This window comes from Sciurus vulgaris (assembly GCF_902686455.1).
Source record: "Sciurus vulgaris genome assembly, chromosome: 11".
NCBI classification, from domain to species: Eukaryota; Metazoa; Chordata; class Mammalia; order Rodentia; family Sciuridae; genus Sciurus; species Sciurus vulgaris.
In genome coordinates, this window is record NC_136472.1 from 68,556,437 (window position 1) to 68,628,525 (window position 72,089).

Below are 72,089 nucleotides of genomic sequence, written 5' to 3' on the forward strand. Positions count from 1 at the left end.
AAGATAATTTCTTAGAGAGTTTTGTAAGGCAAGGAAAACCTGTACTGCAATAACAGTATCACAGAAAGCAAACACTAAAGACTAGGATTCCTCTATAAAATTTATTACAGAATCTTAAAATATTTCAAATCTAACTTATTTATTACAGACACATACACATTGGTTTTCTTGAATTTTATTTGGGGATCAAAATCATTTTACATGAAAAAAACAAACAATTCACTACATTAACATAAAATGAGGAAGTCATTTCATAATATAGGTTTATGAGGAAACAATGTTGATTAAATATAAGACTGATAATGCAAAAATATATTGAACTTGAAATAGTAGATATTTTGCTAGTTTTGATTAAAAAACTACAATGAAACATAAATTTGAGTTGTTACATATTAAGAAATTTTCCCAGAGATGAGGGAGGAAAAAAAGTACAATACTCACTTTCAAATTTTGCTAAACTCCTCATCAATAAAACAGGGTAAGTAAAGAAACATGACACAATGATTAGAAAGAAAATTTTTTTCCACTGACAATATTGTTTAACATTTAATAAATGCAAAACACTCTAAAGACAAGTCATCAGATCCAACAAGTTAACTAATCAGGGTAAGCATGTACCTTTTTTATTTCCAAAAATCATATGCTAGTAAAAGTAAGAGAAACTAAGAATTGAAGTATACTGACAGCAAAATTGTACTGACAGCAAAATTACAGAGGATAAAAATACTAATGAAGGTGTGCAAGACTCCTATATTTAAAATTTCAAAGAAAACTGAAGGAAATTTAACATTATCCAGTTTAATCAAGAGATTCATTGTGTTTATAGATTATATCTTTTTCTAAATTTTTTTTAGTTGTACATGGGCACAATACCTTTATTTTATTTATTTATTTTTATGTGGTGCTGAGGATCAAACCCAGTGTCTCATGTGTGCTAGGCAAGTGCTCTACCACTGACCTACAACCCTACACCAGATTATAAGTCTTAATGTTATAAAATGACTGCTCATTTCAAAATAGGGTATAAATCAAGCTCAAAATTTTGTAGAAATTGAATATCTCAAGTGAAACTTACTGTAGAAGCACAAATATCAAAAATATTTAGTCTTTGAAGTAGAAATAGTTCTCAAACTATTGGGCTGCCACTAACCTACAGCAAAACTTAATGTAAAATCATAGTAATTAAGGACAGTATCTGATTAACACAGGAGAGGAAAACATTATCCAATGAACAGAACAAAAATGACCATAAGTGGACCCACACAGATGCATTTGCCTTGTATGACAAGGGCATTCAACTTAGTAATTTACTCAAATAATTATTATGATTGAACTATATGTTCATATCAAAAATGTTCATTATTCATGAAAATAAATTCAACATAGGTTGCACATCCAAATATAAAAAGTGAAGCCATAAAACTTTCAAAATTTTCCCAGAATAATATTATGATAACATTAGTAAATGTGCCAGTTGTCTATTTATTGCCCCAGTCTCAAACATGGTCTGCATTGTTCACTCTGCAATAATGCAACTAGACCCAAGGGACATTTCTTCCTTTGCCCATGACACAGTGTTAAGCTTGGCCAGTAGAGGATGCTGCAGGGACACTGGTAGGAGAAATTCTTGTACTTGTTTGATCTTACTTCTACCAGGTAGATATGAGTGGCACATAGGGATACGAGATGTGTGTGTGTGTGTGTGTGTGTGTGTGTTACCAGGGATATCGCCCATGTGTGCTGTACCACTGAGCTCACTCCCCAGCCTTCCACTGTTTTTTTTCTTTAAGACAAGATCTTGCTAAGTTGCCCAGGTTGTTCTCAAAACTTGCAATCTTCCTGCCTCACTCTCCTGAGTAGCTGGGATTACAGGTATGCACTGCTACCTCTGGCTTCATCCCATCAAATTCCAGCAGTACCCCTGACCAACCTCTAACTGAATCTTACAGTTATTCTACTAGTGGGCTTCCCTGCCATAACCTGTCTGCACCCTGGAGGGAGTTTTTCGACTTTGCCTGTCTAAGCTGTGATTTCCTGCCCATATGTACCTCACAAAGGTATCAGTTCCTTGCCAGTACCAACTATGTCTCCCCACCTTCCAGCAACAGCCCAGGCGCATCCTGGAGGGATAACTCTTTCCTCTATGCCTAGCTGTGAATCTTTGTTAACAGCCTCATCCTACATGTTCCCTATAGAGGTGTTCTTTCTTGCTCAAGGCAACTGAGTGAACTGCCCTGGCATCCAGAGGGCAGAAACTACAGGTTCTTCAATAAAGCCTCTGCTTCCAACTGACAGAGGACCACCCCTCTTCCAAGTGTGACCTTTACCTGAATAGTTTCTCTCAGCTCTAGGTTACTATTTAGAGTTATTTCTATCCCACTTTAAAACTTATTCCTTGACAAAGTAAATTACTTGCACAGGGATTAACTAATCCTATTTAAATTCTTGTGCAGTTTTGTATTCTGATCAGACTGAATGGCACAGTAGGCAGATATTTCTTTAAAAACACTAAAATTATGCAAATTTATAAAGTAGACTTTATTTAAAATTAAGAGTATCTGAAACATAGTATTAAGAGCATACACAGAGAACAGACGGTATTGTAACATATACATCTTAAAATTCAGCTGAAGTCACAGCTCTCACCCTTACATACTAGTTTGACCTTATGTTTGAAACTTTGAAAATTAAAAAAAAAAACATGGTTATCTATTCACGAATTCTCATCCTGTTCCATCTCCCAGGAAAAACGTCTAATTTCATCTTTTCTCTATACCCTAAATTTTTTGGGAACCACTTACCTCAAGGTTCCCTAGGAAACAGACTTTGAGTTAACCTGTAGTGTGAACTCAGTTTAATGTAGAGGATCCTTGGGATAAGCACCTTAGAAAGAGAAGGAATGAAATAAGGTAGAATTGGGCAGAAGGGGAACGGGAACTGTAAATCATGCCTGATGATACCCTTATCCAACACCAGAGGGAAAGTCAGGAGCTCAAACTGTCTGACCATTTCTTCTGCATTGATCCAAAATGACCATGCCTCTATCTCTTCCTTTATACCTCAGCTCTGGGTGGGTCATGACCTTGGGTAAGGCATATTTCTTCACCTGAGGCAATCCTTGAAGGGGTTAATGGTTGAAGGTTCTCTGCTAGTAACAGTACTAGCAGCTCAGGCTGCAAGTCCTTCATTCAAATGAGATCAGAGAGCACTTATCTAGTCCATCACAACTCACATCAGCGCACTTTTGGTTTGGGGTAAATGCAAGATGCATTGGGCAACTTTTCAGTCTCTCTTGGAGACTGGAGAGTGTAGCTTATACATGTTCTTTCTAAATTCTTTGTTTTTCTTCATGCTACCTCCTTTCCCTGGAATACCATTCTGAGTGATATATTAGTAAATTCTTAATAATCAGCTCTATAGGAATTATTTTTAAAATCCCAGTATATTATGTTTGCCAACTTATGGAATTTAAGTACCCTATTATGACCAATTTCAAACTACCAATGTGACATCATGGAATGCAGTCAGAATAAAATATTCCCAATTGGGTTTCATGAGCAGTTTCAGCATACCACTTTTTTTCCCCCAACTTTGTCCAAGTAATAAGAATGAATTTGAAACCCAAGACAAAGTTAAAGTAACAACTACTCTAATTCTTCATTCCTAATTCCTTGAGTAAAATTGATCATTCTTTATTAATATTGTACAGGGTACTTATTTTGATAATACCACCCATTATACCTAGTTTACTAATCTTTTTATATACATATCTCCATCCACTATTAAGAATTTATTCTTGCCAAGAGCAATGGTGCATAATTGTAATCAGGAGGCTCAGGCAGAAGGATCTCAAGTTCAAGACCAACCTTCAAAACTTAGCAAGACTGTGTCTCAAAATAAAAAATTTACAAAGACCAGGGATATGGCTCAGTGGTAAAGTATCTATGGGTTAAATCCCCAATTTAAAAAAAAAGTATTACTTAACATTAAGACCATGCAATTTCCTGTTTATACATCTATCGTATTAAAAGTAATAACTACTGTAATACATAATTCATTTGTCTCAATATATTATCTTGAATGAATTAATGAGTAGTGAAATTTATGCTTCCAACTATTTTATGAGTACTTATAGTAATGGAGGAAACCAGCTGCAGGGTGCTGTGTTAATGGAGAAGTTATAGCCCTGCTAAAAAATTTTTGCCATATACTTTAGAAGAAAGCGAATGTAAATGAAATACTAAAAATATCATCCACAAAACCATGCATGTAGGTCTTCCTAGTGAAGAAGAAAAAAATTAAAGGATTATCCATAATAAAGACATTGAATGAAAATGTGATACTAAATATGCACATATACTTGTAGAATGGGAAGAAAATGATTATTAAAAGATAAAGATGGAAACTCATAAAATAAATGGGTCAGCAGGTGAGATGTTGGATATGCTAATTTACTTCACAACACTTACCTTTTTACTATAATATATATCCCACGACATCAAGTTGTACACTTTAAATACACCATAAAATTTATTTTAAATAGTTTAAAAAGATGAAGATGGAGATGGTGTGAAACTCCCAAGCAACCCCTCACTGATGAAGATATGATCTCCTCTACACAGTTGCCTGGATGTTGAGAAAGCTACTGTCAGGCTTTTCAAGCAACTCTCATGAATCTAATGGTAAACTGGGGGAAAAGATAGGTCTAGAACAGCAAAGAGAGAAAGGACACAGTGCTGCCCAGGGAGGAGATTAGGATTTAGTCCATTGCCAACAGTCATTGTAACTGTTCAAATTCATGACAGAACCTCAAGTACTTAACTTGTCACAAGAACTCTTTACATTAAACATCATGAAATTATAACTCAAGAAACAAAATACAGGCACATGTATTAGAAAAAAATGAAGAAGTAGAGATCTATTTCTGAGTTGTACATTATCATTAACATAAGAAACTATATGAGCATAGTTACAGTTCTTAAGAAAAGTTATTGCTATTATGAATAATAATAAATTTAGAATATTAAAAATGTATACAGTTTTTTAAACCTTCATTTCTATTTTGCACATTATCTCTGATTAAGCTTCTTACTGATCTTGGCGAGGTCATGGTTATTATCATAATTTGTCATAGCAAATGTGAATGATATAAATATTAATGACTAACTGAGATCACATATTTAGGAAATGAAAGAACAGGAATTTAACAAGATGAACAAGACTAAGATCTAAATTATTTATTTACAATATAACCAAATAAATTGTCCAAGATTTTCAGTGGGAGAACTGGAAGATGAAGGCTACTTACAGCCTCCTCCCTAGTCTAAACTTGCGGAGAATGCCTAGACGGATCTGTTTGGTCCTGACACTGTAAACGACAGGATTAAGCACTGGGGGAAGAAGCAGGTAGATGTCAGCCATGAGGATGTGGACGATGGGAGACAGATGCTTCCCAAAGCGGTGGACCATTGACACCCCAATAACTGGTACAAAGAAGATGAGCACCACGCAGATATGGGATACACAAGTGTTCAGTGCCTTCAGCCGCTCTTCATGAGAGGCGATACCCAGAACAGCATTCAGAATCAGAATATAGGAAAGAAGTATAAAGACTGAATCCATACCTAGTGTGACAATGACCACACACAGTCCATAAACACTATTGATCCTGGCGTTTGAACAGGATAATTTCAGAACATCTTGGTGCAAACAGAAGGCATGGGAGAGGGCATTGACATGGCAGTAGTCATAGCGTCTCAGTAGCAAAGGTGTGGGTAGTACAACTCCCATGCTGCGTAGCAAGCAGGCCAAACCAATCTTCCCAATTACACTGTTGGTGAGGATGGTGGAATAGTGCAGTGGACGGCAAATAGCAACAAAACGGTCAAAGGCCATAGCCAGCAGCACTGAGGATTCCAGAAATGTGAATGTGTGGATGAAGAACAGCTGGGCATAGCAAGCACTTGCCTGGATTTCCTGAGCATTGAACCAGAGCACAGCAAGCATCGTGGGAAGTGTGGACATGGACATACCTAGGTCAGTTATTGCCAAGATGGAAAGGAAGTAATACATGGGCTGATGGAGTGAAGACTCTATCCAAACAACAGAGAGGATGGTAACATTTCCAACAAATGCTACCAAATATGCAAGACAGAATGGAATTGAGAGCCAGGAATGAACATACTCCAGTCCAGGAAAGCCCTTCAAGATAAACATAGGCTCCACAGCATTACTGTAGTTCCAGACTACCATGGCGACCTCTTCCTGACTTGGCAAATAGGGAAGAACGTGCTGTGTTATTCCTCACAGTTATGTGTTCTGAGTGAAATAATGCCACGGGGATGAAAAATATGTCCTTCCTCTAACCTCACATCAGAAGCAAGGAGTAGTCTCTTGTGGGTCTTACATAAGAAACATTTCCCCGAATTAAAGGGCACCAAATTCTGGAACAAAAGTGTGCACCACGTAAATATGGTCATCTCTGATGAGAAATTTGTTGGATTTGCATTAAGGATGCTGAAAACAAAAACTTGAACAGAACAAGAATAGAGGAAAAAAGTTTTACCATATATTATGAAGATGAAAATTTTAAAAGTAGTGTAAATTCCTATAGATTTGCATAAACGCCCAATTATAAATGTTCTGGAATAAATCAAGTATTGCTTTAAGGTTATTTTCATGAATAACTATTGAATTGATTCCAAGACCTTAGCATAGTTTCCCTTTAATTTTATTTTTATTAGATAATTCATAATATTTAAACAATTAAACGTTTAATACTTTAGTGATAAAAGGTAAATATTAAATGAAAAGAAAACAGATAAGAGAAAACAAATTCCAGAATAGCTGCACACTTGCATATTTTTTAGCAGTTTAGCATACCAATATTTCCCTAATCTAAACCATTCTCCTGGTTAAGAGGGAGGAGGAGGAGGAGGAATGTCTCTGTATGTTCTCTATGTTCTCTCTCTCTCTCTGTGTCTCTCTCTGTCTCTCTCTCTCTCTCTCACACACACACACACACACACACACACACACACACACACACACACACAGCTTTATGTCTACATGGAATCAAGGCTTAAATACTTCAAAACTAAGTCTTTAGAGCATAAGATCAATTTGCAAACATGAAAGTCCTTCCAAAGGCAGTTTTGCAACTGCTCTACAAAATAATATTAAAATAATACACTTAACACAGTTATTTATTATATTTAAATAAGTAAAATGGATTATATTCCACTTAATTGGTATTCAGCATTTCTTTAAGGATTTTTTTTTCTTTGTTGTAGTTATGGGGCTCTGCATTTGCTAGTTAAGCACCCTTGTACTGGACTATACTTCTGGCCCCTATCATTTCTTGACTGACTAATTTTTCTCTTAAAATTCTGCTTATAATAGAATTTAAAAAAAAAAAAAAAAAACAACAAAAAAAAAACATTAACCCAAATCTTCAGGTTTAAAAAAAAAAAATTAGGACTCATTCACACCTACTTCTATGAACCCATAGGAACCTCAGAAACACAGCCCTAAGTAGTCACCAGCAGTGCCTTTTACAGCAACCAAGTTCTTTCCTCCTGTTTCTGAACTTGACCCCCATGCCTGCCTTTCCTTTCCCCAGTTATCTGGCTGCGGCAGCCTCTCCTGCAGAGCCAGAGGCCCTTGTGGCCCTGGCTGTTTCCTGGGTCAATGGCGCTGAACTCAGCAGCAGAGTGCCACGGGGTTCTCTGCCCTTCCGTCCTGTGCTTCCCTATTCCACCCCTGTCTAGCCCTCGCATTCCCTGTCCTGCAGAGTAGGCCTCGTAGACCTCGTTGTCCCTGCGGCAGTGGCTCAGCATCGCCCTGGCTGCTCTGGTAAATTCCAGGCTCTGACTGCAGAGTCCCTGGGCTCTGGCTACCTACCAGGGATCTTCTATTGTATTGATTGTGTTTCATAAAAAAACTTTTTTTTTTTAAAATTTTCTCCTTTCTACTGATTCTTATCTCCATTTTATAGTGTGAAGACTTCCAGTTCTTAGGCTGCAAAACCTATAATTCTGAAGAAAACTTTATAATCTGTATCTGGGAACAGAAGAAAAACCAGTCCAACTCTCCATATGGTAAGAATGATTTCTCTCATTTTCCACCAGTCCAGGTGTCCCTCATCCTCTGGGTCACACTCCACCCTGGTCCTCTTCTCCAGCCCCAAGCAGCCTAAACTGAACTTTCTTTGGGGCTTTTGTCCTGGATAAAGCAGTCAGCTACTCAGTAATTCTACACCTACCAGCCAGAATACTTTTCCATGCTAGCAAATCCGTCTCTGCTTTCTTCCTTAATTCGTCCAACCCTAATATAAATTAGATTTTCTTCAATTCTCATTTAAGTTTCAGGAAATTAAACAAGTCACCATTCTTTAGGATTATCATTCTCTCAGCTCTAAGTCTCCTTTGTGCTAATTGCAACGTTTAGAAAATTGCAGTTTCAGGTCAGTCCATTAACTCCACAGACTGAAGTTATAACAGACAAGAATATCTCTGTGTGTGCTTTTCATTTCTTTTTGTTGCATATGTTTAAGGTGTACAGCATAATGTTTTGACATACATATGTACAGTGAAATGATTATTACAGTCAAGCAAACTATCCTGTTACCTTCCGTAGATACTAAGGAGATGGAGGGTAAAAGCACATAAAATGTACTCTTTTTACCAACTTTTCAGTATACAAGACTCTATCATTAGGTATAGCATTCATGCTGTATGTTAGATTTTTATTCCCATTCACCCTACTTAACTGCAGTTTGCATCCTTTGACCATTTTCTCACTATATCCTCCCTTTGCCCACCTCTGCTCTCCTGTTTCTACATGTGCATCTTCTTCCTTATACTTCTCTTATTACATTTGCCATGTCTTTCATTTTTCCTCAGTCCCTTTATTGTTGTCTTTCCTCAGATTTTTCTTCTATTTACAGATCATTCACATTGAGCAATTTGGGGGTTTTTGTTTGTTTATTTTAATGCAGTTTAACTACTCTGAGGTTGACAGCAAAGACCATTGTTTCAAAAGGTGGAGGCATGAAAAGACTCACATCACACACTGCAAGTAATTAGGGAAAACAACTAAAGGTAAGATTATTTTCTTGTAGCCTCTCCATCATCTTCACCACAGTTCTTGAAAAGTGTTTTCCACTGACCATTTTATCTTAAAATTGCCAAACAAATATTGGAGAAGGACTTTAACATATATCATGCATTCCAAAATTGTTCACAGATAGTGACAGCCATTTTTCCCTCCTACATAAGTTATACATTGCCCTTCTAAGAATTTTACTCTTTGGAACACATAGCACAAAATATGCTAAAATATATCTACTATTATTTATAATTTAAATTTTAACACTTACCTGAAATTTGTGCACATGTCAGTTGTATCACTGTAAAGGCTTAGCATACAACCAAGAGCTGTTTCCCAAATAATTTAAGTTGCATTTTGTTCTGTTCTGATTAAACTTTTCTCTACTGTAGACCTGTAGACAAAAGAACATCCTTCTTCTGCTTCTACTTCTGTGACTTTCTCATTTTCTTTCTTTTCATTTACTTTCTAAAGATCTTTAATTTACCATTCTCTTCTGTTTCCTATAGGCTGTTCTTTCTATTTTGTCTTTGTGTAAATGTGTGTCTCTTCAGCACATAATCCGATTTTTGCAGTCCTTTTCTTGCCTTATCTTACTTATCATTTTTCCTTCTTTTCTGTACTTTTAGTTCTTGCTCTTTTTGGATTTTTCCTTACCTGAGAAGGGTCAAACCTGTACTGATTACAGAATCTACAATTTGATTCTCCTTGGACCTCAGATCTTGAAAACCTTTGATTCTGTGGGTAGTGAGGATTGGATACTTCCACTATGTCTATAAATACTCCTTGTTTCTCCTGGGACAGCATATTAGGGATTGATAGTAGATTCTTCTGGATCTCCAGGGATGAAACAACTGTAAACAGCCCTAACTACAGCTCCAGCAATAGCATGTGATCATAGTCCTGGAAATAATGGAAAAGCTTCCCTGCTTCCATCTGTAATTCCCAGTCCTTTATTTCAAATGTGATTCTTTCAAATAAGCATAAAAAAGTGAATTTGTGATAACTTCACTGACCCAGAGAAATCCTGGAGTCAATCTATATTAAGGCATGATACAGAACCATGGCAACAAAGAACAATTATAGACTTTCTGTTTTCCATTTCTTGATGATGAATTGTTTATTAGTCATATCTTTAAAAACAATCTGTTGAGCAACAGCAAGGTTCAAGGTTCCAAACTAAACATGGCAAAGGTAAAATTTCACCACCGTTTCCAAAGTGTTTAGTAGGTAGCACGTCCTTTCAGTGCATTCTTTTCTTTTCTTTTTTTCTTTTTTATTTTTTTTTGCCGTTAGTAGTTTTTTTTTTTTTTTTTGGTGGTACTGGAGATTGAATTCAGGGGTGCTGTACCACTACATCCCAGCCCTTTATTTATTTATTTTAAATATTTGTTTAGTTGTAAATGGATGTAATAACTTTATGAATCTTTAAAACTTTTTTTTAATTATTTAGTTGTAGATGGACACAATACCTTTATTTTATTTATTTTTATGTGGTGCTGAGGATCAAACCCAGTGCCTCATGCATGCTAGGCAAGTGCTGTACCACTGAGCCAAAACCGCAGACCCATTATTTATTTATCTTTATGTGGTGCTGAGGATTGAACCCAGGGCCTCGCACGTGCTAGGCAAGCACTCTACCACTGAGCTACAACCCCAGCCCTTTATTTATTTTTAAAAATTCATTTATTCTTTTTTTTTTTTTTTTTTTTTTTGCGGTACCAGAGGTTAAACCCAGGGCTGCTTTACTAATGAACTACATCCCCAGCCCTTTTTTTTTAAAAAAACAGGGTCTTGCTAAGATGTCAAGGCTGTCCTGGAACTTTTGATTTCCCTTGTCTCAGGCTCCTGAATCTCTGGGACTACAGCTGTGTGCCACTACACCTGGCTCAGCAGAACAATTCTGAAACATGCTCTACAAGATTATTTACGAGGTCCCTAATGAGACTGAGTTCCAGTGGCCCACAATGGCAGCCCATTTCTTACTATACCCATTATTGGTTTTCTCCCTTTCCTGCCTTAGTTCCCCCATTCCTTCACTTGTGGTAAATGGAATCACCTTCCACATAAATTATCTGCTCACAAGTCTTCGCTTCCAGGCTCACTTTGAGGAACCCAAACTAAGACACTCTGCTAGTCTCACTTTATTATATTTACATTACTTGCATGGCTCTCATGCACATGGGTCCTCAGGCTGAGAAGGTTATATCCCTCACCAAACGGCCTCCCCAACATCCCTGGGATGGGGGCAAAACAGACTCACCTCCCCCAAGTAACTGTACTTGCCCCTGAGGATCTGCCGGTACAGCCGGGCGTGGTTGTCATCTTCAAAGGGCATGGTACCACTGAGCAGGATGTAGGCAATGACACCCAGTGCCCACGTGTCCACAGAGTTGGTGTATGGCTTGCAGACAAGGACCTCAGGAGCAATGTACTCAGGCGTGCCGCAGATGGTCTTCATCAGGCAGTCATCACCCTTCTTGCGGGCACTGGCTAGGCCAAAGTCAGTGATGATGATCTTGGAGTCAGTGCCTGTATGGTAGTAGAGCAAATTCTCAGGCTTGAGGTCTCGGTGTGTGATGCCCAGGGCATGCAGATATCGAACACCATCCAGCACCATCTGCAGCACCCTTGTAGCATACCGCTCAGTGAAGGAACCCTTGGCAATGAAGCGGTCGAACAGTTCACCACCAGTGGCCAGCTCCATTACCATGTACACACGCTCCTGTGTCTCAAACACCTCCACCAGCTGGATGATGTTGGCATGGCGCACCCGGCGCAGCACACGCAGTTCAGATTCACACACCTCCCGCCCCTCTCGATACTTGGTCTCTATCATCTTGATGGCATATGGTTGCTGGGTTGCCCGGTGCTCCACACGTACCACTTGGCTAAAGCTGCCTCGGCCAATCAGGGCTTTGATGTCGTACTTAGTGGTCACAGTGGGTCAAACTTGGCCCTGTACTTTGCCACTCTGGCCCTACGTGGTGGCTCTGTGTGGCCAGTAGTGGGGGCACCAGAACAGGTGTTTGCATACTGACTAGCAGCTGGGAACCCTGCTTTGAAAGGGCCAACACTGTCCACCTCTGTGATGAAATGTTTGTATACATCATTCTTTGTGCCACTGAAGGGCTCCACCTTCTTGACCAGATCCAGCTGGACATCCTTGGGTGGCTCAGGAAGAACCTTGCTTGTCCCACAGCCCATCACAGACACGGAGGCATCCTCTCCAGCGAGGCTGGCAGGACCTGCTCTGCAGGCAGTGCCCGGTCTACATCGCGTGGGCGGCGAGCTCTTCCGCGGCTCCGGGGCTCTGCGGACCGTCTCCCGGCCGCCGCCGCCGCCTCCATCGCATTCTTTTCTTATAGCTTAGTTATCCTAACACTTTGTAATTATTTCTAAATTCTAGCAGGGTAGGGTGGTGCATGCCTGTAATTCTAGCAATTTGAGAGGCTGAGGCAGAAGGATTGCAAGTTTGAGGCCAGCCTCTATAATTTAGCAAGACTGTCTCAAAAAAATTGAAAGGGTTAGGGAAGTGTAGGATTGAGGATTGGTGGTAGAGTACTCTGGGTTCAATTCCTAGAATCAAATAATTATAAAAACATATATTTTAGAAATATTTTATCAATTTCTAACACTATATATATTGGAAATTTATAGAGAATGCACTGTAGGAGAACTGAAAAATATAAAGCATACCAGATATTCATGTCTAAGAACATGAGCTTCAGATAATTAAGGTGCTTAATTTCTCTCAATATTGCTTTATATTTTTCTGTTTACAGAGTACATATATTACATTAGATATGTGTAATATAAATATAAAATTTATTCTTATATATAAATAAAAATTTATATAAATGTAATTTATAAATTACATATTTCTAAATTTTCCATATTGAAGTATAAAAATAAAGTCAATATATATTATTTTATTCCCAATTAGCAATTGGTAGACTCTTTATGCCTTATTTTGTATCCATTCACACCTGCACAGTTAAGCCCAGCTTCTTTCTGCCTTATTTCAAATCTTATATATATTTCTTGCTTTGCTTCACTGGCTACAATCTCCAGTGTAATGCTGAATGGAATTGATGAAAACTCCTTTTCTCTGTAGATATCAGAGTTGACATTTCAACATTTCACCATAAGTATGTCTGCTAGAATTTTTTTCTTTTTATAATCAGAGATTTTGGTTGCCGTCCATTGGTCATATGATAAGGTTTTCTATAAAGAGTAAATGTAAAATTTCATGAAATTATTTTATGTCCATTGAAGAGTTATGATACTTATTATTTTCTCTTATCATCCTATTATTGTGATTAATTATATTGATTTATTTTCAGTATCAACCTCACATTTCTGAATAAATCCACATTTGGCATATCACTTTATTTTGCCTTATTTATTACAGGATTTGATTTGTTAATATTGGGTTAGAAAATTTACATCAATGTTTATCAGTAAAAGTGACCTGAAATAGTCCTTACTTAACCATGTCTCTGCCATGCTTTGGAATTATAAGATCATGCAGAACTAGGTTTGGTATGCAAATGATTTATGAGGCATTGAAACCTGTGAAGGGAAGAGGGAGAAAGCAGCACTGGGCAGGAGGAAGGATGAACTACAACTCGGACCTGGCAATACCTTGGCCAACACACTGGGGCTCTCCAGCCCACACTGGGGCACCAAGACTCCTGATCCACACAGTCATCTAACATGGGATGCCTGGAAGTGTCTCAGCTCAGGGCCATGTTTCTTGGAGGTTGAGACAAACCCTGGAGAAGCAGATAAAATATCTCTACTTATGTCATACCCCATAATTATATGGGTTTTCAATACATTTATTTACTTCTATTTCATTAAATCTCCCCCAGTTGTTTTTGGAAATTCAAAATTATTAAAAATTTGAGATTTTTTCAGAAATTACTCTCAAATGTCTTTGTATTTTCCTAAAGCTATATACACTAAACTGATTATATTACCTCTTTCCATTACTAAGAGCATGCTGTATGAGTCATAAGAATTCTTTGTGTCAGAAGTTTTCTTCAAGAAGCTTTAGACTTGATTCTATATAGATAAGCCATGTGATTATGTCTGTCCAGGTGAGTGGAATAATTATTCAGTCTAATACCCTATATGTCTTCATGTCTGCTACTATATATCTGATCACACAATGCTGATCTCTCCATTCTAAATTGTCCATCCAGGATTTCTTCCCCTAAACCCAAACATTCAAAGGTAGGGCTGAGGAGAATAAATTTGTATCTACTATTGCAATAACAATATCAATACTATTTAAAAATTATGCTGTGAAGAACTGATTAACAGGGCTTAATTCATCCTATATTGGTTAGCCCTGTGATAGTAAAATTATTAATAATACTTAACAAATATGAAAACCAAATCATAAAGTTAAATAACCTGACCAAAGCCTCATAGGTAGTAAGTAGATAATCCATCAAATCTAACAGTTAGACCACAACTGACATCATAAATACACCACCAATGGAAATATTTTCTTAAACTCTCCCAGTGTGGTAACACAAAGGGTCTTTTCCTAGTTATTCTAAAAGTGTGATGTCCATAGAAATCACCTGGAGATTTTGATGAACATACAGATTCTGATTCAATGGATTTTTTATTGATTCTTTTTAGTTACACTTGACAATAGAATATCTGAAATCATTGTAAAAGTATGGAATATAATGTGTTCTAATTCAGTCCCCAGTATTTCCCCTTCCCCTCTTTCCTCCCACCCCCATTCCCTTCTCTCTGTTGATCATTTTCTTATTTACTTATAGTATTTTCTAAAATATCTTGTGGATGCAGATGATAATTAGATTCACTGTGGGATATTCATATATGTACATAGAAAAGTTATCTCAGATTCATTCCATTGACTTTTCCTTTCCTATTCCTCCTCCCTTCCCTTCATTCCCCTTTGTGTATTCCACTGATCTTTTTTCTATTCTATTTTTATCACCCCTTATTTTGAACAAGCCTCTGCATATCAGAGAAAACATTAAATCTTTGGTTTGGGGGAAATTGACTTATTTCACTTAGCATGATAGTCTCCAGTTCCATCCATTTACCAACAAATGACATAAAGTCATTTATGACTAAGTAATACACCATTGTGTATATATACAACATTTTCTTTAACCATTCATCTGTTAAAGGGAACAGAGTTTGGATCCACAGCTTAACTATTGTGAATTGTGCTGCTATAAACACTGATGTGTCTGTGTCACTGAAGTATGGTGATTTTAAATCTTCCAGAAATATACCAAGGAGTGGAAGAGCTGGGTCATATGGTGGTTCCATTCCTATGTTTTTGAGGAATCCCCATACTACTTCCCATAGTGGTTGCATCAATTTTCAGTCTCACCAACAATGTATGGTGTACCCTTTCCCCACATCCTTACCAACATTTATTTTTACTGGTAGTCTTGATAATTGTCGTTCTGACTGGTGTGAGATGAGATCTCGGTGTAGTTTTAAGTCGTACTTCTCTATTACTAGAGATGCTGAACATCTTTTCATACATCTATCTGTTCACCATATTTCTTCTTTGGAGAAGTGTCTGTTTAGTTCCTTTGCCCATTTATTGCTTATTTGGTTTTGGAGGATTAAGTATTTTGAGTTCTGTGTATATGCTGGATATTGATGTCCTATCTGAGAAACAGGTGGCAAAGATTTTTCTCCCACTCTATAGGTTCTCTCTTCATGTTCTTGATTGTTTCCTTTGCTTTAAGGAAGTCTTTAGTTTGATGCCATCCCATTTCTTGTGCTTTAGGAGTCCTGTTAGGAAGTCAGTTCCTGAGCCAACATGCTGGAGTGTTGGGCCTACCTTCTATCAAGTACAGGTTTTCTGGTCCAATTTTTAAGTCCTTGGTCCACTTTGAGGTTTGTTTTCTGCAGGGAGAGAGATAGGGGTTAAATTTCATTGCACTACACATGAATTTTCAGTTTTCCCAGCAACATATGTTGAAGAGGCTATCTTTTCTACAATGTTTATTTTTGGTGCCCTTGTCTTCTATGCGTTAAGTGTGTTTATGTGGATTTGTCTCTGTGTCTTCTATTCTTTTCTCTGCTCTTCTGCCCATTTTGGTGCCAATACCATGCTGTTTTTGTTACTTTAGCTCTGTAGTATAATTAATGATCTGGGATTGTGATGCCTCCTGCTTTGCTTTTCTGACTAAGGATTGCTTTTGCTATTGGGCCTCTTATTTTTCCAGATGAATTTCATAACTGCATTTTCAATTTATGTGAAGAACACCATTGGAATTTTGATGGAAATTACATTGAATCTATGTAGCACTTTTGATAGTATGGCCATTTTGACAATATTAATTTTGATCTATCCAAGAACATGGGAGATCTTTTGATCTTCTAAGGTCTTCCTCTATTTCTTTTTTAGTGTCCTGTAGCTTTCACTATCGAGATCTTTCACCTCTTTTGTTAAATTGATTCCCAAGTATTTTATTTTTTCAAATAATTTTTAATAAAATATTGGCAAACTGCATACGAAAACATATCCCAAACATAATGCACCATGATCAAGTAGGATTCATCTCAGAGATTCAAGGTTGGTTCAACATATGGAAATCAATAAATGCAATCCATCACATCAAAGACAAAAATCTCATGATTATTTCAATAGATGCAGAAAAGGGATTTGACAAAGTACAGCAGTCATTCATTTATAAACTAGAAAAACTAGGGATAGAAGGGATTTACCTCAACATTATAAAAGCTATGTGTGACAAACCCAAGGCCAATATTATTCTGAATGTAGAAAAACTGAAATCATTTTATTTAAAAACAAAACAAGACAAGGTACCCACTTTTGCCACTCCTGTTCAACATACTACTTGAAACTCTAACAACACCAATTAGACAAGAGAAGAAAATTAAAGGGATACAAATATGAAAAGAAGAGCTTAAGTTATCTCTCTTTGCTGATGACATCGTCCTGTATTTAGACGATCTCCTTAAAAAAAAAAAAAAAACTCCACCAGAAAAAAGTCTTCTAGAGCTCATAAATGAGTTCAATAAAGTAGCAGGGTGCAAAGTCAACACCCATAAATAAATAGTGTTCCTATACTCCAATGATGAATCTGCTAAAAATGAAATTAGAAAAACTATCCCATTCATAATAGCCTCAAAAATATAAAAATATTGATCCAATAGTTTCTAATGGTCTTAATATTCTTAATTTCTAGCAAGCTTTCAGGTAATGTCATTGTTGCTTCTCTAAGGATTACACACTTTGAGTTCTTAGGAGTTGGAGTATGTTGACAATGTAAGAGATGTGAGAGGTGTGAATATAACAGAATGTTTTAAGACTGGAAACCAGGGTTAACATTTCATTTTGAAGTCAAAACTGAAGAAATCAGAATCCATCTCTTCTCCTGCTCTGACCTATACTTTGACCCTTCAACTCATGCTCATAGATTTTGGTGTCTTTGGCTTGAAAATCTAGCCTCTACTTCAGCCATTTTGCAGAAGAGCCTGGACTGTTCTCACTCATTCTGGATAAAACACTTGGTGTTATGACCAAAAGCAGTTTTGAAGGCAGAGTCATATGTAACCTGTTTCTCTCTGACTCAGTAAGCCAAGAGGGTGGGGGTGAAGAATTTGGGGGGCACTTTACAGAACTGAATTTATTTTTGAGCTCTAGAAGTTTTCTGGTGAATATTGAGGGTCTTCAATATAGGATAATGTCATTGGCAAACAGATAATTTAAACTCTTCTTTTCATATTTGTATCCCTTTTGTTCCTTTGTCATAACACTGCAACTATGCTGGAAAAGAGTGATTCCGTGTCCAATTCATCTTGATATAGAGCAAATACTTCTTCCACAGGACCTGCCATTGGTCTGAGACTGAAAAATTCCCTTATAGATTACATGGGAGGTAATGAGAGATGGGCATAATGGGGTGGGAAGACACAGAGTCATCAATATCTCCTTGTCAGGACCACATGAATGTTTAATTACCATCTTAGGTCATGTTTACTTTCCCTCCTGAAACTACTCTGCATTCACAACTTACTTTTCTTCTATCCAGAAAATTCCATATCATTGATAATATAAAGGTTATTTAGATCCACAGCCTGTCTCAAATTAGTCTACAATGTCATAGAAGGGTCTGCAAAGTAAACAAGTATGAGACAGCGATAAACCCTGTAATAAACATATGTACAAGTTAGACCTGTGAGTAACTGGAATGGGAAGCTAATCTCCCTGGGTTGATCAGAGGAGATAAATAGCTAAAGTGAACTCAGGGCAAAGAAAGAAAGAGAGATAGAGAGGGAAAAAAAAAGTGCATAAACTTAGGTCATGTCTTTGGGTTAAAGCTTAAACTTTCTTTCACAGGGATTAAAAATGAAGAGAGAATATTGAAATGAATCTTTCAACATAAAGAAATGATAACTGAGGAGATAAATATGTTTCCCCTGAATTAAATATTGCACAATGCATGCATACAATGTATACATGTACTATATACATGTACTGTATATGTATACATGTATACATGTACTGAACATGTTAGGTCTTTTCTTTCTTTTGCTTCTCCCTTTCTCTCTTTTTCTTTCTTTCTTTCTCTTTCTTTCTTTCTTTCTTCTTTTCATCCTCTCTTCCTTTCTTTTTTTCTCTCCATGCTGGGAATTGAACTCATGGGTGCGCTACCACTGAGTATATTCCCAGTCCTTCTTATTTTTTATTTTGAGACAAGGCCTAAATTGCCGAGACTGGCCTCAAGCTTACAATCCTCCAGCCTCAGCCTCCGTAGCATCTGTGATTATAGGTGTGCACCAGAGGGTCTGCCTAGTATATACATTTTATAATATTTATTTATGGTAATGTTTATGCATACAATAATTATAAGAATAGCAACTATAATATTAAGAACAGTCAAATTTTACTGATTTCTAAGTGTCAAGAAATTTGTACAAATTTTCTCAGTTATGGGGAAATTTTTTATTTTGCATGTTAAGACTCAAAGAGATAAATAATTTACCAAAAGTTAGAGAGAGGATGTACAACTAGTGGAGCCTACCATTTTTATCTTATACACACACTTGTGCACACACACACACACACACACACACACACAAACACAAACACAGACATAAACACACACACAAATGTTGTAGAAAAACTACACAAACATACATTTTTTTAAATTATTTAAAATTTTCAAAGAAGTAATCCCCTCTCTTTTGCCATCTTTGGTACATTCTTCAAAGAAAACCTACTTTTAGTTGTTTAAGTTTATTCTTTTACAACTTTTCTAGTGGATTTCCATGTTCCACTTTACGTTGTCCAATTTGCTAATAAAGTGGAGTGTGTTTTTGATAAGGAAAAGTGAGATATGAAAAATATGATTTTGTTCAGGGGAGAAAAAGGAATTTCATTTTAGAATAGAATGACTGAGCATTCCAAAATAAGAAAGTGGAAAATTTGTATGGACATTTTTAAAAAGTAAAAGGTTGTAAAATGTAGTCTTAGAAAGGGGATATTATGTGCAGTCTGGCTAAATATTTAAATGGATTTATTTATATATTTTTAAAAAGCTTCAAATGTCAAAAGCATACAGACACAAAACCAAAACAACAAGATTTCTTGGATTATTGGTTTGCTCTTAATGGTAAAATATCTTCACCTTTTTAGGAATCTGCCTAGGATGCCAAAGTTTTTTGATTGATTCCTTGTTTTATGCTAACCTTGTATAATGCCCTTGATTATTTAAGAGAACCACAGCTTCTCACTTTTGAAAGAGTTTAGTGTTTTGTTTTAATGTTTCCATCCCAAAATCAATTTCTAAATGAAAACTTCTTGTTTGTTTACTGAACTTGAGATTTTCTAGAGAGCCCCGTTAAAATTTTTAAAAATTTGTTTTATTACCTTATAAAGAGAAATGTTTTAAAATTTTTTGGTTTGTTTGGCATGCTACATTGCATGAGAAGCACCATCAAATAAGGAGAGAAAATATAACTACTATAGATGACACTTTTATGGTAAAATAGTTTCATTGAAGAAATTATATAAAGTGAATAGAATTTTATCAACACCCTTGCTATACATGTATATAATGTACCTTGATATAATGCTATCAGTCATAATTCCAGTAAATATTTTATATTGTGTGTCACAGAAACAATCACATTTCTTGTCAAATACATTCTCATCATATCATCAGAAGCTGAGAGTGTCATAAAACTGATAACTAAAAAAATAAGCAAAACAAAATGTATTATATTGACTAGAACTGAATGAGCTTGTACAGGATGACTATAGATCTTGTTTTGGAACACAGCTGGATCTTCAAAGTGCTCTCTGTGTATGTAAGGAAACTCTCTTTTGTCTTAAGCCAGATATAAATTATAGAAATTTACTAGATTTTACTTTATAAAAGAAATTCAGATCAAAACTACACTAAGATTTTATCTCAAACCAATCAGATAAGCAGTCATCAATAATAAAAACAATAATAAATGCTGGAGATAATGTGGATTAAAAGGAAGATTTTTATGCTGTTGGTGGGATTGTAAATTAGTACAACCACTGTGGAAATCATTATGGAGGTTCATCAAAAGATTAGGCATAGAATCACTATATGACCCATCTATACCACTCCTTGATATTTATCCTAAAGAATTAAAGTCATCATGCCATAGTGGTACATATATACCCATGTTTATAGCAACTAAACTATGTTTCACAAAAGTCAAACTATGAAATCAACCTAGATGTCCATCAATAGATAAATGAATAAAGAAAATGTAATATATATAAAATGGAGTTTTATACAGACACAAAGAAAAATGGAATTGTGTCATTTGCAGGAAAATGGATGAAACTTGAGTCCATTATGTTAAGCAAAATAAGCCAAACTCAGAAGATCAAGGGATCATTTGTTTTCTCTCATATGTGGAAACTAGAAAAGAAAAAGGAAGAGAAAGGTGGAAGGAGTAAGATCTCATGAAAATAAAAGGAAAATCAGTAGAGGAAAGGGATCAGTGGTGGAAGAAGGGGAAGAAGGGGTTAAGTGCTGGGGTATGATATTGGCCTAATTGTTTTATTGTGTGCATGTATGAATAGGTAACAACAAATCCTATCAAAATGTACAACTATAGTGCACCAATAAAATAATGGAAAGAAAATGAAAATGAAGCATTTATCTTTTTTTGTACCTTATCCCTCCAGAATTTGGAAACTTTTATTGAATATTCTTATATCTGTGGCAACATAGTTATTTGAATGTATTCAATAAAACACTACTCACCTTGTAACATGACACAAATTAGAAATAATGCTTATATTATGAAGATTTTGTCTGCCATGTTTTGCTTGAGAATAATGTGCTTAGAATCATATTTAAGGAGATTGATGGAGTCAATGGTTATGGAGTCCTCTTGCAAAAGTCAGCCTGATACCTGCTTTCAGACTACCAGACATAAAGGTGAATAAAGATTATCTCTTCCAGGAGGTCCAGAAACCTCAGGATATTTGGGGGAACCTTAGGAAAACAGGAAATGACTCAAATCCAGAGGTTTTGTTGATCAGCTTTGGTGGTTAAGTTGTTGCCTTGGATTCCTAGACTTGAAAGATCATTGAAAATCAAATCCCAGATTTCCTGTGAAAAAGTTGCAGAAAGAAAACTCAAAATGGTCTGTATAATACCCAGTAACACTAACCTTCAGATATGAAGACAAAATAAAATCCTTCCATGATAAACAAAAGGTAAAAGAATTTACAAGTAGAAAGCCTATGCTGCAGAACATTCTCAGCAAAATATTTCATGAAGAAGAAATGAAAAACAATAATGTAAGTTAGCAAAGGGAGGAACTACCTTAAAGGAAAAGCCAATCAAAGGAGAAACCAAGCCAAGTTAAAAACCAAAAATAAGCCAAAATGACCAGGCATACAAATCTCAATAATAACCCTGAATGTTAATAGCCTAAAGTCATCAATCAAAAGACAGAAACTGCCAGATTGGATTTAAAAAAAGACCCAACAATATGCTACCCTCAAGAGACTCATGTCATAGAAAAAGACATCCATCCACAGACTAAAGGTGAAAGGATGGGAATAAAACTTACAACGCACACAGATTCAGTAAAAAAGCGATGGTTTCCATCCATATATCAGATAAAGTGAACTTCAAGTTAAAGTTAGAAGGGATAAGAAGGACATTTCATATTGCTTAAGGGAACCATCAATAAGGAAGTCATAACAATTGTAAATATTTATGCCCCCAAAATGGTGCATCCATGTACATCAAACAAATCCTTCTCAATTCCAAGAATCAAACAGACCACAATGCAATAATTCTGGGTGACTTTAACACACCACTGTCACCACTGGATAGATCTGCCAAAAAAAAAAATCTAAGCAAAGAAACTATAAAACTATCACTATTTGCTGATAAAATAATTTTATATTTAGAGGATCCAAAAAACTCCACCAGAAAACTTTTAGACTTAACACGATCAATAACCTAACAGATATATATAGAATATTCCATCCATAAAAGAGTGAATACACTTTCTTCTCAGCAGTACATGGATCTTTCTCTAATATAGGCCATATGTTATGACACAGAGCAGCCCCTAGTATATACAAAATAACAGAGATACTACCTTGTATTCTAACAGATCATAACGGAATGAAATTAGAAATGAATGATAAAATAAAAACAGTAACTACTCCAATACCTGGAGACTAAATAATATGCTATTGAATGAAGCATAGATAACAGAAAACATCAGGGAGGAGATAAAAAATTTTTCTTACAGGTAAATGAGAATGACAATACAACATATCAAAATTTCTAGGACACTATGAAAGCAGTACTAAGAGGAAAATTCATTTCATGGAGTGCATTCAAGAAAAGAATAAAAAGTCAACAACTAAATGACCTAATATTACATCTCAAAGCCCTAGAAAAGAAAGAAAAGTAGTAGAAGAAAGGAAATAATTAAAATCAGAGCTGAAATCAATGAAATTGAAACAAAAGAAATAATTCAAAAAATTGACAAAATGAAAAGTTGGTTCTTTGAAAAAGTAAACAAAAGAGATAAACCCTTAGTCACACTAACAGAAGAGAAAGAAAACTCAAATTGTTAAAATTCTTGATGAAAAAGGAAATATCATAACAGACACCATTAAAATACATCACAGAATAAGAAGCTACTTTGAAAACCTGTACTCAAACAAAATAGAAAATCTTAAAGACATCAACAAATTTCTACAGACATACTATCCTCCCAAATTGAACCAGGAGGACATACACAATTCAAACTGATTAATTTCAAGCAAATGAAATGGAGGAGTCATCAAAAGTCTACCAACCAAGAAAAACCCAGGGCCAGACAGATTCTCAGCTGAGTTCTACAAGACTTTCAAAAAAAACTTATACCAAAACCAGACAAAGATGCATCAAGGAAAGAAAACGTTAGACCAATATCTCTGATGAACATAGATGCAAAAATCCTTAACAAAATCCTGGAAAATTGCTTACAAAAACATATTAAGAAGATAGTGTGCCACGATCAAGTGGGGTTCATCCCAGGGATGCAAGGTTGGCTCAACATCTGGAAATCAATAAATGTAATTCATCGCATCAATAGACTTAAAGTTAAGAATCACATGATTATTTCAATAGATGCAGAGAAAGCGTTTGACAAAATACAACACCACTTCATGCTCAAAACACTAGAAAAAATAGGTATAGTAGGAACATACCTCAACATTGTAAAGGCAATTTATACTCAGCCCACAGCCAACATCATTCTTAATGGAGAAAAACTGAAAGGAGTTCCTTTAAAAACTGGAACAAGATTCACTACTTCTATTCAACATCACGTTTGAAATACTAGCCAAAGTACTTAGACAGACCAAAGTAATGAAAGGAATACGAATAGAAAAAGAACTCAAACTATCACTATTTGTCCATGAAATGATTCTATATTTAGAGGATCCAAAAAACTCCACCGGAAAACTTCTAGACATAATAAATGAATTCAGCAAAACAGCAGGATATAAAATCAACACACATAAATCTAATGCATTTCTATTCATAAGCAATGAATCATTTGATAGAGAAATTAGGAAAGCAACTCTGTTCACAATAACCTCAAAAAAATAAAATAAAATACTTGGGAATCAATCTAACAAAAGATGTGAAAGAACTCTACAATGTAAATGATAGGACATTGAAGAAAGAAATTGAAGAAGACCTTAGAAGATGGGAAGAACTCCCATGTTCTTGGATAGGCAGAATTATTATTATCAAAATGGTCATACTTCTAAAGTCACTATACAGATTTAACACAATTCCAATTCAAATCACAATGATATTTCTCGTAGAAAAAGAGAAAGAAATCATGAAATTCATCTGGAAGAGCAAAAGACCCAGAATAGTCAAAGCAAGTCTGGGCAGGAAGAGTGATGCAGGAGGTATCACAATACCACATTTAAACTGTACTATATTGGCTTCATAGAATGAGTTTGGGAGGGTTCCCTCCTCTTCTATTTTATGGAATACTTTGAGAAGTATTGGAATGAGCTCTTCTTTAAAGGTTTTGTAGAACTTGGCTGAGAACCCATCTGGTCCTGGACTTTTCTTTGTTGGTAGGCTTTTGATGACCTCTTCTATTTCATTACTTGAAATTGGTCTGTTTAAATTGTGTATTTCCTCCTCATTCAGTTTAGGCAATTCATAAGTCTCTAGAAACCTGTTGATGTCTTCAAAATTTTCTACTTTGTTGGAGTATAGATTTTCAAAATAGCTTCTAATTATGTTTTGTATTTCAATCCTGTCTGTTTTGATATTTCCTTGTTCATTCCGAATTTTAGTGATTTGGGTTTTCTCTCATCTTCTCTTTGTTAGTGTGGCTAAAGGTTTATCAATTTTGTTTATTTTTTCGAAGAACCAACTATTTATTTTGTCAATTTTTTGTATTGCTTCTTTTGTTTCAATTTCATTGATTTCAGCTCTGAGTTTAAATATTTCCTGTCTTCTAATACATTTGGTGCTGGTCTGTTCTTCATTTTCTAGGGCTTTGAGCTGTAATGTTAGGTCGTTTATTTGTTGAGTTTTACTTCTTTTATTAAATGCGCTCCATGAAATAAATTTTCCTCTAAGTACTGCTTTCATAGTGTCCCAGAGATTTTGATATGATGTTTTACCTCTAAGAATTTTTTAATTTCCTTCCTAATACCTTCTGTTATCCATTCATCATATAATAGCATATTGTTTAATCTCCAGGTGTTGGAATAGTTTCTGTTATTTACTCTTTCATTTATTTCTAACTTCAATCCATTATGATCTGATAGAATATAAGGTAGTGTCTCTATCTTCTTGTATTTACTAACATTAGCTTTGTGGCATAATATATGGTCTATTTTAGAGAAGGATCCATGTGCTGCTGATCACACTGATACCTAAACCAGACAGAGATACACTGAGGAAAGAAAATTTCAGACCAATATCCTTAATGAACATCGACACAAAAATTCTCAACAAATTTTTAGCAAATCGCATACAAAAACATATTAAAAAGATAGTGCACCATGATCAAGTGGGTTTCATCCCAGGGATGCAAGGTTGGTTCAACATCAGGAAATCAATAAATGTAATTCACCATATCAATAGACCTAAAGTCAAGAATCACGTAATTATTTCAATAGATGCAGAAAAAGCATTTGATAAAATACAGCACCCCTTCACTAGAAAAAATAGGGATAGTGGGAACATCCCTTAACATTGTAAAGGCCATTTATGCTAAGCCCATGGCTAATATCATTCTAAATGGTGAAAAACTGAAAGCATTCCCCCTAAAAACTGGAATAAGGCAGGGATGCCCTCTTTCACCACTTCTATCAATATCGTCCTTGAAACTCTAGCCAGAACAATTAGATAGACCAAAGAAATTAAAGGGATACGAATAGGAAAAGAAGAACTCAAACTACCCCTATTTGCTGATGATGTGATTATATACTTAGAGGGACCAGGAAATTCCACCAGAAAACTTTTAGAACTCTTCGGTGAATTCAGTAAAGTAGCAGGATATAAGATCAATGCACATAAGTCTAATGTATTTTTATACATAAGTGATGAATCTTTGGAAAGAATAATCAGGAAAACTACCCCATTCACAATAGCATCGAAAAAAATAAAATACTTGGGAATCAATCTCACAAAAGAGGTGAAAGACCTCTACAATGAGAACTACAGTACACTAAAGAAAGAAATTAAAGAACACCTTAGAAGATGGAAAGATCTACCATGTTCTTGGATAGGAAGAATTAATATTGTCAAAATGGCCGTACTACCTAAAGTGCTATACAGATTCAATGCAATTCCAATTAAAATCCCAATGACGTACCTTACAGAAATAGAGCAAGCAATCATGAAATTCATCTGGAAGAATAAGAAACCCAGAATAGCTAAAGCAATCCTTAGTAGGAAGAGTGAAACAGAGGGTATCGCAATACCAGATCTTCAACTCTACTACAAAGCAATAGTAACAAAAACGGCATGGTATTGGTACCAAAATAGAAAGGTAGATCAGTGGTACAGAATAGAGGACACGGACACAAACCCAAATAAATACAATTTTCTCATACTAGACAAAGGTGCCAAAAATATGCAATGGAGAAAAGATAGCCTCTTCAACAAATGGTGCTGGGAGAATTGGAAATCCATATGCAACAGAATGAAACTAAACCCATATCTCTCACCATGCACAAAACTAAACTCAAAATGGATTAAGGACCTCGGAATCAGACCAGAGACCCTGCAGATTATAGAAGAAAAAGTAGGTCCAGATCTTCAACATGTCGGCTTAGGACCAGACTTCCTGAACAGGACTCCCATAGCACAAGAAATAAAAGCTAGAATCAACCACTGGGATAGATTCAAACTAAAAAGCTTTCTCTCAGCAAAGGAAACTATCAGAAATGTGAAGAGAGAGCCTACAGAGTGGGAGAATATCTTTGCCAATCATACTTCAAATAGAGCACTAATCTCCAGAATCTATAAAGAACTCAAAAAACTCTACACCAAAAAGGCAAATAATCCAGTTGACAAATGGGCTAAGGAAATGAATAGACACTTCACAGAAGATCTACAAGCAATCAACAATCATATGGAAAAATGTTCAACATCTCTAGTAATAAGAGAAATGCAAATCAAAACCACCCTAAGATTCCATCTCACCCCAATTAGAATGGCGATTATCAAGAATACAAGTAACAACAGGTGTTGGCGAGGAGGTGGGGAGAAAGGTACACTCATACATTGCTGGTGGGCCTGCAAATTAGTGCAGCCACTCTGGAAAGTAGTGTGGAGATTCCTTAGAAAACTTGGAATGGAACCACCATTTGACCCAGCTATCCCAGTCCTTGGCCTATACCCAAAGGACTTAAAATCAGCATACTACAGAGATACACCACATCAATGTTCATAGCTGCTCAATTCACAATAGCCAGACTGTGGAACCATCCTAGATGCCCTTCAATTGATGAGTGAATAAAGAAACTGTGTGTATATATATATATATATATATATATATATATATATATATATACACAATGGAATATTACTCAGCCATAAAGAATGATGAAATTATGGCATTTGCAGGCAAATGGATGAAATTGGAGAATATCATGCTAAGTGAGATAAGCCAATCTCAAAAAACCAAAGGTCGAATGACATCGCTAATAAGTGGATGAGGATACATAATGGGGGGAGGGAGGGGTTAGTGTTAGGGTTAGAGTTAGGGTTAGGGAGGGGGGCAAGAATGGAGGAAGGAAGGACTGTATAGAGGGAAAAGAGGGGTGGGAGGGGTGGGGGAAAGGGAAAAAATAACAGAATGAATCAAACAACATACCCTATATAAATTTATGATTACACAAATGGTATGCCTTTACGCCATGTACAAACAGAGAAACAACATGTATCCCATTTGTTTACAATAAAAAAAATAAAATAAACTGTACTATAGAGACATAGTAACAAAAACAGCATGGTATTGGCACCAAAACAGACAGGCAGACCAATGGTACAGAATAGAAGACACAGAAACAAACCCACATAAATAGTCACCTCATACTAGACAAAGGAGTCAAAAACATACAATGGAAAAAAGTTAACCTCTTCACCAAATAGTGTTTGCAAAACTGGAAATCCCTATGCAGTAAAATGAAATTAAACCCATAGCTCGCACCCTGTACAAAACTCAACTCAAAATTAATCAATAATCTAGGAATTAGACTTGAGATACTTCACCAAACAGAAGAAAAATTAGAACCAAATCTTTCTCATGTTGGTTTAGGACCAGACTTCCTTAACAAGACTCCCAGGGCTCAAGAAATAAAAGTAAGAATCAATAAATGGGATGGATTCAAATTAAATAATTTTTTCTTAGCAAAGAAAACAATCAATAATGTGAAAAGAGAGCCTACACAGTGGGAGAAAATCTTCTCCACACACTTTATTTAGATAGAACATTAATCTCCAAAATTTATAAAGCACTTAAAAAACTTTACACCAAAAATACAAAGAACCCAATCAGTGCAGATACTTCACAAAAGAAGATATACAGGTGATAACAAATATATGAAAAAGTACTCACCATCTCTAGTAATTAGAGAAATGCAAATCAAAACCACCGTAAGATTTCATCTCACTCCTATTAGAATGGCTATTATCAAAAACACAAGCAACAATAGGTGTGGGAGAGGATGTGGGGAAAAAGGTACACTCATACATTGCTGGTGGGGCTGCAAATTAGTGCAGCCACTCTGGAAAGCAGTGTGGAGATTCCTCAGAAATCTTGGAATGGACCCACCATTTGACCCAGTTATCCCACTCCTCAGTTTATATCCAAAAGACTTAAAATCAGCTTACTACAGTGATGCTGCTATGAACATCAATGTTCATAGCAGCTCAATTCACAATAGCTAGATTGTGGAACCAACCTAGATGCCCTTCAACAGATGAATAGATAAATAACCTTGGTATATATACACAATGGAATATTAGTCATAAAGATGAATAAAATTATGCCATTTTCTGGTAAATGGATGGAGTTGGAGAATATCATACTAAGTGAAATAAGCCAAGCCCCAAAAACTGAAGGCCAAATGTTTTCCTGATAAGTGAAGGATGATATATAATAGGGGTGGTGGGGTGGAGAGTGAGGGAAGAATGGAGGAACTTTAGATTATGTGGAAGGAAATGAGAGGGAGCGGGGTATGAAAAATCGTGGAATGAGACAGACATCATTACCCTATGTACAAGTATGATTACACGAATGGTATGAATCTACATCATGTACAACCATAGAAACAAAATGATGTACCCCGTTTGTGTACAATGAATCAAAATGCAGTCTGTAAAAAAAGTTTAAAAATAAATAAATAAATAAAAAATTTTTAAAGAGATATAGTCATAGAAAGGTCTCTTGTTGTGAATTTGCACAAAAGGGCAGAACAGATTCTCCCACTGGAAAGCAACTGAACCTCTTATCTCTAGCAGATGCATTTATTTGCATGTCTCTCTACATGAATAATTTTGATTCCTGTTAACAAATATAATTTATAGAGTCGTAAAATAACTCAAAGCTAATGAATGGAAGTGGCTTCTATATATTCAAAATAAGATAAACCAGGAAGGTGAGTTCTAAGCAATATATAGTTTTCCTTTGCATCATAACTTCTTCCCTGTAGTATCTCCACTTTTAATTTTAAAAAATTTCAGGGAAATGTTACTCTTGACCACAAAGTAAGACTGTCCTCATAAGTTCGATGCCATTCATCAGACAAGGGTAACTAAAACGTCAATTTATCATCTAGAATTTCTTAGCCTTGGAATCTCAAATAAGGAATCTCAAATTGGACATTTAAAAGCCAGAATTAATGTTATAAACTGGGCTAGAGAGCTCAATTCAAAAAGTTATCTCCACCAAATTACTCCTTCAGATTACTTTTGAATAATACTTTTTTTTTTTTCTTCAGTCCCCAAATTGTCCCAAGGATGCCCGTCCTGCCTGGATGTGATCTCCTTTACCAGTTTACCTGGGTGGGTTTTATAGAAGTGAATCTATAAAACCATCACTTGTTTCTCAAAAGTGCTTGGTCTTATGTTATTAAAGGAGCAGCATTCTCCAATATGACATTCTAGGAAAGTTCTTAGTTGAATAATCAATGTTTGAAATTATACCTTGGTTAAAGGAGACAGCTTCTTATTGTACCTCTTTAAATAACATGTCATAAAAAGCAAGGAAACTCAGAGTTTTGAACTTGGAAGATTCTATAATTTCAACAAGTTTAATTTCAGTTTAAGAAAAGCAGTCTACTATAGTACTTATGGGTTTCTTATAGCTTAGAAGAAAAGAGAGTGCACACACTAAGACAACAGAAGATAAAATGGCATGAACAATATCCCAAACAGCCACAATAAAATGTTCCTCACCAGTTAATTTAGTCCTGTGGAATTAATTCTTGCTCCACTGGATCTTGGCTTGGCACTCTCATAGAATTACCCAACTACTAACTGAAAAGATTCCTGGAAATCCTGACTTAGACCCCTAGAATGGTCTGTAAGTTATGTAAGAGTCTATTTTTGAATTTTTAAGTACCTGGCACAATATTTTTCCATAGGCTCTGACAGGATTCTTCACTGTTGAATACATAAAACTCTGTTCTGAACTAATTGTAGAACTTTCAGGAATGTATCAGAGTCAAACAAAAAATGACCCATAGCTTTAAGATAGTTAAGTTAACCTACGAGAGTTAAGTCTACCTTTAAAAGACCATATTTATTACTGATAAATTTTGAACATTTTGGCAATAATACTGAACATTTTTATGACAATTCATAACATGAATAATGCAACTGTCAAGAAAGTGGGGTTGTTTATGTGATAAGCAAGACAGGATAATGTGTCATAAAAAAGAACCTTTAAACATAAAGGTTCTCTAAGGATAACCATAAATCCTCTGTTTAAGGACAGTGTGCATTACATCAAATGTTTAAAAATGAGTAAGTTTTACAGTGGAAACAATTTGGGGATTAAACAAATATAAGAAGTAATATGCATAATATAGGAAGAAAATATGAAAATTATACCAGAATATTAAGTAAAAAGATTCATTGGCTATGAAATGGAGTCTAAACATTATGTTTTAAAAATGTTTTAGGCTATATATTTCTTTCTTTGTATTGAGTAAATGAATAAATATTATTGTTTTATTTTTATTGGTTCTGTGTAGGTATGCATGACAGTAGAATCCATTTTGGTTGGAAATATATCTTATTCTAATTAGGATCTCAATCTGTAGATGTACAGGATGGTGAGATTCACTATTGTGTTTTTATAAAACTCCATACTTAAGTATAGTTTATATTTCCACTTAACCACTGAGCCATATCCCAGTCTCTTGTTTATTTATTTATTTATTTTTAATTTTGAGACACGATCTTCCTGAGTTACTTAGGGCCTCACTAAATTGCTGAAACTTTCCTTAAACTTGTGATCCAACTGCCTCAGTCTCCCAAACTGCTGGGATTACAGGTGTGTGCCATCATGCCTGGCAAAACTTTGTAATTTTAAGACATCCAGTGGAAGAAGCAGACAAGGAAGGGCATAACTGTTATACATTGTGAAACTAAGATGATTACATGACGATATGGAATCAGGGAAGAGACAAGTATTATCCTGGCAGGCAGAGCAGAGGAGGCTCAAAGGTGTTCTCTGAAAATTGCTAAATATTCCTATTTACTGGGAATTGTGTGTGCCTTCTTGGTTCCAGTGTCATTTGAGGTTTCACCTACGGGGAATTTTAAGTACATCCTGCTGAGTGGGGATTCCCCAGGGCTTTCTGAGCTAAGGGGAATGCTTAAGGAAGGCAGGACTGCACATTGCACATAAATTGCTGCTCAGGGTTTCAGCAGTGGAACCCTGGTGACTGTGAGCCACCTCGATTTCCTCTTGACTCTAACATATGGTTCCAAGTACCTGTCAACCTACTAGTAAGTTTCCTGATGTACACAGTTGCAGTTTGCACCAGCTCAAGCAAGTAATTCAAATGCTTTCTAACTTATTCTCCAAGTGACTAAGATGGATGTCAGTACCCCATTACCTTGAAAAGTCCAACAATGTGTGTAAATGCAGGTTGTACCTCTACAAGTCCAGAGTTCTGCCAAGTCATGGCAATCAACCAAATGTGAAGCCAAAATCACTATCTTGGCCCAGAAAGGAATTCAAAGACAGATACCTGATCCTGATTCTTGGGTGGCATGCTCTTTGGCTGGTAGAGTCACTACTTTACAGAATAAGACATTATTTTTGGATGTGGATATGCATTGGTGAAAAAGAAACTGAGTCTGCATTGGTGAAAAAGAAACAGCATTCTTTTGACTGGGTTCAAGTATTTGCTTCATATTTCCTCTCTCTTGGTATGGAAGTAACTTTATAATTTTTTTTTTTTTTTTTTTTTTTTAACCCAGGGGCACTTAACCACTGATCCACATCTCCAGTCCTTTTTAATATTTCATTTACAGACAGTGTCCAGTTGAGTTTCTTAGGGCCTTACTAAGTTGCTGAGGCTGTTTTGAACATGTAATCCTCCTGCCTTAGCCTCCTGAGTCACTGGAATTACAGGTGTGTGACACTGCACCTGACCAATAATTCTAACAAAAGAATCTACCTATGAATCTGTAGTTCAGAGTATATAAGTAATGTAGGAGTTTATATGCATTCCACTTAATCATTTTATTCAAATACAAAAGTCAGCAAGTCGAGGTTATGATTTTTCATTCATCCAATGTGTATAGGAATGTGTCAGCATGTGAAGGAGACTTTGAATCTAGAGGGGCAAGAAAAGTAGCAATGTTATCAAGGACAGCACTACATGCTGGGTTGCTGTCACTCTGATCATTGGGTTAGACCTTGACCTTGACCAAGGATTTGAAGATGGACCTGCATGTACTGGATAGAACCAAAAATAAAGAAATAAACAATATACACAACACTTCAAGCTGCAGAAAACAATAAGTGCTATTCAAGTCTTATATTATTGAGAAGTTCAAATGTCTTAGGTTTTCTTATATTCAAGGAAAATAATCTATAGTATTATTTATAAATTCATGTTCTCAAAACAAATTAAGCCCTGTGAACTTCACTTAAGACTATCCTTGGAAGCCACAGTGTGGGGGCAGGAAGCTGCACAGGGTGTTTAAGGGAACACAGATGCATGTTGTAGCAGTGGACCCGAGTGGAGGATGAGGGTGCCTCGGACCTGTGTGCAGCCTGACAGGGGAGGGCACAGGGCCTTGCACATCAGCAAGGTGTTGGACAGTGGAAGATCTGTCTGATATTTCTTAAGACGGAATGATCAAATTCATGTCAGAATAAGGCAAATTTTGTTTTCCAAAATGTTGTTTTACTCCAGCAGAAGAAAATAAAGCAGGTGATGTTTATGATTAAATGTTCATATCTTGATTTAAATATTCTCTCTAACTCCCCCTTTCTTATCCCATGTAAACTAACACTGGGCCTCTGGGATTGATGATTCCCTCCCTCATAGCCTATAGCAAGCTAAAGTTTAGGATGCAGAAGAGGTGACAGAATAAGGCAATGACCCTTGTATGACTGTTATTTTATTCGTCTCATGTTAGTCCTGCATTCTCTCAATTTCTAAGCATAAAAGGTAAATGTTTTTTTCAAAAAATATTTGTTGAGAACCAGCCAGAGCATCAGGTCAATCAAGACAGAGGACTTACAGCTCCCCTTCTGGAACCTCTCAGTGTCATGCTATTGATGGGCTGTGCCTGTCCTGTGGTTGGCTGATCTTCATCCTTGCACTCATCTTCATTGCTTTGACAAGATCCCTGTTACTAGGACTCCAGGTTGTCCTCCCTGTATTATGCTACCTGTTTGGATACCTAAACTAATGTTTCTTTGATCTAAAGTGGCTAGTCATCCACCCCAGTAAATCTCAGTGTTTTATCAATAGGACTCAGACCAGCCTACTCTGCACTCCACATAGGGAGATCTCCAGATAGGTGTTCTTCTCAAAGATGCAATTTCCATATGTAACTTGTATATATAGAGAAACATGAAGGTAAGTATTTGGGGGTACAGCTTCATCCTATAACAACTTTATTAAGATATCATTGGCAATAAAATTCAATATATAGGAATGTGTTGGCATGTGTAGGAGACTTTGAATCTAGAGGGTCTAGATTTTTAGTATATTCATAGACTTTTAGTATATACATACTACTGTTCAACTGTCTCTGTTATCTAATACTATGATGTTTTTTCATCAACCTGAAAAACATTCTCACATCCATTAGCAGGCATTCCCCTTCACCCCTTCATCCAGTCTCTGAGAACCATACCTCTCTGCTTCTATGGACTTGTCCATTCTGGACATTTCAAATAAATGGAATAATGCAATGTACATTCCTTCATGATTTGTTTTTTCACACCAAGTATAATGATTTCAGGGTTCATTTATGTTATAACTCACATAAATACCTCACTTTTATTATCAAATTATATTCATATAGAACAGTTTACTCTGCATCACTTGACAGTAAATTGGGCTGTTTATAAGTTTTGAAGATGTACTCTCCTTGTTCTCAAAAATATACATAGGAATAGGATTCATAGGTCCTCTTGTACGTTTAAAATTTGAATAAACTGTTAAAATATTTTCCAGAGTTGGTTAACCATTTGGAGTCTCCACAGCAATGAAGAGAAGTCCAACTATCTCCACATCCACACTGATAATTGTCTTTTTTATTTCAGCTTTCTGTGTGTGTGAAGTGATCTTTCATTTTGGTTTTGACTTACATTTCCCCAGTGACTAGTGATGGTAAGCATATTTTCACTTCTAATGGAGAGTTGTAAGGGTTCTTCATATATTCTTGAGGAAGTCTAGATATGTGATTTACAAATCTTTCTCTCATTCTGTGAGTTAAGTGCTTACCTTTTTGGTGATGCCTTTCAAATCCTGGAAGTGTTTAATACAATGTGTGCATTTTATTGTAGTTTGTGGCTCTAGTGCCATGTCTAAGCAGCCAGTGCCTCACTCAAGCTCACAAAGATTTACTGTCTGTTTCCTTCTCGGTGCTTTGTTGTTTTGGCTCTAACACTTATACCTATGATACATTTTGAGATAATTTTTGTGTCAAGTAGTGTACCATAGTGTCCAACTTCCTTCTTTCAGATGTAGAAATACAATCAAATTATTCCAGCCAAATTTTTTTGGCAAAATATTTTCTTAAGGTTAAAATTCTTCAAAAACTACAAATGCAACTGTAGCCAGTGGAATTCCTTATTTGATCTTGCATTTGTTCATGCAATATCCAGGTGTACACATCACTATCCTAATAAATGCTATAGTAAATAGAAAGTGAGAAATTTGTGCCTCCCTTCTTGTATACTGAGTCCAGGAAAAGTGTTTGGAATATTTTTATCTCTTTGTTGATGTTTATTTGTGGACATAGGTACTTTTTCATTTATCTTTTTATACCTTACTCATATGGGTCCTGATGTTACTACTACTTGTAGTTCATAAAATATGTTTAATACTAGAAATTACTGGAGATGAACAGCTGGCATATCGAGATTTATGTCAACCTGATTAATACAGCATACCGATTTGAGACAATTAACTTATGCATTTGTAGGAGAACTCTTCTGAGACCTAGGTTCTGGTGTCTCCATATTCCTGCAATGTCAGTCTTCAACACCTCTGAAAAGGGAATCTCCACCTTCTTCCTGACTGGGATCCCAGGGGTGGAGCATGCTCACTTTTGGGTCTCCATTCCCATTTGCATCATGTACCTTGTTGCCATCCTGGGAAACTGCACCATCCTTTTTCTCATAAAAACAGAGACCTCACTGCATGAGCCTATGTACTATTTGCTCTCCATGCTGGCATTCTCTGACTTGGGACTGTCCATCTCCTCCCTTCCAACCATGCTGAGAGTCTTCTTGTTCAATGCCACAGGAATTTCCTCAGATGCCTGCTTTGCACAGGAGTTTTTCATTCATGGATTCTCAGCTGTGGAGTCATCAGTGCTTTTGGTCATGGCCATTGATCGCTTTGTAGCCATCTACGACCCTTTGCGGTACACCTCCATCTTTACCCCCGACAGAGTCTTTAAAACTGGCTTTGTACTTGCCACACTGTGTATTTTACTTGTTCTCCCATTTCCTTTTATGTTAAAGAGGCTGAAATTCTGTAAGAAAAGCATTTTATCCCATTCTTACTGTCTCCACCAGGATGTCATGAAGTTGGCCTTCTCAGACAACAGGATCAATATAATTTATGGATTTTTGGTGGCTCTTTTATCTCTGTTAAACTTAGTTTTCATTTCTGTGTCTTATGTGCTGATCCTGAAAATTGTTCTGGGCATTACCTCCCACAAGGGTCGCCTCAAAGTCCTCAACACTTGCTTTTCTCACATCTGTGCTGTGTTCATCTTCTATGTGCCTATCATCACCTTGGCGGCCCTTCATCGCTTTGCCAAAAATGCTTCTCCAGTTATTAGAGTCATAATATCTGATATCTTCCTTCTGGTTCCCCCGCTAATGAATCCCATTGTATATTCTGTGAAGAGCCAGCAGATTAAAAACGTGATTCTGGCAAAATTATGTGAGAAACAGCATTGATGGGAAATTTCAGCTTCAGTGAAAGCCAGGCTAACACAACTTCAGAACCTGTGTAGGGACTGAAGAATGACAATATTAAGATTATAGACTGAACTCAAAGACACACCCATGTACTCAGATCTGTGCAATATAAAGTTATTTTTTTAATTAAACAGAGCATTCTGGATTAGTTATCTTGGGTTTTAGGTTTGGAGTTATTTAGGCTTCAAACTAATCTTCCCATCTCCATCCTTATTTTTATCTTTTCACTGCAAACAGATTCAAGCCACAGCCATAACAGTACACTCCTCATTAGGATTAAAGAGATTTTTCAAAGTTTTAGAACAGAATGAATCAAACAACATTGCTCTATGTAAATTTATGATTACACAAATGGTATGCCTTTACGCCATGTACAAACAGAGAAACAACATGTATCCCATTTGTTTACAATAAAAAAAAAAAAAGAAAAAAGAAAAAAATTTAGTATTTTATGAAAATAAAAACCATTGAGGATCTAATTGACTCATGTAAGAGCAGCAATGACTGAAGTGTGCTAAAAACTTTAGCAAACAGACCCACAGCATCGGCATCTTCTAACTACCTTGTGTGTGTGTGTGTGTGTGTGTGTGTGTGTGTGTGTGTGTGTGTGTTAGAGAGAGAGAGAGAGAGAGAGAGAGATTAGCAATTCAAAGAAACTTAAAAACCCCATTAATTACTTTGGAATGCATTTGAAGATGTAAGACTATAGAAGTGATTTATCTAGAAGTGATATTTTAGGGCAAGTATTTCTCTACAGTAGAAAATGTTAAACTAAGTATCATCAAGTAAATTGTGCCAATTTGCACATCCAGTCAAAACATATGAGGGATCTGATGCTCTATATCTTGATCGAAATTTGGGATTTTTAATCTTGTTAACATTAGTCACTATAATGGGTATGTTAGAGTATTATATTGTGGTGATAATTTGTATTTTCCTAAACACAAATTGAAAAAAGTGAGTCAAGTGGACTGCCTATTTTTTATTGGATTTTGCATCCTGATTTTTAGGAGTTCTTTATTCATCCTTTGTCATATGACAGTATTCTTAGGTGGTGGTTGATCTTTTCATAAGTCTTTCTTTTAATTATTTCTGATTATTTAAATCAAAAATATAAATAATAATTGCTAACAAGTACATGGGAATAAAGGCACACTTATACATTGTTTTAGGGACTGCAAATTGGTACTACTACTTTGGAAAGTGATATAGAGATTCCTCAAAAGACTAGGAATGGAATCACCATATGACTCAGCTATCTCATTCTTTGATATTTATCCAAAAGAACTAAAATCAGTATAACACAGTGATAAAACATACCAAAGTTCAAAATAGTGCAATTCACAATAGCCAAGTTATGGAACCAGTCTAGAGGCTACATCAGTAGATGAATAGATAAAGAAAATGCACAATGGAGATTTACTCAACCACAGAGAAGAATGAAAGTCATTCACACATAAATGAATGAAATAGGGGAACTGCCTGCTAAGTTAAATAAATCAGACGCAGCAAGTCAAGGATTGAATATTCTAGAGAAGTTAGAACAATGTAATAAACAAAGGGGGAATCAAATAAAAATAGAAGGGAGACCAACAGAGTACAGGAAAGGGGATTGAGGAGGAAGAAGGGAGAGGCATGGTAAAGTACTGGGAAAGAAATCTACTAAATTATGCTAAGTCTGTGTACAAATATAACACATGAATTATGCTTTGATATATAATTATAATGTACTAATTAAAATAATTTCACAATTATAATAGAAGGGAGATCAGTAGAGTAGAACAAGTGAGCTAGGTGAGGGAGGTAGGGAGGGAAGGAAAGGTGCTGAAGAATGAGATTTATCACATTATGTTATGTGCATGTATAAATATGGCCTAATGAGTTCCACTATTAAGTATAATTATAATGCATCAATAAAAAGAATTTTGCTAGCTAAAAACGAGTCTGTCCATTTCATCTGATGATTACTTAAAAACTCGTTTATTGTATTTGTTAACTCCAGCTATTTTCTGTGTTGTCTATAGAGCATTGGCTAAATTCTTTGGTTTCATTACTAATATAAATTTTGTGTTTTCCATCTTCTCCTTGATCAGTCTCTCAGAGTTATTTTTATACTTTTTTAAGTGTAAAATACTTCTTAAACTTTTCAAAGAATCAAATTTTTGCCCTGTTGACTTTATTTCATATCTCTATTTTATTGCTCTCTGATCTTATCATCATCATTTCCTTCTCTTTTCTTTTGGGTTTAATTTGTTCTTCATTTACCATCTTCTTGAAATAGAAATTTTACCTTTAGATTTTCACTACTTTTCCTTCCACTTTAGTGAAGCTAACTTATAATGATTTACAGAGGCACTGCTTTTACCCTTGTCCTATCTACTTGATATGCATATCTTCATCATCATTATCTATGAAGTCAACTAATCTGCAATATTTCACCTTTATAGAAAAATTGCTTCAAAGTTCTATGATTCAGCTATACCACTGTTCCATATTATCTGAAGGAATTAAATTTAGCATATTATAGAGACATCTGCCTATCCATGTTTTTCACAGAACAATTCACAATAGTCAGATTATGAAATCAACCTAAGTATCCATTAATGACTAAGTAAAAAAAGAAAATACTACATGTCTATGTCTCTCTCTCTCTCTCATATATAGCTATATCATGATGAGATAGTAGATAGGGATATTTTTCAGCCATAAAGAATGAAATCATGTCATTTGTAGAAAAATAGGTGGAACTGGAGATCATCATGTTAAATAAAATGAGTCAGACTCTGAAAAACAAGTATCATGTGTTTTCTGTCATGTGTAGAATCTAGGGGATAAAAAAACAATTAGGCAAAAGGAAGAGGATGAAGGGAAGGGAGAAGGGGAAGGCAAAGGGAGATAGTGCAGGGCTGGAAATAATCAAAATATGCAATGTGAATGTGTATGAATACACTGAAATAAACCCATTATTCTGTATAATTAACATGCAGTAATAAAAATACTTCAGTTTATAGCAAGAAAATTAATAAAAAATTAATACATGAAAAATAATGTCTGATTAATTTCATTATAATTTTAATATCATTTATATCACCAATAAACAAAACTTTAAAATACAATATGAAATAAATTAGCATTTTTATAAAAATAGATATGATGCTAGGTTATAATATAAAAATCCTTTAGAATACTTACTCTTTTTCTTTATTTTTTTTATTTTTACACACTGCATTTTGATTCATTGTACACAAATAGGGTACAACTTTTCATTTCTATGGTTGTACACAATGTAGATTCACACCGTGAGTGTAATCATACATGTACATAGGATAATAATGTCTGTCTCAGTTCACTCTTTCCTTCCCCCACCCCTCCTGCCCCATTTCCTTCTACAAAATCCAAAGTTCCTCCATTCTTCTCTTTCCCCCTGACACCACCCCCCATTATGTGTCATCATTCACTTATCAAAGAAAACATTCAGTCTTTGGTTTTGGGGATTGGCTTATTTCACTTACTATGATAATCTCCAGTTTCATCTGTTTACCTGCAAATGCCATAATTTTATTTTTCCTTATGACTGAGTAATATTTCATTGTGTATATGTACCACAGTTTCTTTATCTATTCATCTATTGAAGTGCATCTAGGTTGGTTCCACAATCTAGCTATGGTTAATTGAGCAGCTATAAACATTGATGTGGCTATGTTACTGTAGTATGCTGATTTTAAGTCCTTTGGGTATAAACCAAGGAGTGGGATAACTGGATCAAATGGTGGGTCCATTCCAAGTTTTCTGAGAAATCTCCATACTACTTTCCAGAGTGGCTGTACCAATTTGCAACTACCAGCAATGTATGAGAGTGCCTTTTTCCCCCACATCCACACCAACACTTATTATTGTTTGTGTTTTTGATAATAGCCATTCTAATAGGAGTGACATGAAATCTTAGGGTGGTTTTAATTTGCATTTCTCTAATTTCTAGAGATGATGAACACTTTTTCACATATTTGTTGATCACCTGTGTATCTTCTTCTGTAAAGTGTCTGCCTAGTCCTTAGCCCATTTATTGATTGTATTTTTGGTGTAAAGTTTTTTAAGTGCTTTATAAATTTTGGAGATTAGTTCTCTAACTGAAGTGTGTGTGTGGAAAAGATTTTTTCCCACTCTGTAGGCTCTCTTTTTACATTATTGATTGTTTCCTTTGCAGAGAAGAAGCTTTTTAGTTTGAATCCATCCCATTTATTGATTCTTACTTTTATTTCTTGAGCTCTGGGAGTCTAGTTAAGGAAGTCTGGTCCTAAGCTGATGTGATGAAGATTTGGGCCTACTTTTGCCTCTACTTGGTGCAGGGTCTCAGGTCTAATTCCTAGGTCCTTGATCCATTTTAAGTTGAGTTTTGTGCAGGGTGAGAAATAATTCATCTGGAAGAATAAAAGACTCAGAATAGCCAAAGCAATCCTGGGCAGGAAGAGTGAAGCAGGAGGTATCACAATACCAGATCTTAAACTCTAAAATAGGGCAATAGTAACAAAAACAGCATGGTATTGGCACCAGAATAGACAGGTAGACTGATGGTATAGAATAGAAGACACAGAGACAAACCCACATAAGTACAGTTAAATCATACTAGGCAAAAGTTCCAAAAGCATACAATGGAGAAAAGATAGTCTCTTCAACAAATGGGGCTGGCAAAACTGGAAATCCAATGCAGTAAAATAAAATTAAACCCCCATCTCTCACCCTACACAAAATTTAACTTAGAATATTTCTTCTTAGTTGCTAATAACTGTCCTTTTATTTCATAGAAAGCTAAGTGAGAAAGAAAATAAAGATAAATAAAAGTAAAAATAGCATATATTTTATAATGTCAGTTTTTTAAATTCTATCATTCATTTATCCTGCAAATACTAAGTGACCATATATCATACATTAACCCTAATGAATATACCAATATTTAAAAAACAGAGGTGCTACCTGTCCTGTTACAGTTTACTTAATTTTATCATGTAAGAAATGGACTTAACCCCTAAAACTGTACACTGAGAAAATGAACATATAACATCAACAAAGTAATTATCACACACACACACACACACACACACACGTACAGATACATCCTACCTTCTCTCTAATGAAAAGGGCCTGGAAAAAGCTCAGAGAACACCAATTTGGGCAGAAGTATTGCTTATTTTTATGGCAAATGCAAACAGAAGGCTATTTGCTATTTAAAAAGAATCATTACATAGCTTAAGGAGTTTATGGAGGTTTATAGTAAAACTTTCTTATGATTCCTCTACTTAGTCAACTTAATATCCATTGAATACTATATATTCATGAGGATGAATAAATTTTTAATTATTTTTTCTTTGTAGTTGTACATAAAAGTAGAATGTATTTTGACATATCATATATACATGGATTACAACTTCCCATTTTTGTGGTTGTATATGATGTAGAATTACACAGGTAATGTATTCATATAAGAACATATGAAAGTTATGTTCAATTAATTCTACTGTCTTTTCTATTCCCATACCACCTCCTTTCTTCTCATTCCCCTTTGTCTAATCCAGTGAACTTCTATTCTTCCTTCCATGCCTGCTTCCATTTATTGTGAGTTAGCATCTGCATATCAGACAGAACATTGGTTTTTTAGGATTGCTTTTTTCACTTAGCACGATTGTCTCCAGTTTCATCCATTTACTGGCAAATGCCATAATCTCTTAATTTATGCCTCAGTAATATTCCATTGTATATATATATACCTCATTATCTTTATCCATAGGATGAATGATTTTTTTGTCCTCAAGAATGTTTCCTTTAGGATTCCTAAACTAGTATTATCTTCTTTGTTGCAAAAACTAATACAAGACCAAATATTCTATATTATCCCCCAGAAATAACTAGCAATCAGTTCAGAATGCTGAAAATAATACATAAATACAGAAATTTATTCAGTTCAAATCCCCCACATATAGAGCAACCTTCTGATTGCATGCTATGTATTTAGTTAACAGGAATATGACAAATCTGGGTTCTTATCTTACCTCTACCAAACAACCCTTATGTGATCTTGGATGGATTACTTGATGCTAAGAAAAACTTTCTTCATTAGTAAAATGAAGATGACACTATAACTTACCATTATTTCAAAGATTACAAGATTCAAAATCATCGTTTAGCAATAAAGCCCATAAGTGAAATAGCTCGTATTTTCCAATAAATAGTGGTTACTACTATGTAAAACATTGATAAAAGAGATAGATTTGGGGCTCATAAATTTTTAAGCATGAAGTCTTATTAATGTGATAAGTTCCTTGCAAAGGGAAGATTAGGGAAGAGAAGAAAAAATGAAAACTGTGTTTGACAAGCTGGTTGTAAGAGATATTTAGTTAGTGGTGCCCAGAGTACATGGGGTGATAGTCCCAAGCATCAAGAGTAAAGTTTAGGCTACAAATCTATGTCCTCAGGTGTTTTTCCTTGCAGTGCTTCTTTGAATACACAAATTCAACTAATAACATCTCTGCTTAGACTCTGACCGAGGTAGAGGAGTAATATATCAGCCAGAAGTCTAGCAGAAGTATCCTATCTTCTGTATGGATGTACTCTGTCTTTCCAGTACCTGGTTATTAAGAACCTCCCTCCAGCCAAAGCAGTTATATTTTCAGATCTATGTGTTTAGTTTATTTCTTTGGTATCAACTATGTCTGTGGATTTACTGTGTCTGCAAATATCTGTTGTCATTCTCAGAGCAGATCCAGCTTGGCTGCAATCCCCAGAGAACTCAGGGATTCTAAAGCAACTAGAAAAGGAAGAGAAAGGAGGAGACTGAGATCGCAAGACAGGCAGCAGTGTACCTTCAGGGACAGGGAAGCACACTTTACATCTATCCAGGGAGGAAAGGGAGGCTCAAAAAGGGTGAAAGACTGTACTGCCTCCCAGGCTATGGAGTTGCAACAGTACAATAAAGATTGAATTTTTAACGGGGATTATTTGACTTCTCTCACAAGTGTTCACCACCTACTAGTAAGTACCCAGATACCCTCATTTATTTGACTTACATTTTACTTCTGTTTTTGGTAATTAGCCACGTAGAACTTAATACACAGGAAGAAGAGGAATCCAAAAGTCATGTCACTAGTATAAAACCTAGGGCAGTTTGGTTCAGAGGAGAGCATACTTTGTAGGAGTTATTAGAATTAGGAAGGTATTTAGATTCCTTTGTCCATATATAGTATCATCATAGAATTTATATAGTATATTCAGTATCTCATATAGGATCTGAAAGCAAGAAATAGTAGAATTCCAGGTTAATTGATTTGGGTTTATTGATATTTTACAGGGAAAATGAAATCAAATGCACATCTTCATACAAAATTCAAATCTAGTTTTTGTAGAGGAAAAACATGGCCAAAATAATTTCTCCAATTTATGACATAGGGAGCTTCTAATCAAAAGTGTCATTCATTTTTCTCCATATGACAGTCATATGATTTCTCTGTACTGTCTAAAAGAGTTAAAGAACCCATAAATTCCAACATTACTTTCCAGAATTTTATATTTTGTTTACATAAGTGTCTGTATGTTTCATTGCAGAAACTTTTGAATACATCATGTCCATCACCAATACATCATACATTGAAATCACCACCTTCCTCTTGGTTGGGATGCCAGGGCTAGAATATGCACACATCTGGATCTCTATTCCCATTTGCAGCATGTATCTTATTGCTATTCTGGGAAACTGCACTATCCTTTTTATCATCAAGACAGAGCCTTCCTTACATGAGCCCATGTACTATTTCCTTTCTATGTTGTCCCTATCTGACTTGGGTTTGTCTTTGTCGTCTCTGCCTACCATGTTGAGGATCTTCTTGTTCAATGCTCCTGAAATTTCAGCCAATGCCTGCTTTGCCCAGGAATTCTTCATCCATGGATTCACAGCACTGGAGTCCTCCGTTCTCCTGATCATATCATTTGACCGCTTCTTAGCCATCCACAACCCTCTGAGATACAGCTCCATCCTTACATCCATCAGAGTTGCCCAAATAGGAATGGTGTTCTCCTTTAAGAGCATCCTCCTGGTTCTGCCCTTCCCCTTCACTTTGAAAAGCTTGAAATATTGTAAGAAAAGCCAGCTATCCCATTCCTACTGCCTCCACCAGGACGTCATGAAATTGTCCTGTTCTGACAACCGAATCGATGTCATCTATGGCTTTTTTGGGGCACTCTGCCTTATGGTAGACTTCATGCTCATTGCTGTGTCTTATGTCTTGATCCTCAAGACTGTGCTAGGAATTGCATCCCGAAAGGAGCAGCTCAAGGCCCTCAATACTTGTGTTTCACACATCTGTGCCGTGGTTATCTTCTATCTGCCCATCATCAACCTTGCCATTGTCCATCGCTTCGGCCAGCATGTCTCTCCCCTCATTAATGTTCTCATGGCAAATGTTCTCTTACTTGTACTTCCACTGATGAACCCAATTGTTTATTGTGTAAAAACCAGGCAAATCAGGGTTAGAGTTGCAGCAAAATTGTGTCAGAAGCAAATTTATAATAGTGATATGTGATAACAAACAGTGGAAGGTCTTTGGTGAGTGAGTTGGTAAATTTGAGAAACCCTAATACTTGACATTAAAAAAAAAATCTGTATATGTTTTTCACTATCATCAGACTTGTTTTATTCACTCTGGATTCTGATAGTGGGCATTGAACTGGAGACAGGAAGTGCATTACCTGACGTTCCCATCTCAGGAGGCTAGAATGAAAAGAGATGTTTTATGATGTCTGCTAACCAACATCGTCAGATAATCATCAAATCATCAATCATACAGGTCTTCTGAAAAAACTGGTGAATTTACAAAGTTCTTCCTTTCCTGTGAGTTTGCATATGAGATCCCTTTTGTTGAAATCCTCTTGACTTCAGTTTCATGCAATTAATTTCTATTCATTTTATTTAAAATTACATTTAATTTTATCATGGGTTACCTAAAATCCAGTTCACCTCATGGCCCTTCTATTTTATTCTTTATTGCTATGCTATTCTATATTGGTCATTATGCTTGTTATTTGCAATTGCTGATATATATTTATGTTTGTTTCATTTATGTCTACTTCCTGAACAAAATGTGCTGTCAATGATTGGAGATATCTATGTATTTTATTTATTTTATAAGCTTAATGTCTAGAACATTACTGATGCAGAGATCTCAATAAATAATTGCTAATGAATGAAAATGAAAATAGATCATGTAAAAGAATTGTATGTTGAAGAGTTCTGCAATATTCCAACAAGGTAGGATAAAATTATTTTAAGTCCAGTATTCCAAGTATTAGCATATCACAAATGCTCAAAGATTTTGAAAATAGGATACTATATTAAAGCAAACTATGCTGTCTGGGTTCTCATGGATAATAAATAGTCCAATTTCCATTCCTAATTTGACTTCAAACTCTTTTATACCATTGAAACAATTTTAGTTAGCCTTTTCTTATGCCTCATTGAATTAAGCCTTTTCCACAAAACTTGTCAATCCTCATCTCATACATTTTTATTCTCAGGTGACCCTCAAAGAAAACTTCTAAAAGTGACAAATCTTTAAAGAATAAAAACTGACCTACAATTGGATAGTATACCACTATAAATGAAAAAAACTTTAACAGATATAAGCACAATTTTTGAGCCTCTACTATATCCAAGATATGCATACACATATTTTAAGCATTATTTTTATGATTCTTACAATGACCCAGATTTTCATCATGTATCCCTTCCTATTTGTTTCAGTTGAAGACACTAAGGTGCTAAGAGATTTAGTTAACTTCACATAGGAGGTCAAAAATCTTATCTTTAATACCCCAGAACACTTCCAACTTGGCTTCATTTTAGCTTTCATATTCAGAATTGCAAATCTTTCTACAACACTTTCCTCAGATAGGAAACCCTATCATCAGATCAAGGCAGCATTTCTGGGTTGGAAGTGTGTAGACTTTTCCATAACCTCAGGAGCACAGGCAGGGTGTTGAGGTGAATGCTTTATTAATTGAAGGAAATGGAAGCCTACATTTTCCCAGTGTGAGGAAGCACAAAGTGAAGAACTTCATCAGTCTCCACAAACAAGATGAAAAGTGATTAAATGACGAGCATCTAAGAAAATGGTTGGAGGATCCCACAAAGGTATTGGCTTTGGAAAAGATCATCACACTCTTAGTCACAGTCGAAGAATTTTATTTTGGTATTTTAAAAGGGCCTGGTATTTTTTTTTTTTTTTTTTCTTTGAGGAACATAGAATGAGTGACCTAAAACAAAGGAAACTAGTATGAACCAGAGACCTGTAATTGAGGGGATAGATGAATTTTATTATGAAGAATGGAGAAAATTATTACTGTCTTCAACTTTTATTAAAGTTATATGTAATTGAACAAACAGTAATTAAACTATAACTCAATTTCACTTTGTGTGATGTACTGGACATGCAGTACTGGACATAGTACCCACGTTTTTCTATCTTTACTTTCTAGTAGTGGGAGAAGACTGAGCAAATTTCCCTGAGCCCAGGTACTACTTCCTTCCCATGCTCTCCATCTCTTACCTAGGGATGTCCCTCTCTACCTTACGAACCACTTTGGGGCTATTCCTGTTTGGCGTTCATGAAATTCATGCAGCTGCTTGCTTTGCCCAAGTGTTTTTAATTCACGTGTTCATAGTTCCTGAAGTCTCTGGTGCTGTCTGTAGTGGTATTTGGCTGGTATGTGGCCCTGTGAGATACAGTCATAACCAGTTCCAGAGTTATCAAACTGGGGTCTTACTAACTTCTAAGGACATTCTTTTTATTCTTCCACTGTTTGTTTTCTTGCCATGGCTGAGACACTATCATTGAAACCTCTTCTCTCGGCCTGTTGTCTTCCTGAGGATGTCATGAGGCTGGCCTGCTCTGGGAACTGCCTCCTGCACTTTCTACTGTGCTGGATTTTGTGTTTATTACTTTCTCCTACATGATTGTAAAGACAGTACTGGGGATTGCAACCCTCAGAAAGCAATTCAAGGTCCTCAACACCTGCATCTCTCATATCTGTGCTGTGTCATCTTCCAGGTGCCCAGGCTGAGAGCAGCCATGCTACCCTGTTTTGCCAGGATGCATGTTCTATGACCTCATCCTCGTGGCTGATACTTTCCTCCTGGTGCCACCCCATTATGTACTGTCTGAAAATCCACCAAATCTGAGAAAAGGTTGTGGGGAAAGTTTGTACAAAAAGTTAATCAAAGCAATGAGAAAGGGGATAAATGCATAGGTAACAACCAAATAGACTTTGAATGTTTGGCTGGGAGAAAGCATGATATAGTCTTGGGTTTTATACTCAGAAAGAACTCAGAGAAAATGTCTTGTGGAGCTCAGAATACTGAATCCCATTAGCACTTTGGTGATCTTGGATTCCCAGATTATACACCTAAAAATCTGATCTGTAAAGGAAAACTGGAAGAATCTGCTTCTTACCTTTTAGGATATATGTCAATAAAACACTATGAGAAAAGTGCCTCTGTTAGTACCTCTCCTGAAAACATTCTGTTCCTACTTTGTTTTCTGAGGAAATAAACTCCTATTAAGAGAAGGGCTAAAGTGATTTTTTTAGTTTTTTTTTAAAGTTCATGGTGATGCTATGAGTGATCTGTCTTGTCCCAGAACACCCCTACACACACTCACTAACTTTAAAATATATGTATCAAAAACATATTGAGAAATAAATTCAAACTAACAATGTTATTGTTTGGGGGTCATATGAGTCTCTTACGTTATTACCCAGGTTATTATTTTTAAATAACCTTCAAATAACCAAATTTTGTTGTTTTGTCTCCATAAAAAGTAATACATTTATCTTATCATTTATACATACTCAGTTTCCCCATGTATATTTTACTCCCACTTGTTAGAATCAGCTTATTATAAGCATGCATCTAAGGAGCATACTTTTTACTTTTTATTGGTTCTTTTAGTTGTACATGTCAGTAGCATCCATTTTGATATAATTATACAGGCATGGAATACATCATATTCTAATTAGGTCTCCATTCTTGTGAGTGTACATGATAGTTGGATTCTCAATGTTGTATTCGTACATGTACACAGGAAAATTATGTCAGCTTCATTCCACTGTCTTTCCTCTTCCTATCCCTTCATTTGCCTAATCCACTGAACTTCTATTCTTTCCCTCTCCCCTTATTGTGGTTAATATCCACATATCAGCAAAAACATTCAACCTTTCGTTTTTGAAGATTGGCTTATGAACAATTTTTATTATCTAAACAAAATTACCTTTTTATTATCTAAACAAAACTAGTGAGGCTCTTACTGTTTTCCTCAATCTTGAATCCAGCTGAGGTCACATTTTCAATGTGAAGCCCTCCCTGATCATTCCCAATCTAGATAGATATTATAATTTCTCCTAAATGTCAATCTTCCTGTACTTGTTCTTAATATCACATATATATATATATATATATTTCCTTATAATCCTAGAATCCTAGATATCATTCATAACTTATTTTCTAAAATATATACTCAATTATATGGTGTTTGAATACGAGTTCAAGGAGAGCAGTGACTGCCTGTTTTATTCACTACTTCATATCAGCAGGTAGCTCAGTGAAAGATGTTGTAAACAGAGTTCAAAAGTTACACACACACACACATACACATAAATTTTAACATCACTGAGAAATAACTTTCTTGATGCTCATTTTTGACCTCACTTAATGTTTTTTTTCCATGCCCAACACATACTTCAATATCAATGTTTGTTTTAGATTGCTAACAAGGAAATATGCTTTCAGTTTTAAAATGTTTTGAATAAATATGGTAAATAAAAATCTTCAAATGATTAGACAATAATATTGATGTTTATTTTGACAAAGGTGAGTAGTGAGTATAGCTAGGAAGAGACTGAGAAAGTGACTGGGGTCTCCTTTCAGCATGAGAAGAACTTAACTGCAAAGAACACAAGATTTTCTTCAACAAGGTACCATCTTCCAGGTATAATGTACAATGAGTCACTCAAAAGCTTAGTGATTTAAAACAAAAATAATCTTTCATTTACTCACAGTTTTGTAATCTGTTCAGAGCTTAGCAGGGAAACCTCATCTCTGATCCACTTGGTACCACCTAGGCACCTTTACTGGGTCTGAATGATGCACTTATAAAATGATTACACCCATAACTTGCAGTAGATGCTGGTTGCCAGAGTTGAATTTAGCTCAGCTTCAACATGTGACCTCTCCACATATCCTGGGCTCCTAAGAAGATGATGACTAGATTTGAAGGAGTGCCATAAGAGAAAGTAATGTGTTCCTGGAAGTAGGTCGGAAGCTTCTAAATCTAAAATATTGTACCTGGGCAGGTATAGAGTCACTTCTACTGCACCTCTTAGTTATACATTAAAGGTGATAGCTCAGTTTCAAAGGACGGAGAAGCCAAAATTCCACCTCTTGGGAAAGTGGTAATAATTTGGAGTAGCCTTTAATCCATCACAGACAGAATTATTTCTTCTTTAGTTTAACATTCATAACTGTAACCATAGAACAGTGTAGATTTCACCTGCATATCCATGCATCCTGTTGCTGAGCGGTGAAGACCATCCTGGGTTGCTCACAATGGTGCCAAAGAAACTACTATCTAAGCTGATCATCACATAGGACTTGGAAACCTGTAATTACTTTGCATTTTCAGTTCAGCTCCCACATCCATTCCTCTCAGAGACCACAGAAGGAGTGGAATAGGGAGAATAAAGCCCAACATCTCTCAGGATCTCCACTACTCTACTGCATAAACACGCACTTCATCTTTTAAAGGCAATGAAACGAGTGATTTTTATTTTTTGCCATCTGACATCAAGCCTTCTATATATATTCTACCAACTTATTCTCTTTCCTAAGAGGACTATCACTACTCTCTAACAAAACTTAATCACCTTCCTGCCTCTTCAGTGACCTAATGTACCTTATGTATTGTCCTATTTTTTAATTTCTCTGCTAGTAACTACTGTCCCTTAGCCTATAAACATGCTTGCTTTAAAAGAAGTGCTTTAAGGGTTGCATACCCTTTCTGCTTCAACTTAGTTGTTGATCTCTTAATTACTTTAATGTAGTTTAATTTATTTATTCATTCATACATGATACACGCCATGTCTCAGGAGTGCATATTACATGGGGTTTTTGTTTGTTTGTGTCTTATTTCTTCCTTTCCTCCTCTCTTCTTCTCTCTAGACATGAGGAGATCACTCCAGCTCTTTAGTCAATCAGTATTAGGAGGTAACAAAGATTATGAAAAGACACACAATCTGCGTTTGAGGCATCCCAGTGTAGGTGGATATGTAGAAATCCAGAAACTTTATGCCAATAACTCACCAGGCCCTTGACAAAGAGGTTGTATATAGTCTCTGATTGGGAACCCTTCTAGAACCCTGTCTTCCCATTTATCTAAACTCATACAATTGTAGCATGGCACATGAGGTCACGGAATCCTTCATATTGAACAACATTTGCATTTCTCTAACAACTCATACTTGGAATATTCTTTCTCTTTTCTCCTCCTTCATGTGTTTTTCCAATATTATTAATTTCAACATTAACTTTATCAATGACTTCCAGTTTTGTTTATATTTACATTATGCTTGTTTTTCTGATTTCTTAAAATACTTTAATGTTTCTATAAGAATTAAAATATATAAATTTAATAATTATACACTTTAGATAACAAATAAGGCTGCAAATATAAATAATATTAAATATAATATGTACATTTATTAGTGATTTTAGCATATGTGTTGACTGTTAAAGTAGTTTTAATCAAAAATTAGACTTAATAGTAACATCTCTCCTAAAAGTAAAGCAAACCCATCTATAAGTTCTTGGAAAACTAAGATCTTGTTCACTTTACTAATTACTTTAATAATGGTGTTTACCACGAATTCATTAAGTATCAGCTATCTTGTCCAGGTGTTTGTATTAATCGTTTAAATTGATCTTAGAAGAAGTCTTGGTATAAATATTGGTAGTTAAAATAAGTGAACTATTTGAAGGTATTAAATTAGCATTTAGGGTATGAGTTTATGAATTGTGACTTAAATCACATGTACTGGAAGGAAAATATAGGAATGTCCAACAGTAATTAAGAAACCAATAATTTAAGACCAAAGGCCAAGAATTTCCTTTCTTCTCCCTAACCTCAAACCAAATAACATTACCAGTTGACTCGAAAACAGATGAGAATGCTTGATAGTATCAACAATCATATTGAAAAAAAGGAGAGGATGTTCCTTACCTAAAACAAGGAAATAATCTCAGAGAGACTAAGTAATTTGCCTTTTCATCAATCACATGGTTAAAAGTGTCAGAGGTAGCCAGGGTGGTGACACAAACTTGTAATCCCAGAAATTCTTGAAGCTGAGGGAAGGGAATCACAAATTTGAGGCCAGCCTCAGTAACTTAGCAAGGCCCTGTCTCAAAACAAAAAATAAAAAGAGCTGGGGTAGATATCAGAGATAGAGCACCCCTGGGTTCCATCTCCAGGACCATGAAAGAAAGAAAGGAAAGAGGGAAGGAAGGAGAGAAGGAAGAAAGGAAGGGGAGGGACCAAGGGAGGGAGGGGCAAAAAGAGAAAGAAAGAAAAAAAGAATCAGAGGTAAGTTTGATCAGCTTTATCTTTAATCTGAATCAAATGTCTTTCTCCCCCTACCCTGCTCTGCACGTCTAGCTGGCAGGGACCGTTTCCGCCATGCTGCTTGACAGGGTCTGAGTATGGAGAAGGGCTTGGCAAGGCCACCTTCCAGGAAATTGCTGCTGTCATCGCTCCTAGGAATTGGGTGTTTTCTTATAATTATCATACTTATAACTATGCAATTGCAAATCATATTCCCTGGATTGTTGTGATAAGAATTTAACCTCAGTGAGTCTGCGGAGCTTGGGGGAGAATGAGGAATGCTTTTAAAAAATGCACCAATATCACGCATAATGAGTCTGAAAGTACGAAGTTTGAGGAGTTCTTCAAAAAACTACAGTTACAGGAATTGCTTGCTCCTATGCTGACCATACCTGCCCCAGTTAATGCTTTACCAGTAAAATAGTCTGACAAACAGAACAGGAGACTTGTCCCCACAGTACAACGGCTGCCCTATTTAGCTTACAAGATCGGGGGATGTTTGTGGTATCCACCTAGAGGGAAACAGGCGAATAAGTATAAGGACCTACCTCCCACAGATCCATCTCTTCCCTATTCAGGAGTGTACAATGAAAATGGTGAATGAATAATTAATATTAATGGTAAATGCACAGATGTCCAATATTTGTCCTTCCTTCTAAGACTTGGACGTCAAGGGCCACCCTGGAAATGTAGGAATAAAGAACAAAGAAACAACATATGCAAACAATTAGAAAAACACTATCTTAAGGTCAAATGCCCTCATTACATGCTAACTGGTTATAAGTAGTTTATGTTGGCTTAGGTCTCACATATGTATTTCAATAGATAGAGGACAAATCAATAACATAAAGAATATTAGGATAAACATTTAGCACTCACGCTGATTGTTTGGCAGTAAATAACCTAACTTAGTTTTAACTGAGCTTGTTTGGAATAGAGTAGACCTTTTAAGTTAAATCAAAAACATGATATTATGAGCTAAAGATTAGTGCATGTTTTGCTTAGCAGTTCAGTAAAATTAGCTTAAAACAAAAAAGAGTCATGATGCTGACAATAGGTCTGACACCAAACGGTAAATAAAGGCCAGTAGGATGAAAAGAGGACAATATTTTTCACTGTAATATGTTTACGTAAGTGATTTTAAGTAAATATAGAAAGTTGACCTTAATGTACCTGCTATGTGTTAGATACCTGCTGGAAAGTATGGTAAATGACAAATCTTGTGGTAATTGCTCTACAACTTGTATCGTATTTAATCCTGCTTTACTTAATACTATAAAAGAAGAGCTAAAATAAATCTGAGTAGCACTTGCTTCAAGTTGCTCCAGGGGTTCGTGTCCTTCCTCTGCGCTGACTCCACCCATCCTTCCGGGACCCTCCGTGTTGCTGGGGCTGATTGCATGTTTCATATCCAGATTCAGAACATGGAATCCACAACTGGAAACATCTTGAAGATACCCTTGCACACACACAGGATAGATTTCCCTCCGTAACTTTTTATCCCTTGATGCCCAGGCTTTAGAGCTTCTCATCAGCTAAGAGCCATGAGGACTCTTCAGGGAATTCTCAGTCTCAGCAGAAACCCCCAAGGAGAAACTCCTGGGCATTTTGAAAAGCACTCCCATTTTAAATATGGCATATTCTTGCAACCCAGCTACCGTGCGACCTGAGTGCTGAAGGATGTCTTGAGTCCTGTTCTCTCCAACTATTGGTGGCCAGGTATGATTGCAGGCAGCATCACACAGAAAACAGGCAGGAACACAGAGAGACTGGACACCTGGAACCAGGGACACCCACTGAGCTCTCAGACCTGGCTACTTGCTAAATCCTCCTATCATGCTGGGCAAGGCAGTTTTGAGCGGTAGATGGACTGGGATAGGAGACCTCCAGTTGTAGTCTAGGCTTTGTCACTGCGTGTGATCTTGTCAACCCAGGTAGAGACTTATTCTTTCTTTATTCTCAGCCCTTCAACATTCCTCTAACTTACTGACAAAAAGGAAGTCTTTTGAAAGAATATCCTCAACTTCCTTTAAAACTCTTGATAGCTTCACTCATCTGTAGATTTTCTTTTAGACAAAAATTATATACAATAGAGACTTTTCATTTATTCCTCTCTACCTTCTGAAAACCAGGTCTTTGAATTATTTTCTGTCTATTAAATTATCTTTCAAAAATCAGCAATGACCTCACCATTTTAAGTACAGTGATTTTTTTTTAAAGACAGTTCTACTTTATTGTGGATTTTTTTTTTTATTGTGGATTTTTGTTTATTGTTTTTTGTTGTTGTTTCTTTGTCTGAGACAGTGGTAACTTGATTTTATTGACATGATTACTCTGTCATCCTGCTTCTCTGATTTGCCATTCTTATCTCTTTTCTAATTTCTATATTATACACTATCTTCACTTAAATAGATTTCAGTGTTGTGATCTGAGCCTCTCTCCCTCCTCCTCACACTGCATCTCCTAGCAATTTTCTCCATACTCTTAGCAGACATCAAGCTCTCACTCAAAACAAAGATCAGTACACATAACATCCTTTAAACCCTTCCACCAAGGATTCCCTTTTTTTTTTTTCAATATCAAGGATATTGAACCCAGAGGTACTTAACCACTGGGCCACATCCCCAGCCCTTTTTATTTTTCATTTTGAGACAGGATTAAACTAAATTGCTGAGGCTGCCTTTGAACTTGCGATCCTCCTGCCTCAGCTCCAGAGGTGTTGGAATTACAGACAGGTGCCATCATGCCCAGCAGGAATTCCTTTGTATACTTGTGTTCAGCATGTCCAAAACTGAACTTAATCCCACAAACATTTTTCCTGTATATTGTTATCCTTCTCAGTTCATCTATCATTTTTTATATATTGGAAATCTCTATACACATGCTTGCCCAAGGCAGGAAATTTAAAGTGTTTTTAAATTTATTTTTTAATTGTCTAAACTTTGTAGCAGTTAAGTTGCAATGCAATAGTAGAAAATTTGTGTAAAGGTGATCACATAAACTCTGAACTATACTGCCAGGGTTGGAATTTTATCCTCAACCCTTACTCTCTCTCTGTAGACTTACCCAATTATTTTACCTCTGTGTGCCTCAATTTCTGATCTGTACTCTGTTCCTAAGAATAGAACCTATGTGATAATATTGGTGTCAGAGTTGAACAACACAATTCACATTAGACATTTAGAAAAGTAACAAGTCTATAGCATATTTAATAAATAAATGTTATTTATTTTAAACTTCTTATGCATGTGATAAATAATATACTAGTCACTCTGCACTTGCATGCACAGAACATAATACAGCATTTTGCAATGTAATTGAATAAAACTTCTTTAGGCAGAGCAAAGGACAACCCAGTTCATGCATTTTAAGAATCTAAACCTGTTGTCATAGCAACACAAGTCCCAGAAGCACAGCTGACTCCACATCCTTCAGATTTAGTTTTCTCATCTTAAAGTAAAGATTAGGGGCTTTCCCCAGCTATTTTAGATTTATCTTTGTTTCATGTGCTTCAGATTTGAAGCACAACTCTTCTGCATCCCCACCTCTATATCAAAGACCACCTTAACCAGTCCAATATCAGAGACACCCATCTTTCCTGGTGTCTTGCATGACAAAGTCCAAAGCCCCTTTTCCTAGAATTATTTTTTTCTGAAGGCCCAGCTTCTTCTAAGATGTTATTCAGTTCCAGATTTCAGATTTACATATTATCATTGTCCTTCTAACCTACCAAAAGCTGTTATTTAGATTCAGGAAATATATCTCTCTGGTCACAAGTTTCAGTTTCAAAGAGTTCAATAAACAATTACTAACCACTTCCTCTGAACTCCCCTATAGGCTAGGCACTATATGTGGAATGGCACTATATGTGGAATGAAACAAAATACCAAGGCAAGTTATAAATACATTTAAAGGCATATTACATACACCTAAGCCTGGTGACAATTATGTAAAGTGATGTATAGTAACAATTCCCCATATATGTGGTACAGATTCAGAATAATTTAGTTATTGAATTGGAGGATTTTTCAGGGAGTAACATAATAAAAAGTGTTATCTGAGGAGATATCATTAAACTGCTATGAGTGCCCTCAGATTCTCCATCAATGTTGGCCTCTTAGTAGTTTAATGTAAAGGCTAATAGATCCAGAGCCCCAATTTCCTCCCATGCCATCTGCAGACCCTTCCTGACTCACAAGTCCTGGCCAAGTGACTGAGAAATCAGCCCCGTCACTCTTCAGGAATCTCTTTCTATATCACAGGTTGGTATATCTAAAACTGTAAAGCCATGGCCATTCCTTATAACAGCAGTCTCCAAAAATCCACCTTCTTCCTGACGGGCTTTCAAGGTCTGGAAGAGTTCCACGGCTGGATCTCTATCCCCTTCTGCTCCATCTACCTGACGGTTATTCTTGGAAACCTCACCATCCTCCACATCATCCGTACTGATGCCACCCTCCACCAGCCCATGTACTATTTCCTGGCCATGCTGGCCCTCACCGACTTGGGCCTTTGCCTTTCCACGCTGCCCACTGTCCTGGGCATCTTCTGGTTTGATGCCAGAGAGATTGGCCTCCCTGCCTGCTTCACTCAGCTCTTCTTCATCCACACCTTATCTCTGGTGGAGTCATCAGTTCTGTTGTCCATGTCCATTGACCGCTATGTGGCCATTTGCAACCCCCTGCGCTACTCCAGTGTCCTGACGCCTGTGCGTATCATCAAGATGGGGCTGAGCTCCGTGCTCAGAAGTGCTCTGCTCATCCTCCCCTTGCCATTCCTCCTTAAGCGCTTCCAGTACTGCCGCTCGCACGTGCTGGCCCATGCCTATTGTCTGCACCTAGAGATCATGAAGCTGGCCTGCTCTAGCATCATTGTCAATCACATCTATGGGCTCTTTGTTGTGGCCTGCACTGTGGGTGTGGACTCCCTGCTCATCTTCCTCTCATATGCCCTCATCCTGCGCACTGTGCTGAGCATCGCCTCCCACCAGGAGCGCCTGCGGGCCCTCAACACCTGCATCTCCCACATCTGCGCTGTGCTGCTCTTCTACATCCCCATGATCGGCCTGTCTCTTGTGCATCGCTTTGGTGAACATCTGCCCCGCATTGTGCACCTTCTGATGTCTTACGTTTATCTCCTGGTACCACCCCTCATGAACCCCATTGTCTACAGCATCAAGACCAAGCAAATCCGCCAACGTATTATTAAGAGGTTTGAGTTCCTAAAATCACTTAGGTGTTTTCAAAAGGATTAAGTTAGCATGAAGGGAAAAAAGGTTGGGGTATAATGCTCCATAGGATTTTTTGTTTGTTTGTTTGTTTGACTTATACTGTGGAAAAATAACATCCTCTTAATTATCAACCAAAAAATTAATTAGCTGTGAAATATAAAGGCTGTGTATAATTTCCTGGGGGAAATTAGCTACCTCTCTGTTCTTTAGTTTTCTTAATTGAGGAATGAGTATGGAAGCAAAGGTGGGAGCAGTGTCACATATCTATGATCCCAACTACTAAGGAGGCCAATGTAAAAGTTCAAGGCAGAACTTAGTGAGACACTTTTTAAGATAAAATAAAAGGCAAAAGGGCTGGGGATGTAACTCAGTGATAGAGTACTTGCTGAGCATGTACTATGTTCTGGGTTCAATTGTTAGCAACTCAAAGAAAAAAAAAGGAATAATTATAGTAATTATAGTACCTTTCTTCCTTAGAAAGATGGAGTGACAATTAAATGAGAAAATTCATGCATTTCCCTAACACAGTGCCTGACAGAAACACCATTCTCAATAAATATTAACTAATATTATTTAAGAAAATTCAAAAAGTAACACAAGTTTCATCTTTCAAATCCTCTGGTGAGTGGAATTTGATGATTGCTCTTTCCTTAACTTATCTCTTAACTTATTTTTGTTACTTTATTGTAATCATAATGTTTATTCATTGGCAAGCTATTTGCATATATCCTCACCCACACTCCCAGTGATGGCTTTTCACAAGGATGCTTGCTAAGCACACATGTACAAAATTAAGAAAAGGAGAAAGTTCCCTGGGCATCTGAGGGAAGGTGCCAAATTGAAATAATACAAAACTATTCATGGATAATCAAAAAGGCAATTGAGGCTGAGGTTTATCCCTCTCCATCTGAGGTAACTATTCAAGCATCTTGATTTCTTCCTTTAGTTATTATGTATATTGCAAGGGTGGAAAGGCGGGAGAAAAGCATGCAATGTTTTCTTTGTGAGATATTTCCCTCATCTCTGGGCCCAGCCATGTCAAACAACCCATGCACACAGGCTACTGTGGTTATTTCTTACTGTTTTTATGTCCCCAGAGTGTGTGTTTTCTGTGCCACCCTTGGTACTTATGTTCCATTTAGCTAGTTTGTACCATTTTTGTACAATACACATATGTCTAGTAATTGCAACACTTTATACTTTCATGGAGGTATAAATGTACTCTGTTAGGACTTTCCCTGGAGTCAAAAGGAGAAGAAAGTTTTGGTTCAGCAATTTCTTCCCTTTCCAGTTGCCTTGACCTAACTCTAGTTGCCAAAAAGGAAGGCACAGTCAGAGAACATTTCACCACAAAGGGAAAGCAAATAGAATGGGTGGAGCTATGAGACAGTGGGCTACATACAAAATGATCAGTTTTAGATCCTTGACTTTCCCAGGGCAGAAGATGATGATAATAATAATAATAATAAAAAACATGTTTGCATAACTTTACATAGGCACATACAGATATGAATACATACAAAAGGACATATTTACACAATGGCCCATGTAGTTCAAATATGTAGACCCATGTAAACATTCATCCTAATGGAACCGCACGCTTCCTATGTCCTGGGTGCCTGCTGGTTTCATCACTGTGGCATTGTTGAAGAAGCCTGCTTCAGTCAACTCTTCTGAATCCACTCTTCCTCCTTCCTGGAGTCCTCAGTTCTTCTCACAATGGCCTTGGACCTTTGGGAAGTACTTGCTCCCACCTTGATGTGTACTTCAATGTTCATTGTTTCTAGAGTCACAGAGGCTACTGTTCTTAGCAGGAACCTGACCCTTGCCCTCACCTTCCTGTTCTAAGGTAGTTCCATTACTGTGGATGAGCACTCTACCCATTGCTCTGTGTATACCAAGAAAACAGGCACTGTCAGCAGCATTCAGGGTAGAGTAGCAATTGCCGCTGGTTTCAGTATAATATGTCCTCCTTCTTACCTCCTACCCTCCTGAATACGTGACCCACAGGATGGTATTGCAGCTGGCACTATACACCTGTTTTGCTCACTTCTGCATTGCTCTTGTGGTAGATGGAGATTGTCATCAAAGAATCTCTTTTTCATTTCTCAAATGACTTGAATTATTATTACCTTTACCATAAAAATGCTAACTTGTTTTAAATGACTCTGTGTTTTCAATGATTTTAATATCCTTTTTTACCTAAATGTTGATTGAAATGTGTGCATTTTTAAATGTTTTAATGTTTGTCTAGGAAAACATTGAAATTATATCATTTTGTAAAAATTTAAATTTTCTCAAACTGTCTTCATTAAGTCCTATCTTATTATTATTAAAGAGCTGGTTTCCTTTTCAGTGCCCTTGTAGACCTTTTAGAGAGTAGGTTCAATGAGATGAATTACTATGACCAATATCCCATACTAATAAACTGGAGCCCAGAACTACATGCAGGTCTTTATGACCTCAAAATTTGAACTTTTTGAGATTGTGATGTTCAGACTTGGTGAACTCAAATTTCCTACATAATATCCTGTGTTTTCATTACAGAAGAGACACGGCTAAGATATAGAGCAAATAGGATTATCTTTCCTATAATTTGAACTAATCTTTATGCTCTTTCTATTAAAGCTATTGAAAGATTCATCAAATATTAATCAAAATTCTCTCCCTCCCTCTCTCTCTCCCTCTTTCCATACAAATGGCATTCAAGTCTAGTCAAAACATATCTAATGATAACTTTCTCTTCCAAGAGTTCGGCCTTAAATAAGTATTACTTAAGATAGATTGTTATGGTTTAGATATGAGATGCTTTCCATTTCTGTTAATGCAGAAATGTTCAGAGGTAAAAGGATTAGATTATGAGGGCTAAAACCATACTGGTTCATCCTAGTATGAATGGACTGACTGGGTGGTAACTAAAGCAGGTGGGGCATGATGAGAAGAGATGAATCTCCTCTAATGCCCTGGTGGAATGTCCTGGCAGGGTGCATCTTCCCTAGGGTCCCTTTTCCTTTTTTTTCTCTTTTTCTCTCCACACCTCCCCACTGTCTTGCTGTCATAAGCAAAGCAACTTTCCTCTCTTGGGCCCTTCCACTGTTATTTACTGCCTTGCCTTGGGCCCAGAACAATGGAGTCACTCATGTACCAATTGAGATCTCTAAAATGATGAGCCCCAAATAAAATTTTTCTCCTCTAAGTTGTTTTTATTGGGTATTTTCATCACAGCAATGCAAAAGCTAACTAATACAAACAAGGAGAATAAAATGCATCTGTTATTGTATAAAAAATATTGTTTTTTATGAAATATTTGCTAAATAGATGAATAGATGGTTGATAGAATTATGGATACATAGGTGTGATGGACTGAATTATTTCTACCCAAAATTCTATGTTGAAGTCCTAACTTGAAGGACCTCATGATGTAACTATATTAGAGATAAATTAATTAAAGAGATAAGTAAGTAAAAATAAGGTTGATAGGATAGGGCCATATAACTGGTATCCTTATTAGTGAAGAAATTTGGATACTCAAAGAGAAGCCATGGATTCACATGAAAATAAAAGGTCATATGAGATCATAGTGGGAGACTAAGAAAAGAGGCCTCAGGAGAAGTCAAGTCTGTCAACATCTTAATCTAGGATTTTGTTGGCCCTCAGCACTATGAAAAAATAAATCCTTTGTTAAGCTACCAAGTCTATAGCATTCTGTTATGTAAGACCTAGTAAATTAATGTAACAGGTAACTATGATGGGTAGTAATTCTAGGCTAAAAAATGAAGATACATACATAATTATGGAGGAAAGAGGAAATTCTGATTGTGGAATCAGACTTGTGAAGATATCATAGAGATGATGGTATGTGAAAATTCCCAAACTCTGTGGTTGTCATAAATATCCAGTTTTCTGAATCTAACAGGAAAGGACAAGGCCCAGAAATCTGCACTTTAATAAACATCACAAGAGATTCTGATCCAGATCCTCTGGGGACTACTATTGAGTCCCTCTGGTTCAATACACTTCCTTGTGCATACAACATGCTCACCACAGAAGTGAAGCCACCAGAGGAGGCCACAGGGGCAAGCCAGGTCAATGAACTAGAATAAACTCTTGTGACTGGTTTGGAGACTCTGGGATATTCTTTAATATTTATACCTTTAGACTCCCAAGAGAGATTCAACAAGTTCCATATCAATTATCTGAGTAATAAAAGCACTGAAATGGCCCTCCCTTGCTGAAGTTAATTGTCTTCCCCATCGGTTTTCCCAGTGTCCAAAAAATGAATGGTTAACTCTTCATATCCTTGTATTTGCATATAAAAACTCCTTTTCAGGTTTTTTGTTTGTTTGTTTATTTGTTTGTTGCTTTTTATAATTCTTCCTTTCTTTTGTTTTGTTTGGTACTGAGGATTCCACCCAGGGCCTTGTACATATTAGGCAAACACTCTATCAGTGAGTTTCACTCTGACCCTCCTTTTCAGTTTTAACAGAATCACCTTGCTGTACAATGGAACACCAAAACTCATTTCTCATATATAACTGTGACTTAGTACCTATTAAGCAGCCTCTCTCCATTCTACTTTCCCCTTTCTCTCCCTGGGCCCTGGTAACCATTATTCTACTCACAACTTCTAAGACTAAGAGTGAGATTCTGTGGTATTTGTCTTTCTGTGTCTAGCTAACAAAAGAGTACTTTAAAAATATCACATATGGTTATCTATGCCTAGCATGCACAAGGTCACTTCCAATGTACATAAATTGGAACTGTGCTGTACATACATGCAACATTATCAACAGCACCCACTCTACTTTCCTGAAATTGCAGAGTTTGTTCAAAATTTTCTCTGGGTCCTTCAGCAGTAGCAATGAGAACATGGCATGCACTGGGCTTCTCATGCTCAAGAGCTATCCTCTTCTTTTCCCTTTCCCCAGAGGCTGAGGTAAAGAGGTCCAGGGACCTAGCCATGGTAGGGAATTACTTGAAGATCTCAAAGGGTCTCAATGGTACCTCTGGCACTTGTATAAAATCAGGGATTTAAAAATCCACCCTCTGATTCCTCCATACCTCTCCTGGCCTGTTTTCAGCCTCCCTTCTTCCTGGTTGTGAGGGGCAGAGCCTCTGGACTAACCTAGGTATGTGATAAGTCAGTATAATAAACAGATGTTTGATGCTCAGCTGTGGAGCTGAGATCTCAGAAGAGTAAACCTGAGGTGGGGAAGGAGGGAAGGCAAGGAACTTTGACCATGAAAAAGGCTATAGAGGACACCTACTGAAGATGGACACAGCGGCAGCCAGATCTCATTAACTTTGTGGGATCCCAGATCTGATCTTAGCAGTAGCTCAGAAAGCAGAAAACAGCTTTCTCTCATCCATTCACTTCCTTGGCTTCTATCCAGAGAGCTGCCTCCTTTACGGTAACAGCTGGAATATTAATGTAAGCAAGCTGATTTGGGCTCCGCGTCTAGCTCTTAGTCCTAGGTACAGGGCTATAGAATCAGGAGTTATTACCAAAAATTAAAAAGTTAGATGAATAAGAAATAACCTGACCCTCTAGAAGGAATGCTTTTCTGTGACACAAAAAGACATTTTTATGAGTCACCACAGAGGATGAATAGAATCAGAAGTCATTAAATTTGCCCAAGTCCCTTCAGAAAAAAATCTCCAAGCAGAGCCACTGGAGGCAGAAAGTCAATGAGTTACATTTACTTCCCCATCCCACCCTACCTTTGATAATTGCTTTAGTACTAATTAGAAACAATAGACTCTTCCCCAAACCTGATAATATATACTCTGAATATAAGAAGCACTTAGAATCATTATCTTACCAACATCTTTCTGGTCAACAAGCTAAAACAAAATGTGATCTTTCCCAAACAGAAGTCTCTTGGATTCGTTATTCTGGAATTTCTTTCATTTCCATGTCCCTTCCTCCAGCCTATCTTCAACATTCCCTCTCTGGTTCCCATTCAGGACCCCACCCAGTACCACTTACTCTTACAAAGCACAATTTCCAATTCCAAAGAGAGTCTGTCTTTAGCTTACCACAAACAGAAGGTAGGAACCAAAGGCTTTTGATATCTCTTTATATCTTTTGTTATTTAACCTTCACCCACTAAACAGCTGATTTGTTAATTTAATTTTTTCCCCTATTTTTGGTATGTGCTTTGGAGCTTCAGAAATTTAAGTTTGAATTCCAGCTTTGCCCCGATGGACTGTATGACTTCAGGCACTTTATCAAATTATCTCATTCCACATTTGCAAGTTGAGATAATAATACTAACTTGCAAGGTTTCTCAAAGACCACAATGTGATCATTTTTGCTGTGGTCCTGGTGTGTACCTGGTGTGTAGTAGACGTTTATTAGGGAATTATGTCTGTATCTTCCATCACTCTATCTCACACTGATGTCAAGACAATTTTCTGCCTTTATTTTTACAAGTTATGCTGTCTTTTGTGACACAGCATGCCTGTCCCTGACAGGTAAGTTTATCCTGGCTTTTCTGAATTCACTGTGATGAATAAGGTAGTGACCAGTGATGATGGCCACAATAGAAACTGAGGAACTTAATGTGAAAGCCACCTCTCCTTCAAGTGGACAGTGTGAGTTCATGAGAGAGGTTATTAATGACACTGGAGTGAAAGACAAAAAGTCTCTATATATTTATGTGTATTTCTCTGATCAATATTTTGTTCATGTTTTTTCTTTTTTTTTTTTTTTTTTCAGTGCTGGGACTGAAAACCCAGAGTCCCACACATTCAAGGCAAGTGCTCTATCACTGTGCTATATACCAATTCATTTATTTATTATTGATAGAAATCAGGAGTCAGTACTTTTTAAAGATCTATTGAACTTTGGTTTTTGTGCTAACTGTTGCTTTTTGACACTGAATTACCATTTATTAAAAAAAGGTATAACGGTTGATTTGAGTCTTGACTCAGAAAAATTAGCTCTTGCTTCAAACCCCATTTTGGCCTTTTACATTTCTTTGCTCTTATATATGTTCATAATTTTCTTTAAGTCTCTATTTCTTCATCTGTAAAATGGCACTATTATAAAAACACCATTCACAGGAGTTTTTAAGGAAATTAAAAATGTACCAAATTATTAATAGTTAACTAAATAAAATTAAACTCTATTCATGTAAGAGAAAAAAGTTGAGCACCTGCTACATGCCAGGGCATATTCTAGGCACAGGCTTCATAGAGGCTAAGGAAGCAAAGCCTGTACCCTCTTTGAGCTCACATTCCAGTGGGATTATCCATGGGCTGTGAGGAGATCACTGCTCTAGAAGTCAAGAAACCTCAATTGGCATATGACTTCTGCTCCTTAGCAATACTCTCAAACCTGTATTTCTTCATCTCTAGAAGAATGGGCCCTACCAGCATCATTGACCTTTGTTCTGTGGACTCTCGTGGACTTGGCTTTATGATAGGGAATGTGGCCTTGGAGGATGGTGCTGCGTTCTCTCCCAGTTCCTTAGCAGTTGGATTCCTAGACTTCTGGGAAATGCCAGTTCCTGACTGAGTGGAGGATCAGGACTTTGATTTTTTTATGTAGCAGTCAGGAATAGCTTCACAAACAGCCATCACCACACACTCTCTGGTTCATTCCAGAGATGTGAGTCGGGCAGCATTTATGAACACTCTGGAGCAGGCTGGGCTTCATGTTGGGAAGACCAGAGGAGGTGAGTGAAGGGCTTGCCTTTGTCTAGGGTTAGGGGTGTTATTTTACTGATGAAAAAACAAATTATATTTATAAGGGGCAGGCAAAGTTGATATGTCCGATAAGAGTAGGAAAGATATTCTTACTCCTTACCCTAAAGGAACCAACAGGGCAATTACTAGCATCCAAGGAATAAATTGTTGTAGAAGAAAAGTCCCCTACAAAAAACCATGTATTCCATGGTAGAATGCAGTCACTGCTAACCCACAGTGTCACAGGAGGAAAACTGAGCTCTCCCTCCCCCCATGAGGCTCTCCTAGGTGCTTCTGTGTTGGGAAGAGTGGAGGAGGTGAGTGAAGGACGTGTCATTGTATAGGGTTACAGGTTTTATTTGACTGATGTAAGATTGCAGAAGAGCAAAGGAACAAAGCAAGCTAGAGGAAAGAGAAGATAAAAGAAATTTGGGGACATTACTGAGGCAGTGACTAAATCTAATAAAAATTTAAAGCTGAGTTAGGTAGCACACACCTATTGTCTCATCTACACACACAGGAGATTGAAGCAGAAGAATCCCTTAAGCCCATGAGCTCAAAATCAACCAGACAACCAAATTAAAAAAAAAAAAATCCCTAGAAGGCAAGGGAACCTGGTTGATACAATGGTCAGAATATTCAACTCACCCAGTTTAACTCTTAAAAGTAGCACAACATTAGCAAGTCATTTGACAATCCCATGTCTATCTTATTGAAACTACAAGATAAGAAAATATTTCCTTCAAACAGTTAATAAGAGGAAGCCAGAGACAAGAGTGAAACAGCCTCTTAGAACAACTGTATAGTTCCAGGTCTATTTCAATTTAATTCTAATCTCTCTCTCTCTCTCTCTCTCTCTCTCTCTCTCTCTCTCTCTCTCTCTCTCTCTCTCTCTCTCTCCCCCCTCTCTCTTGCTCTCTCTCTCGCTCTCCCTCCCTCCCTCTCTCCCTCACATTCAATTTTTTCAAAGTGCAATCAACAGCACTTCCACAATCCATTTCAGGATTTTGGAGGAAATCAGACTCACTCCTTCCCTCCACATACAATGACACTGGGATCCTTGAGAAACAGCAGCAGCATGACCTCTTCCTTCCTGCTGAGTGGCATTCCTGGGCTGGAGCACATGCACATCTGGATCTCCATCCCACTGTGCTTCATGTACCTGGTTTCTATCCTAGGCAACTGCACCATTCTTTTTATCATTAAAACAGAGCCCTCCCTCCATGAGCCTATGTACCTCTTCCTCTCCATGCTGGCTCTGACTGACTTGGGGCTGTCCCTTTGCACCTTACCAACAGTGCTGGGCATCTTTTGGGTTGGGGCACGAGATATTGGTCACAATGCCTGTTTTGCCCAGCTCTTTTTCATTCACTGCTTATCCTTCCTGGAGTCCTCTGTGCTACTGTCTATGGCTTTTGACCGTTTTGTGGCCATTTGCCGCCCCCTGCACTATGCTTCCATCCTCACCAACACAGTCATTGGCAGAATTGGCCTTGCATCTCTGTGCCGTAGTGTAGCACTCATTTTTCCATTGCCTTTTATGCTCAAAAGATTCCCCTATTGTGGCTCCCCAGTCCTCTCACATTCCTATTGTCTCCACCAAGAGGTGATGAAATTGGCTTGTGCAGATATCAAGGCCAACAGCATCTATGGCATGTTTGTCATTGTCTCTACAGTAGGTATAGACTCACTGCTGATCCTCTTCTCCTATTCCCTGATCCTGCGAACCGTGCTATCCATTGCCTCCAGGGCTGAGAGGCTCAAAGCTCTTAACACATGTGTTTCCCACATCTGTGCTGTGCTCCTCTTCTACATGCCCATGATTGGTTTGTCTGTCATCCATCGCTTTGGAAAGAAGGCACCCCATCTGGTCCAGGTAGTTATGGGCTTTGTGTATCTTTTGTTCCCTCCTGTGATGAACCCCATTGTCTACAGTGTGAAGACCAAACAGATCCGTGATCGAGTGACCCATGCTCTTTGTTACTAGCCTGGTCAAGTCTTGGAGGCACTGTCTCCTTTGCATCCTTACTCCTCTGCCTTTCTAATTACTCACATACATAAAATAGAGGAAACTCTTACTTTATTTATACAACAAATACAAGAATAGGCAAACCACAGCTCTCACACAATTCTCACTCATCAGATGAATGTGGAGGGGTACAGTAGAGTATGATACTGGTAAGTTATATTTTCCATGCCCTCCACCACCAGAGCCTCCTCTGTCTGATATGAGAAAGCTGTTTCTGTTTGATGACTATGTCAACCTTGAGTATGATACTGTGGCAGAATTAAGATTAGCTACACACAGCAAATATAATGAAATAGACCACATGTATGTCAGGAGTGCTTTCTATATCGTGTGTCTATGTACTTCAAAACTTTAGCCAGGCATGGTGGCACACACCTGTGATCACAGCAACTCAGGAGGCTGAGTCAGGAAGATTTTGAGTTGAAATCCAGCCTCACCAATGGGGAGGCACTAAGCAACTCAGTGAGACCCTATCACTAAATAAAATACAAAAGAAGTCTTGCTCTCAGTGGTTGAATGTCCCTGAGTTCAATCCCTGGTACCTCTCCCTTACACACACACACACACACACACACACACACACACACACACACACACCGTCCTAAAACCCAGGAAACAATTGAGACACATATTTAATTGTACAGGTGGAATCTACCGTTCTGATGTGCACTACATAATTTCTATATCCACACGTTAGTTATGTTTTCTTATGTCCTATAATGAATTCATGTTATTTTGATATACTAGAAAGTATAGTAAACAAAGTCTGACTTAGAAAGTCCTAATTTCTGTGTGCCTTTGGAAAATTGTTACTTTTCATACTATACATATTCCATGTACATATAATATGTCAAAATAGATTCTACTTTCATGTACATCTAAAAAGAACAAATTTTTTAAATGAACTCAATTTTCTATTAAATTAACATAAAAATGTCTATGTTGCAAGGCTGCCTACTTAACTTAAAGATATGATGTAACTCAGCAGTAGAATCCTTGCCTAGCATGTGTGAGGCTCTGAGTGCAAACCCCAGCACAGCAAAGAAGAGAGAGAGAGAGAGAGAGAGAGAGAGAGAGAGAGAGAGAGAGAGAGAGAGAGAATAGACAATAATTATAGCAGGGTGGGGGTCTATCACTAAACATGGAATAGAATGTAGAGCCAGTATCACACTTACATTCATGCATTTGTTTATTATTCCACACTCAGAAACAAACTTCTGTGACAATTATAGGGAATAAATTGGCAAACAAGACAAATCTATCATCCTTGAGGAATTCATATTCTAGTGAATATTTCATCATTCCAGATGATATAAAAATTGAGTTCTGGAGGTGAACTTGGTATTATCTTGGTAAAGCTGAGGAAAAATACCATTCCAAGCAAAGCAAATATTCTGTAAAAAAAAGTCAAAAGATGAGAGGGAACATTACTTGTTTGAGAAACTATAAACAATTTTGTTACGACCAGTAATCACATGTGAAATATTATTTCTCTGTGTGATGTCTCTTGTATATTTAACAAGTTGGAGCTTAACTTCTTCAAGCTCAAAAAATGTGCTCCTTATGCAATGCATTTATTATTCCTATTTTAATGAATAAACCTATTTAATGACACTTTCAATTTCTAATATTATAAAAATAACAGATATAATGTAGTGCTTGACAAATAAATGCAATAAAGAGAAGTTGAAGCACTATATTCATGATAGGCAGAAAAATGCACCCTCCTACACCGAGTTCAACTTCCTAGCCCCTGAAACTTGTGAATATATTACCTCACAGAGCAAAAGATAACTTGGCAGATGTGACCTAGGCTGAAGACCTTGAGAGAGGAATATTATCCTGGATTACCTTGGTGGACCAAATTTAATTATGTGGATCCTTAAAAGCAGAGCCCCTTTCCCATCATTGGTCAGAGGGAATGGTAACAGAAGGCAAACAGCACAGGTGGATGTCACATTGCTGACTTCGAAGGTGGAGGAAGGGGACAATGAGAGGAGAAATGTAGGTGACCTGGAGAAGCTTCCATATCCACACCCAAGTATGGTCACCTTGTAAAGGAGCCTTTGTGATGTTACATTTGCCACAGAGGCAGCATGCCTGCCTCCTGTTTCAAGCTCTCTGCAGGATGTCAGTCTTGAAATATTCTGTCATCTCTGCCAGATTCTCAAGACAAAATTCGAATTCATCATTTTAGCCTCCAGTTTCTGAAAAGTTTTCCTTTTTTGTCCATAGCAATACTGACACCTCAGTACCTCAGACAGACTGTCATGACAATCAACTTGTTGCCCTCTTTCCAGTTGAATTTTCTGTTCTTTATTCAATCTTCTGACATTTCCTTAAAATAATTCTATACATGAGAATAAGTTTAAAATATACATTTTGGTGAAGAATGTCTTGGTACAAAATTCTGCATACTGAATGAATCCGATGTCACAAAATGCATGAGAAGGATTCATTTTGTTTTAAAGAACAAGAGAAAGACTACATTACCAAAATATTCTAATTAGTAGATTTACAGTGAGTTTAAAGTTATTTCTAGGGCTTTAGTGGAATTTGTGGATTTCCTACAAACTACATGTTTGTTTTATGAATGCTTTCTTTCTCCCCTCCCCATCCCCTACTCATCTCTTCACAGGTTTCTTGCATTCTTTCTTGTTGAGTGGTTGCTTAATTTCTCTCAAGTTCAATCCATCTTCCTCATGGTTCAAATACACTCTTCTTTAAATTCACCAAGTTCAGTGTTTAGAGACTCAATCAGTTTTCCAAAAGGTCCTGAGTTTTATCTTTTCCTCAGAAAATCAAGGGTCAAATGATTTCTCCCACATGCAGAAGCTAGGGAGAAATAAGGATTTTAAAAAAGGGAGAACTTGGGCTGGGATATAGCTCAGTTGGTAGAGTGCTTGCCTTGCAAGCACAAGGCCCTGGGTTCGATCCCCAGCACCGCAAAAAAATAAAAGGGGGAGCACTTACACACATTGGGAGAACAGTGGAGCAGAAGAACGGGGAGGGAGTAAGGGACGAGAAAGAGGAGGAACTGCAGAAGGAAATTGACCACATTATGTGATATGTATGTATGAATATATCACAATGAATTCCATTTTCATCTAAAAGTATAAATCACCAATTAAAAAATAAATAAATAAATAGAAGGAAGAACAATAGAGTAGAGGAAAAGGATCAAGGGAAGTAAGGAAAAGAGGGAAAGGAGAAGTATTAGGGATTAAAATGGAGCAAATTACTTCATATGCATTTATAAATATGTCAAATGATCCTCACTATTATGTGTTACTATAATGCACTAGCAATGGCATTTTTATAAATTGCACTTTCTTTGCTCATTTATCAAACTTTCTAAAAAGAGAGAGATAAACACAACAGACACATGTTGTGTCACTTCAGACCTGTGAATAAATAATTTCCAATCTGAAATTGAGATCACCATCCCTTTCTGATTGAAATCAGGGGGTTGGAGCATGGTCATGTGTGGAACTCCATCCCCAGTGGCCTCTCGTACCTGGCGGCAGCTTAGGCAACTGCACCATTCTTTTTTTTTTTTTTTTTTTTTTAATATTTTTTAGTTGTAGGTGAACACAATACCTTTATTTTATGTATTATTTTTATGTGTTACTGAAGATCAAACCCAGAGCCTTACGTGTGTTAGGCAAGCATCTACCACTGAGCTGCTGCATCCTCTTTGTGTCAGGACTCAGCCCTCACTCCATGTACCCACGTACTATTTCCTTTCCATGTTGGCTGTTGCTGACCTGGACCTGTCCCCCACCCGCTCCTTCCTCCCTTCTATGCTGCAAATCTCTGTGATCAATGTCTCTACAATTTTCCCAATTGTTTATTGTTGTTGTTGTTGTTTTTAAGAAATCTTTATCCATGGATCCACTGACGTGGATTGGTCATGTCTTTTGACTACAAACCACAATCCTCTGAGATTCAGCTATGTCCTCACTAGTGTCAGAGTTGCCAAAACAGGTCAGCTGTTTCTGATTTAAAATAGACTCTTAGTGCTATTTGACGTACTGTAGGGAACGCCTGCTTTCTCACTCTTACTGTCTCCATCAGGACTTCATGAAGCAGACTTGCTCTGAAAACATAGTCCACTTTTTTCTGTGGTTTCCTCATTGACCTCTGCATGACGTCAGACAGGGTGTTATTGCTGTGTCCTGTGCATTTATCCTGAAGATAGTGACAAGAATTGGATCCCATAGATAGTACTGAAGGACCTTGACACCTCTGTCTCCCACATCGGTGCCATGCTCAGATTCTATGTGCTCACCATGGCTTTAGCATCCAGATATCACTTTGGCCAGCACAAGTCCACACTTGCCATGATCCTTGTTGCTGATATTTTCTTACTAGTGCTACCTCTGATGAACCCCCTTTGCATGTTGGGTGAAGACACAGCAAATTGATAAGAGTTCTGGAAGAACTAGGTCTAAAGTGAAAATATAGGGAAAAAAGTGCATCAGAACCAGCCAGGATAGGGAATAAAAGGATATCTTTCAAAGGGATGGATTATCAATGATTCATCATTAACTTTTAAAATCATCTTTATAATCAGTATAACCTATGAGCTGGTTACTATATTGACTAA

The 72,089-nt window shown here is 36.7% G+C and overlaps 6 protein-coding genes across 6 annotated transcripts; 4 read left to right on the plus strand and 2 right to left on the minus strand.

Annotated features, from left to right (window-relative positions):
- Positions 1-5,304: 5,304 nt before the first annotated feature.
- LOC306640480 (olfactory receptor 51L1) lies at positions 5,305-6,252 on the minus strand (the record flags this gene model as incomplete). Its single annotated transcript, XM_079104763.1, has 1 exon — positions 5,305-6,252. One exon carries the CDS (start codon positions 6,250-6,252, stop codon positions 5,305-5,307), a length of 948 nt encoding a protein of 315 aa, XP_078960889.1.
- A 4,649-nt stretch (positions 6,253-10,901) lies between these two features.
- On the minus strand, positions 10,902-12,354 carry LOC306640436 (serine/threonine-protein kinase H1-like). The gene is given in 2 exon segments (XM_079104716.1): positions 10,902-12,051; positions 12,054-12,354. Coding segments are annotated over 2 exon segments (993 nt in total). The 5' UTR covers positions 12,316-12,354; the 3' UTR covers positions 10,902-11,320.
- A 23,523-nt stretch (positions 12,355-35,877) lies between these two features.
- On the plus strand, positions 35,878-36,819 carry LOC306640512 (olfactory receptor 51A7-like; the record flags this gene model as incomplete). Its single annotated transcript, XM_079104797.1, has 1 exon — positions 35,878-36,819. One exon carries the CDS (start codon positions 35,878-35,880, stop codon positions 36,817-36,819), a length of 942 nt encoding a protein of 313 aa, XP_078960923.1.
- Positions 36,820-44,450: 7,631 nt separating this feature from the next.
- OR51A4 (olfactory receptor family 51 subfamily A member 4) lies at positions 44,451-45,407 on the plus strand (the record flags this gene model as incomplete). Its single annotated transcript, XM_079103561.1, has 1 exon — positions 44,451-45,407. The coding sequence occupies one exon, from the start codon at positions 44,451-44,453 to the stop codon at positions 45,405-45,407; it is 957 nt and encodes a 318-aa protein (XP_078959687.1).
- An 11,410-nt stretch (positions 45,408-56,817) lies between these two features.
- OR51G1 (olfactory receptor family 51 subfamily G member 1) lies at positions 56,818-57,783 on the plus strand (the record flags this gene model as incomplete). Its single annotated transcript, XM_079104726.1, has 1 exon — positions 56,818-57,783. One exon carries the CDS (start codon positions 56,818-56,820, stop codon positions 57,781-57,783), a length of 966 nt encoding a protein of 321 aa, XP_078960852.1.
- An 8,713-nt stretch (positions 57,784-66,496) lies between these two features.
- Positions 66,497-67,438, plus strand: OR51G2 (olfactory receptor family 51 subfamily G member 2; the record flags this gene model as incomplete). The annotated part of the gene is made up of 1 exon (XM_079104789.1): positions 66,497-67,438. One exon carries the CDS (start codon positions 66,497-66,499, stop codon positions 67,436-67,438), a length of 942 nt encoding a protein of 313 aa, XP_078960915.1.
- Between the last annotated feature and the right edge of the window lie 4,651 nt (positions 67,439-72,089).